General features: G+C 40.1%; 3 protein-coding genes and 2 pseudogenes across 4 annotated transcripts; 2 read left to right on the forward strand and 3 right to left on the reverse strand.

Annotated features, from left to right (window-relative positions):
- The first annotated feature begins 18,481 nt into the window (after positions 1–18,481).
- On the forward strand, positions 18,482–20,369 carry LOC137815692 (uncharacterized). Its single transcript, XM_068618805.1, has 2 exons — positions 18,482–20,272; positions 20,316–20,369. The coding sequence occupies exons 1-2, from the start codon at positions 18,482–18,484 to the stop codon at positions 20,367–20,369; spliced, it is 1,845 nt and encodes a 614-aa protein (XP_068474906.1).
- Positions 18,873–18,978, reverse strand: LOC137816788 (small nucleolar RNA R71; annotated as a pseudogene).
- A 5,702-nt stretch (positions 20,370–26,071) lies between the features above and the next one.
- On the forward strand, positions 26,072–36,030 carry LOC137815693 (uncharacterized). The gene is made up of 2 exons (XM_068618806.1): positions 26,072–28,874; positions 35,969–36,030. Exons 1-2 carry the CDS (start codon positions 26,072–26,074, stop codon positions 36,028–36,030), a joined length of 2,865 nt encoding a protein of 954 aa, XP_068474907.1.
- Positions 36,031–49,024: 12,994 nt separating this feature from the next.
- On the reverse strand, positions 49,025–51,890 carry LOC137813789 (F-box protein SKIP24). Of its 2 annotated transcripts, none has more exons than XR_011081506.1 (5): positions 51,618–51,880; positions 51,310–51,483; positions 50,723–50,885; positions 50,517–50,638; positions 49,025–49,296 (listed from the first exon to the last, which is right to left on the reverse strand). XR_011081506.1 is itself a non-coding variant. In XM_068616220.1 (5 exons), coding segments are annotated over exons 1-5 (696 nt in total). In that variant the 5' UTR covers positions 51,836–51,890; the 3' UTR covers positions 49,025–49,294. The 2 variants fall into 2 exon arrangements, 1 of the variants encoding a protein (XP_068472321.1); XM_068616220.1 differs by having other exon boundaries at positions 50,517–50,655; positions 51,618–51,890.
- An 8,266-nt stretch (positions 51,891–60,156) lies between these two features.
- Positions 60,157–60,262, reverse strand: LOC137816784 (small nucleolar RNA R71; annotated as a pseudogene).
- Between the last annotated feature and the right edge of the window lie 686 nt (positions 60,263–60,948).

A 60,948-nucleotide genomic window follows, 5' to 3' on the forward strand; every position in this document is an offset into this window, starting at 1 on the left:
GCAAACCTCATCTTATAAGTCAATTTTATAAGGTTGAGTTAGGATCTAATATCATATTAAGGGTTTTATAAGGTTGAGTTAGGCTTAAAGTCCACTTCTTAATATGGTATCAGAGCTATTTAGAGTCTATCCTAGTGAGAGTTTGTTGGGCTTATCAGGTCAGCCGCTATCGGGCCGCTATCCAACCACCCATAAATATATAGTCTCACACATGAGTTAGTAGGTATCAACGTGAGAGGGGTGTCTTGGAGATCCCACATTGACTAGAGATAAGGACATTTCATAGTATGTAAGTGCGTGCAAACCTCATCTTATAAGCCGGTTTTATAAGGTTGAGTTAGGCTTAAAGTTCACTTCTTAATACACATTATTCTTCAATACTTATTCTTTTCATCTTGAACTTTTGTATGAGTAATTCCTCTAAAACTAAAAAAAAAAATGTTTTGTTGTTTTTGTCTATACTTTAAGCAACGTTTTTAAAATTGTGGTTGTTATAAAGATTTTAGGCAACGGTTTTAAAATTGTTGTCTTTATAAAAACCGTGGCCTATTACAAATGGTCACGCTCACCTCGACCACGGCTAAAAAGTCGTTGCCTAAACTTTAGGCCACAATTTTTATGTTTTATGCCACAATTTTATGTTGTTGTCTAAAAAATATTTTTTTGTAATGATTGCATGGATAAAATGAGAATATTTAAGTAAACTCAAATCCACGTGGGGCCTAGGAATAAAAGATCTCAAACAATTCAATATGGCACCATTAGGATAATGGAAGTGGAGACCTGGAGTGAGGATTTATGGTTATGGAAACGGGTCTCGAAATCTAAGTATATGGATCTTGGAGAGGGTTGGATGACATAGATTCAAACCATGATTCTTGGTGGTGGAGAAATATCAGAAAGATATGTGGGGGGAGTTCAAATAACTAGTTTGATAGGTATAGAAGGTGTTGAGTAGGAAAAGGGAATACATTTATATTTTGGTCTGATATATGGTTAGAGAATGATTCTCTTAAAAATACATACCCTAGATTATTCTTAAACTTAGTTAAAAAAAAGGGTATTGTTAAGCAATATGGAATATGGCATGAGAACTAGTGGCAATGGAAGATTATATGGAGAAGATATTGGTTCCAATGGGAATATGAATATTTTACTGTCTTTATGAATGATTTGAAAAATATATCAATTGATATACATAGGAAAAATGTATGGATGTGGTTGGGTGACTCTTCAAAAACATATTTTGTAACCACATATTAACTTTAAATTTGATTCAATATGGAAAACAAAAGCGCTTCCCTCAACATAATTTTTTGCATGGCGTGTCATAATTAAAAAATTGCAACTTATGAAAACTTAACGAATAGAGTAATTCAAGTTGGTGGCGATCTATGTGCCATGTGTGGTCTTGAACAAAAGTGTGTAAGTCATATTATATTTACGTGTAAGGTGACCTCTAAGGTGTGGTATATTGATTTGTTGCCTGGAAGGTTATTTGTATATTGTGATACGGCTTAACAAAACTTTGCTCAAATAGATATTATGGGTATAAATAACATAGGTAAATAATATATGGAGATGTATGTGGATTGTTGCCATTGGGAAAATTTGGAATCATAAAAACTGAATTCAATGATGCAGTGGCGGATCCGATAGAAATTTTCACAATGACAAATTAATGCTTGGGCATTAGTAAACTATAAATTCCCTAATACAAATTTTTCCTACTCTAACTGGTGCATTAAATTGGTTGCTTGCCTAAAATCACTACACTGACCTCTTTGTTGTTAGATACATTTTGCTTGTTTGTTTTTTCCCCTTATATATAAATGCCTATAATGTAGGCATGATATGTGTATCTGAGGGATTATCCAATGATTGAAATTAGGGTATAGCCTATGGAGCTTCATGTAGTTGCAAAGGCATGTAGGACCTCACTTCGTTCATATCATCATTGTTTGATGGGTTATTCTTTCTGATTTGTAGGGGAGTTTGATAGATAACTTTTGCATTCTAAGGCATATTTTGAGCATAATGTAAACATATGTTAGCTAAGTTAAGAGTTTCATAGGTGGATGTAAATGTGTGTTATTTTTTGGTGAGATGTATTTCTTGGTTGGCTCATGGTTGATGCCTAAATATCGCTTTGGTGATACATTTACCTTTATATCTTGTTAGAAATTTTTTTTATACGGATTAGAATACCCGAATACTCCTATTTATTTCACTTTTTATTGTCAATAAAAAAAATACCTAAATTCTTCACACTTATCATTATCACACATTTGCTATCATACTATTTTTATTAGGGTAATTATCATCAATACCTCTCTCATTGTGATAACCATTACATAAAAAGATTTAGATAATATATATATATATATATATATATATAAAATAAATAGTACTCTAATGAAAAAAAATTAAAAAAAAAATTAAATAGTAACCAATTTTAGAGACAAAAAATATTAGTCACTATATTAATTAAGTTAGATACTATTTTAGAGACTAAAAAGTTATTGGTATTTAAAGTGATTTCTATTATTAATAAAAAATATAAAATGGATTCTAAATTGATATCTAAATTAGTTACCAAAGTTTTAACTACTAGTATTTTAAATTCTAAATTAGTCTCTAAAAGACTAATAGTATTTTAGAATATAAAGTAGTTAGTAGTTAAAATCTTAGTAGTTAATGGTTAGATATTAATTTGGAAACAACTTTATACATTTTTATTAATAATAGAAACTACTCTAGATACGAATAACTTTTTTAGTTTATAAAATGGTTTCTAATTTAATCAATATATTTATCTCTAAAATTAGTTTCTATTTAATGATAATTTGGTTTGCTAATTGAGAAATATTGTGAAGAAAGTAAAATAAATAAGGAAAATTATATAAAAGGGAGAAAATTAAAATGTTTTGGTAGGAAAAAAAATAAACACTAGTACAAAATTTGAAAACAACGACTATTTATTTAGTGCGGCTTTGCGTTTAAACGCATTTGTAAAAAACGCGGTGGCATTTTTGTAATTAAATTGATTTACAAATGCGGTCTTACCCTAGAACCGCATTTGTAAATCAATTTTACCCTAAAAATAGAAGCGCGCCACTGGTTTTCACTTTCACTTTCGTCTTCTCCGCTCTTCGTTTCAACGTTCTCAGCTGTCTCCGCTTTGCATTGTAAGTTTTAGCTCTCTCTGCTTCAACGTTTGTTTTCGTTTTTCGTTTTTGTCATTGTCATTATTCACTTCCTTGGCATTGTCATTTCGTTTCCTTACTCGTTTTCTGCATATAGGTGGTTACTGTTCTATTGGTTCTCTGGTTTTTTCTGCTCCGCCACCGCCACTACTTCCGTCACCGCCACTGCTTCCGCCACCGCCTTCGCCTACGTCTCCGATCACCATCAACCTAAAGGTTGGTGTTGTATTTATTTAATATTTTGAATTTATATTTAAAATTTTGAATTCATATTTAATATTTTGAATTTTTATTTTTCTGTATTATAATATATATTTAATTAATAACTAATATAACTTGGAATGTATATAACTAATAACTAATAATTTATATATTTGTGTGTATTTTGAATTTTTGTATTATATAATTTCTATTTTCTTAAATTTATATTATATATAAATTCTATTTTTGTAATTATTTTTATTTTTTGCACTTTCTCTTTGCATATCTTTCTTTTTTTCCCTGGCATCATTTATTTTTTATAATTGTTACTTTAAACTACTTTTACTTAAATAAAAATGAATATGATATTAATCTTTATGGAAGTATAATTCTATAGTGTATTAAACTTTGTTCTAGAATTTTAATTTTAGAAGTGAAATATTTAGTTAGTTGTTAATTACATTTTAATAAAAGTTTTATGTTATGTTAGTTATTGTTACTTTTAGAATAGAAATATCGTGTTTGGATTGAGTCCGGGGGTGTTCGACCCTCGGCAAATGTGTGAGATTGAAGAGAATACTAATTATTAGAAAATCCTAACTATATTCCAGAATATATAATGGATCGAAGTTGGATTAATGCTGTTCGTATAAGTGATGAGTACGAAAGGGGAGTAGAGGAATTTATACAATTTGCACAGCGTAACGCGATTATTAGTGGTCATGATGGAGCAAAGATCAGGTGTCCGTGCGTTAACTGTTTGAATGGAAGGATACTGGATGTGAATATCATGAGGGAACACCTGCTATGTGATGGGTTTCTTCGATCTTATACAACTTGGACATGGCATGGTGAATTATTAAATTTACCACGTGTTTCCGTAACTGAAGAATATGTGGGTTCTACCATGGATGAAGCAGTACACGATGATGGAGATGATGATCGATTGGAGGACATGATTCGTGATGTGGGAGCTGAGTGTTTTGCAAAAGCGCATGGATATGAAAGTATGTCAAAAGATGCAGAGACTCCTTTGTATCCTGGATCAACTAACTTCACACGGTTGTCGGCGGTGTTAAGATTGATGAATTTGAAGGCAATAAACGGATGGACTGATAAAAGCTTCACGGAATTGCTCCAGTTGTTGAAGGATATGCTTCCAGAGGGAAATAGTCTACCTAATCGTAATTACGAGGCCAAAAAGATTCTTTGTCCAATGGGTATGGAGTACAAAAAGATACATGCATGTCCTAATGATTGTATATTATACCGGAAAGATTTTGAATTGTTGAAAAGTTGTCCGAGGTGTGGGTTATCACGTTATAAGTTGAAACAAAAAGATGATGATTCTATTGATGACATGGAAAAGCATGGACCCCCAATGAAGGTTATGTGGTATCTTCCCATCATTCCAAGGATGAAGCGTTTGTTTGCAAACCCAGACGATGCTAAGAATCTTAGATGGCATGCAGATGAGAGGAAATGCGATGGCATGTACCGACATCCAGCTGATTCTATTCAATGGAAGAAATTTGATGATGACTTTCCAGAATTTGGTAAAGAATCAAGAAATATCCGACTTGGTTTAGCTACAGACGGAATGAATCCGTTTGGTAATATGAGTACAAATCACAGTTCATGGCCTGTATTACTAGTTATTTACAACTTACCTCCTGGATTGTGCATGAAGCGAAAATACATGATGTTGTCTATGATGATATCCGGTCCGAAACAACCAGGGAATGATATTGATGTTTATCTAAGTCCCCTAATTGAAGATTTGAAGTTAATGTGGGACCAGGGTGTCGAAGTATTTGACGGATTTGCTAATGAAACTTTCAAGCTTCATGCCATGTTATTTTGCACCATCAATGACTTTCCGGCATATGGTAACTTATCAGGTTATAGTGTTAAGGGTCACAAAGCGTGTCCAATATGCGAAGAAGACACTGCTTCTCAACAATTGAAACATGGAAGGAAAACAATATATCTTCGGCATCGGAGGTTTCTTAGAAGTCATCATCCTTACCGGAGGTTGAAAAAAGCCTTTAATGGACACCAAGAGGGTAGTGGTCCACCAACTCCATTAACCGGTGTTGAGGTTTACGAAAAGGTAAATAACATAGACCACACCTTCGGCAAGTCCAAAAAAAAGTCATCTGTGACAAATATTTGGAAGAAGAAATCAATCTTCTTTGATCTTCCGTACTGGTCGAGGTTAGAAGTCAGACATTGTATAGATGTAATGCATGTTGAGAAGAATGTGTGTGATAGCTTAATTGGTACACTTCTTAACATTAACGGGAAGACGAAGGATGGTCTAAATGCTCGTTTAGATTTGATTGAGATGAACATACGCGGCGAGTTGGCACCCATACAAATGGGTAAGCGTACATATTTGCCCCCAGCCTGTTACACAATGTCAAAAGATGAAAAAATTAGTTTTTGTCAATGTCTAAAGGGTGTGAAAGTGCCACAAGGACATTCCTCAAATGTGAAGAGTCTAGTGTCAATGCAAGATTTGAAGTTAATTGGGTTGAAGTCTCATGATTGTCACATCTTGATACAACAGTTGTTGCCGGTAGCTATCCGTGGGATCTTACCAAAAAATGTTAGACACACCATAACCCGTTTGTGCTCATTCTTCTCTTCCATCTGTTGTAAAGTCATTGATCCCTCAAAACTAGATGAACTTCAAAATGAAATTGTTGTTATCTTGTGTGAATTGGAAATGTTTTTTCCTCCGTCTTTTTTTGACATCATGGTTCATCTAGTGGTGCATCTGGTAAGAGAGGTTAGATTGTGTGGACCAGTGTACTTAAGATGGATGTATCCTGTTGAGCGGTATATGAAAATTTTGAAAGGTTATGTGAAAAATCATTATCGTCCAGAGGCTTCAATGATTGAAAGGTACATAGCTGAAGAAAGTATTGAATTTTGTTCAAAGTACATGACAAAAGCAAATCCAATAGGTGTTCCAGCTAATTCATGGCACCACAGGCGTTCTACAAGTAAATGTTTACGTGGTGTGAATATTGTAAGCAAATCTCGATCAGAAGTCTTGCAAGCACATTTGTACATATTGAATAACACAGATGAAGTTGTACCTTACATAGAAGCTCATAAAGCCATTGTGAAGGCAAATAACCCAAGACAAGCAGAGAAATGGGTCTTGATGGAACATAATAGAACTTTCATGCCTTGGTTTAAAGATGAGGTGTTCAAGGATTCAACGGCATCAGAGACCTTGACTTGGTTGGCTGCTGGATTGAAGTTTGATGTCATTTCATGTACAGCGTACGAAGTGAATAATTGTATATTTTACACGAAGTCCCTGGATGAAAAGAGTACAGTTCAAAATTCTGGTGTTACTCTTGAAGCCGAGTCAATGCAGTTTTCGACTTCGAAAGATACAAATCCAGTACTTGGATCAATGGCATACTATGGGTTTATAGAAGAGATATGGGAGATTGACTACACTAAGTTTTCCGTTCCAGTTTTCAAGTGTAAATGGGTTGATAATAAAAGTGGGGTTAAAATTGATGAATCAGGATTCACACTAGTGGACTTTCGAAAGATAGGGTATCGAGATGAGCCATTTATAATGGTTCAACAAGCATCTCAGGTTTTCTATGTGAAAGATCCTACGTCAGAACATTGGTATGTCGTTTTACACGGGAAAAAACAAGGGGAAGCCATAGATGATATTGAATATGGCGAAACTCGTTCATTCACACCAATGATAACTAATAAAGATGACGATGTACTTGATGATGTACATGCAACCCGTAAAGACCACAGTGAAGGAATTTACATATAAACATTCAACCCACATGCAACATGTAAATAAACATTTATAATTTTATGTATTATTTTTATATGATTTTAATTCGATGCACATTAACTAATGTTTGTTACCTAATTTTTTTAACAGAGACATGGATGACGACCAGACTCCAGTTAGACCTCGATCTGGGCGAGGTAGTAGAGGACCTACTAGATTGAAGCGTCTTGCATTGAGACGTGCTGCTGGTGAGAAGAGACATGTTGACATTGACGTCAACACTGGAGTGGCTTTTGGTCCTAAGGCAGATGAGTTTATGAGCTATCTTGGAGTTGTTTCTCGTGAAAGGCTCTCCATTTTGATTAATTCATGGGATGAGGTTTCAGAGGTTGATCGGAACATGCTATGGGAGGATGTTCTGGTAAGCTTTACATTATTATTGTTATCATATAATGCTTTTTAATATTGATTAATTAATTTTAATTTGATGATGTTATTTTCCAGGCAAACTTTGACATTCCTGATGTGGAACCGCTTCGATCAAAGATATTATCCAATATCGCACTTAAATTTCGTACCTTTAAGTCAAGACTGACTTCGAGATACATTTTTGGCGACCTTAAAGACAAAAATCCATGTTTAAAGTACCAACATATTGATGAAGAGACATGGCGTCTTTTTAGAGAAAGCCGTGAAAATGAGGCTTGGATGGTAAGTGAAGTAACTTTTTTGTTTATATAACATTAATAAGTTTATCTTATTTACTTCAGTTTGTTTATTTCAATTATGACAGGATCGTCGGAAGAAAGCTCAAGAGATAGCTTTGAAGAATCTTACCCCGCACGTTATGTCTCGTTCGAGGTATAGAAAACTTGAGCAAACACTGATGGTGGAAAAGGAGAAATCTCAACAGGGGACGTATTCTGAGAATGTGGAAACAGGGGTCACTTCTCCTCCACCACCTTTTCGCCATGAAAAATGGAAGAGGGCCCGAATTAAAAAGTCCGGTGCACCAAGTTCCGAGCAATCCGGGGTTATAATCGAAAAAATTGTAAGTTATTTTTGTTATTTTCAATTTTTTTAAAGCATTAATTATATTAATGATTGAAAATATGATTTTTGTGTACTCTTGCAGGATTCCTTGGAATCCGACGGTACATTTGTTGCTGAAGGTCGTCACGATATCCTGGTTGAAGCAATTGGACGACCTGAACACTCTGGTCGTGTTCGTGCCGCTGGACAAGGGGTCGGAATTAAACTTTTTTTTGGAGTTTCAGAACGACAGCCATCCTCCTCCTCCAAGAAGGAAACTCAAATGAAGACTAAGTTACGTGAAGAAATAATGGAGGAGATGAGAAAGGAGACTGATTTGATGTGGCTGCAGATGAAAAAGGAGAATGATCGAATGCGACAAGAGTTTCTATCGCAACAAGTTTGTGCTGAGCCGATTGAACCCCTTGTTAGTCCCACTCCCAAGAGCACAAAGGGGAGTTGTGCGGCTCCTCCAACATCAGGGGATGATATCAATGGGCAGACAGAGGATTGTGAGCTACTGGTAGTGGGCGGCAAACTTCCTCGGGTGGTGGCACTTGGAAAAGTCTATAAAAACGCCACCACCTTACATAACGTTCCTCTCTCCCCTGATGTGGCGAAGGTAACTGTTGAAAAAGTACGATTTCCTGATGCTCGTGTTCCACTACCTTCAGATGAGGTAACCACTGTGGCCGATGCATTTCAGACATTCGTTGCCTGGCCCAGAGAGCTCATTCGATCTATGCCCGAACCTCATGTAATAATTTCGTTTCATTATATTATTTTTTATTTATATTTATATATTACATATAATTTAATACAAATGTTGTTTATCTTGTGGGAACCTTTTCAGCCACCAACTCCGAAAAAGAAGCGTGAGGTTCCAGTTGACGATCCTATGGCTTCCCTACGTCTCATTGCTAGTCAGATTGGCAATGATCCTTTTCCAGTTCCGTGGGATAATACATTTTTTCAAATCAACACTGAACTGCCACTGATGATTTACAACACAGATTTATCAGAATTTATATCTGGGAACCAGGAGCTCAATATAAGTATAATTCAATTTTTTATGATGTAAGTATCTTTACCTATTATTCAATTTACTTTATGTTAAATTATTATTGATTATGCTTTAACTAAAAACTTGTAGGTTTTTGCACAGAGTCTGTATCACTGAGGGGAAGGAAAATATGTATGGATTCGTAGATCCTGCATATACTAATCCCGTTGGACCAAACTCAACTGAGACTCAAGCATACATCACTAACATCCTGGAAAAAGAGGGAAAACAAATTTATTTATGCCCTTACATTAATGAGTAAGTTTAATTATATGTCATCAATTATTATTATTTCATGTTTTAAATATTTACTAACTCTTTTCAATGATCATATAGGCATCATTGGCAGTTACTTGTCTTATCAATGGTTGATAAGACTGCTGTGTGGTTCTGTTCCCTACACAAGAAGATGCCCACAAAATTTAAGGATATCATTGATACGTAAGTATAGTATAAACTTAACTTTGTATATGTTACTAATTAACCATCTACTAACGAGGTTTTTTGTATTAACCAGTTCATGGCGTGGATATAACATCCTAAAAGGTCGATCCAGTTCAAATAATTTGAACTACATAAGAGTAAAGGTTTGTAATTTTTTTCTTTCTCTATTATCATTGTTTATCAATATACTAACATATTACTTTTTATTGAATTATATAGTGTAATAAACAACCAGGAAGCTATGAGTGTGGCTATTACATTATGCAATGGATGATTACCATTATAAGACTAGGTGTTAAAACTGGTTGGAAGGAGGTATATGTTAAATCATTTTTATAATTCTTGAACATATATATATCTAGAAACTAATTTATGTCAACTTTGCAATGCAGTTATTCACAGAAGAAACACCAATGAGTGAGGAAGGCATTTCATATGTTAGAGATTCTTGGTCCACATACTTCATTAATTTTTATAACTCTAGCATAAGTAAACAACATTAGTGGTTTTATTATATGTAATTTGATCACTTGTAAATGTACATTTTGATGATTTCAATTGGTTACTACATTTTTGTATTTGTCTGGCTGGGTTTAATCATTATGCAGGTTATTTAAATATGGTTTCTGCACAAAACAGGATATACCAAAAAAAAAAAACACTATTTACAAATGCGGTCATTTACCAAGACCGCATTTGTAAATAGTGAATTCGCATTTACAAATGCGGTCTTAGTAAATGACCGCATTTGTAAATAGTGATTTATGAATGCGGTTTTTACCAAGACCGCATTCATAAATCCTAAACCCCAAACTCACTCCCTAATTCAGAATAATATACAAATGCGGTTATCTAAAATGACCGCATTTGTAAATGTGATTATACAAATGCGGTTATCTAAAATGACCGCATTTGTAAATGTGATTTATGAATGCGGTCATAGGACCGCATTTGTAAATTCCAGATTTACAAATGCGTGTTGATCAAATGCGGTTCTATGACCGCATTTGTAAATTTAAAATAGCCGCATTTGTTTAACTTATCTGCACTAGTGAAACATAAATAGAAATAATATAATGAGTTCTACTAATTTTTAATTTTTTTTTTACTTTATTTTATCTTCTAAAAAACTGGAACCTATTTTCATTTGTTCTTCTTAATGCATCATTGGTATTTTAATTACAGAGAAACAGTTCTCTTTCTCTCTCTTTTTTTAATATAAAATGGAGTGATTGAAAAATTATAGTGAGCTCCATCTATTCTTTACGTAATTGTTCCTTTTCTGAATCAATACCAAAGGATTAAAGGATTTGTTCTTGAATTATTATTATTTTGTTCATAAATTTTTGCCCTACTTATCTGCTTCCATGGTTGTAGAGAAAGTGGTAGATTAAGAGGAGTTAAATATTTCTTTAGTTAGTAAAAAATAATAATAAATGTGGAGTTGTTTTTTACCTCCTTTTCTCCTTTGCTCTCTTTTTCTATCTCTCATTCTTTCACATCTACAACCTACTGGTTTATCTCTATGATCACAGAGAATAATGTTAAAGAATAATAGTGGATATCAATTAATTGTGAAAGCAAAATTTGCTTGTGATGGTAAGTGATAACGTTTCTCTAAACTGGTCTTACACGCAAACCCTTCTTGTGGAACGATTAGGTAAATAGTAGCATATGGTACCACCCTACTTATATAAACTCCATGTTGCAATATTATAAAGAACCAATAACATTTACAAAATCATCACAATATATGTACTTTATCTATACCACTTTTGTTAGGGTTTACCAGTCAAAAGAATCAAATTATTCATTATTCTTTTTATTAGTTCCATTTTTCTCATTAATTTCTTAACCACATATTTAAAGCACCCTCTCTATATCCATATCAACAGTTTTGTATATACTAATTTTGTCACTTTTACTAATCATTAATCTTTACTAAAACTTCAAATACTTTTTTAGTAAAAGTAAAATGCATGTATAAAATTAGAATTCAAGATATTAGTTAAAAAATTTCAGAGTAATATACACTAAAATCACTAAATAAAAATTAATTTTAATAATTAATTACTATAATAATTAAATTAAATATTATTTTATATATTTAAATTAGATAATTTATATTATTAATAAAAAATTATAAATTAGTTTGTAACAATCAGAATTTTACTTATTAATTTTAAAATATAAAATAGTTGGTAACTAAAACTTTAATAACTGATTAGATATTAATTTAAAAATTAGTTTATAAAATTTTATTAATAATAAAATTTTAAATATTAATAATTTTTTTAATTTTTAAAATATTTAATCAATTTACTAATTATTTAAAAAAAATTATTTAGTAATATTCTTATAATGTCATGTTAGCCATTAACAACTTGGTAATATAGTTCTGAAAAACACACGTGAAGACAATCTTTATTTAGATATTCTTCTTAAGTCTTACTAATTTCCCACTTGGAGAAGATTTTCAAAAAAATGATGAATATTTGAGTATGAGAAAATAATTAGTTTAAAGAAAAGTTGTATAAATAAAAAGTGTGTATAAAACTAAATAAAGAAAAACATAATACTGATATGAACGTAGAGTGATACTGATCGAATATACTTTTCATATTTTGGATCTGTCGTTAGAAAACATTAATTAATTAGATAGCAACTGATCTCACTTTCAAAGTTTCAACTTCAAACTTTTTTTTATAAAAAATTAATGTCCAAATAGGTTGCACGACTCACTGTTGACGTGAAAGTATTATGTAATTTAAAGTCCAAATCGTCATTAAATACACTGTACATATAAAACTTTATTACGTCGAACCATTATTATATTTCACCTACACTATGTAAAATGAGCCTCGTTAGCAAATTAAATGAAAAATGGAAAGATAATTCTAGTATATATATTTCACAGGATCATCATTTTATATTCCACCAATTTTTTCATATTGTATTTTCAAATTAGTGTGCATGGTTATTTATTTGAGGAAATAAAACCTATTATTTATCAGTAAAATTAAAAAAAAATAAACCTATTTTATTTTTTTCATCACATTTTTTTTATCAGCAAAAAATAAATTAATTAAATAGAGCACTTCAGTAATGTTCCAACCCGTATACAAATACCTTCAAACATTCTAACTAACTAAAACCAAGTAGTCTCTACACTCACCCAAACCATAAACTAGAAACTGCTTTCTCCAAGACCAAAAAACTATAGGCTTATATAGAATGCATTAGTGAATAAAATGCTGAATTAACCGTGTGCATCAGTGAAAAAAAGCATGACAGGTTTAATTATGCAGAACTATGTAGCTACTGCATAAGCACCTTTCACACAAGGTTCAACATCATCTGCATAGAACAACCTTGTTCAAAACCCCTTCACTTCTACACACCAAAAACCTTTCCAAGAGCACTTAACAACAACGTGACCTGCAGGTCCTCTGCCATTTGGGTGCTGAAATTGTCATCTACTAGCCAAGAAAGCCACATGAACGTATCCCTAATGAGTAAAGGTTTGAGACACTCTCAACAAAACCCATAAAGGCCATGTTTGGAATCATTGATGGATAAATCCCCTATATAAAGGCATAATAGTAGAAGAGTACTCCAACAAGCTACAAAAAGGCTCTAGTAAAATAGTATTGAGTTTTTTCTTTCCATCAAAACTAGTAGCAAAAATGACTACATCAACATTCAACTTAGTGTTGTCTTCAAATTCAATTCCTCCATTCCAAAACCACCACTTTGATGTCTTCTTAAGGACAATTTTTCCTTTTTCAGCCTTAGAGAAGAAACTTTCTAGCATGATGGTCATTTGACAAGATGCAATGGGTGTTCTAGTTTTAATCCATGCTTCTCCAGTGGAAGTTTCTATAAAAGGTAGGACTCAATAAACATTGAAATTCTAGGCCTCAGTGGAGATAACATGAGGCCAAAAAAAAGAGTCCTGAGTAAGCCTGAGAAAATCTTGATAAACTGAGAAAATCTTGTTGAGAAGAACATGAAAGAAGGCAATCCCCAAATCCATTAATAGGGAATTGTCCAATGGAAAGTTGCATCCATGAATTTGGAACTACTGTTTACAACACCACTGCAGGTCATCCCCTGCCTACAGACTTCCACACTCCACCACTAACCTTCTCTTACTCATTGCTCCCTTCCTCTGCCATTGTCCTCTGCATCACAACAGATATGAATTGATGCTACTTTTTTATGCTCCATTGCAGGTCCTCCCATATTAACTAAAGTTACTGATGCAAAGAAGAGGATTTAACACTTAATCCACAAAGGAATAGTTATGTGAGGGTATCCTATGTTTCATCCACAACCAAGATTTGAGTTGTGTCATCTGTAAAATATCTTCCACATCAACTGCCCCTTGCTTGAAAATAACATTGTTCCTTTGTTCCCATATGCACCTCACTACAGTTTTCCATAATCCTTTCCAAACCAAGTCTTGCTTGCTACCATCTTGTACAAGATGGAAATTCTCAAAGTGGCATCTCAAGTTATTGTGTTGGACAAACAAAATGTCAATCCATCTAAAGCACTTTGACCAAACGCTTTGTGCATGTTTACATTCTAAGAACAGATGCTGACTTGATTCATCCAGATCTTGACACATTCTTCATACTATAGTGTCTACCATCACCCCTATCCTTCTCAGACTCACTATTGTTGGGATTCTCTCCATCAGAACCCGCCAAGCCATAGTCAGTCACTGGGCAGCACCTTAGCCTTCCACGAACACGTGAATATATCATTAACATGTTCTCTTGTGGGATTAGCTAGGATACCATATGCAGACTTAACCGAGAACACCTTGGATCTTCACTTCCCCACACCTGGACATCCTTTGGCTCCCTATTAACACAGGTCGTAGATATAAATCTAAGAAATTCTTCCTCCATCAAGGATTCCCACTCGAACCTCTCGCGCCTCCACCTTAAAGTCCACCTCCACCCTGATTCTTCCCACACACCTACCTCTCCCACCTTAAAGTCCACCTCCACCCTGATTCCCTTGTCCTCCGCGCGGTCTCGGTGGTGCAGCACTTCCTCTTTTCTCAGAAACCTCCGTTTCTGCCATTATGTGCGCCACCGCGCGTCGCCGGATCTCCGCAAAGGTGCTGGGATGGCTCCTGATGAGAGACTCACTAAAGGGACCAGGCAGGACTCCCTTCTTGAACGCGTGCACCAACATATTCTCATCCTTGCTGGGCAATCTGACCACTTGTGCTCCAAAGCGGTTGAGGTAGTCTTTCAGTGACTCACCTTGGTATTGGCGTACATCGAACAAGTCGTATGACACCACTACAGGTGCTTTGTTAACGATGTATTGCTCGGTGAAGAGCTTCGAAAACTGAGGGAAGGACGTGATATGACCTTCGGGCAGGCTCACGAACCATTCCATGGCTATTCCACTTAGTGTACTCATGAACATCTTGCAGTACACAGCATCCGAGCCTCCAGACAGCATCATCTGAGTGTGGAACGCTGTCAGATGTGCTTCTGGATCTTCCACCCCTATGAACGACGTCTTTACTCCCAGCAGGTTGGGAGGCACCATGGTTCCCATGATGTCAGGGGAGAAGGGCATAGGGAACGATCTCTGAGGCGATGGTGGCCTCGACACCCTTTCTTCAACCACGTGCTCCCTCTGTGCCCGCAACGTCCTTCTTAGCTCTTCATTGACACGATTCAGCTCATCGTTTCTGCTCTGCGACGCAGCCAACTCCGTCTGCATCTTTTCTTGTTCAGCTCTCGACGCTGCGACGTTATCCTGCAGCGTGCGCACCATCTCCAGGACCTGCGCCATTGTCACAGCGCCCTCCTCAGCAGATGGCGCAGGTGATGATTGTCTGTTTCTTGGCATTTTCTCAGCGGAAAACTTTGATTAGTTTCAGAAAATGTGGATGGGACCACGATTCACTTGAGTCCCACGGTGGGCGCCAAATGATCCTGCCGACAACTCGGGCGTGGAGGAATCGCTTCGTAGCTCTCACTACCCCATCTACGTGACTGTGTTATCTGTGAAATCACCCCCAGAACCTTCTCTAGGATCTCCAAGTGTGACCTGCAAAACACACAGACGGCGCCTCTAGCGGCCGTTTGCACTCCGACGATCAAGTTAGACGACAGAACCACCAATAGAAAAACTGTGTGTGTGTTCAAAAGAATCTCCCCCTCTCAGTCTCACTCTGATTCCCTTTTATACTTCTCTTTGCATCTGTGCCTAACAGAATTCTGTTATGCTTTTCTGGCATGTGCCAGAATTCTGTTATGCTTTTCTGCAGAGACGTACCTCCAGAATCAGTGAAACATGAGCGTCTGTGCGTGTCTGTGCTTGTCTGTACCTTTAGCGACACGGAGTGTATCTTTCTCTGGGCCGCGCCTCACTCAGATGGTGACACGTGGAGGCGTGCAACTCACATCTAACCACGCACGTACCACCCCCTGGAGGGCTCTAGCGCGTCTCTTTGTGCGCTTAAGTCATTCCCTTGCGGAGTAACTTAACGCGTTTCTTTCGTCTGGGTGAATCGCACACTCCCAGGAGAACGCCAGGTGTGGCTGGTCTAGGCACACTCACCAAGCATTGCTCTCTGCGTGAACGATTTCCCCTCCGCGGTGTCATGCACGTAATGGGTTGAGGGAGTCACCAATCACTGACCGGTTTACTAGCTCCCTCAGTCCACTCTCGTGCACGACTCTACCGGCGAGCAACTCCTCTTTCTCCGAGATAGGATCACACGAGATCCATGCGTAATGCTCTTGCTGGGAACCACAGTCCCAGTTTAACTGCGTGTAACACGAGACCCCGATGACCATGTACCCCGATGACTGATCGGTGCTCTCTTGCTTCTCCCGTTCTGCCCCCAGGTGTTCATCTGGGAACTGATCGGTCGGTGGGCACTCGGTGTGACCACCGATCACCGTTCTGGGTGATTTGTCCCTTCACTTCTCTGCCACCTGACCTGCCGGTAGCCACTTGGTTACTGACCACCGATCACCGCTTTGGGCGATCGTCTCCCTGATCTCTTTGTCACCTGGTCCACGTGTCACCCTGCTGATAAGTGTCTAATTTCAGTAATATTTCATATTAAAATATAGGCACTTATGAGGATTTATTGCTAATTTACATATAAAATAATCCCTAATTTATGAATTTATACCTTTTTACATTTTTTATGATCTTTATTTGAATAAGAGTATTTTATTCCCAAATTTGGTGTTAATTGCAGATTTCTAAGGAAGATTGGAGATTTGGATGAAAGATGAATGATTTGAGCTAAAAAGATAAAGATAGAAGGTCCCAGAATGGAAAAAGATGCAAAGAAAGATTGAGCCTTTTTTATGTTTTATCATTTAGCCCATTAGCGCGACATAGGAAACAACCTAACCCTAGAAAAACTAGGATAAATAAAGGGCTAGAGGCTCAACCTTAGGGTGCCAGATTGAGAGGAAAACACCATAGAGTGAATTGTAACCCAATTGGGAGAATGGAAGGTGATAGAAGTATGCGTGGCTAATTCTACCCTTTGGGATTGGGAGTAATCTGCTCAAACTCTTATGTATTGAGGTGATATTTTATATATTAATATTCAGTTCTTGATTGATTATTGGTATTGTTGTTTTACTTTTAATTCTCCGTGACAAATTGAGAATCTTAAATCTGACCGGGAGGTATTTTTAGGATTCGGACCTAAACAACAATACTTAACATATTTGAGTGCTAGGAATAGACTTGAAATGTTAATTGCTATTAAACGTCTGAGCTTCGTTCTAAGTTGTTCTTATAAGTATGCGAGGGATCGATAGTTAGGAAACATTCTTACGGATTTTATATGCGAGGAATCGATATAAATGATTTTTATACGGGCATCAATTTCAATTAAAGAACTTAATATTAACATGCTAATCAAAATACATGAGAGTGAGAGAGATGAAACTTAATCCCAATTTTTCCAATTGAAGCAACTAATTCTTTGTTTGTTTTCTTATTGATCAGTGCCAACATAATCACTTCACACTCTTTTTTATTGTTCTGTTGTTATATTTAGCAAATATTGTACTCAATGATTCACTGTTCTTTGTGGGATCGATATCCGTCCTTAGGGACAATTATTACTTCTGACAAACGCGGTGCACTTGCCGTAAAAAGTCATCAAGTTTTTGGCGCCGTTGCCGGGGAACAAATTTGAATTGTTGAGTATAATTTCCTAAATATTGTAAATATTTCATTTTATTTTGATTTCTTTTGATTTTGTTTATTTTATTAAAATTAGATTTGATTTGATGTTAGTATAGATTTGCTGTTTCTAAGAAGGAAAAAGTTATTGTTTTTATATTATTTTCTTTTCTTTTCTTTACGTTATTTATTTTAGTTTATTTTTATTTTATTCTGTTTTGATTTTGTTTTGTTTTATTATATTTTATTTTAGGATTAGTTTACGTAGTTTTATTAGGTAGTTTTATTTAGATTTACGTAACTGTTATTTATTTGTTTTAATTATATTTTATTACTAGTTTTAGTTTTTATTTTATCTATATTTTTTTTGAATATTTTTGTTATTTTTCTCTTAACGTCGTTTTAGTGTTTTATTTTTGTTTTTGTGTTATTTTTATTTTATTTTACATATTTTGTTTTTATTTCAAATTTTATTTATTTTATTTTATTTTTTAAGAAAAAAAAAGTACTCTGTTTTTTTTTTTCTCCACTAATATGTTTTAGGAAGAAAGCAACATGGCAGAACAACAAGCACCACCTCCTAGGAGGACACTTGGAGATTATGTCATGTACCAAGGACCAAGACATTTTTCTAGTATTGCAATACCTACTACTGCTAAGGCCTTGGAAATAAATCCCGATTTTCTCACTCTCATCAGTGCCTATCAATTTACAGCAATGGAACATGAGGATCCATATTCACATTTGGATACATTTTATGCATTGATAGGAACAATGGGTTTTCAATCAGGTGATCTTGAAAATGTTTATATGCGCTTGTTTTCTTTTTCATTGGCAGGAAAGGCTAAAGAATGGCTCAAATCACTTCCAAATCAGAGCCTCACTAGCTGGAAGGATGTAGAGGAAAAATTTTTGCAAAGATTTTTTCCAATTTCTCGCTACATCAAAGCAAAGTCTGAAATCTCTATGTTCAGACAAGGAGCAAATGAAGTCTTCTGTGATACATGGGAAAGATTTAAGATGATATTGAGAAAATGCCCAAATCATGGGTTTGAAGATATTGCTCAACTGAGCATATTCCTGAATGGTCTCAGATCTGACATAAAGATGCTCCTAGATGCTGCAGCTGGTGGCACAATGATGGCCCTTGATGTAGAACAAGTGACAATAATTATTGATGCATTGGCATCAACTGATTATAAAGCCCAACATGATGGACAAGATCTTCATAATAAAGGGTTGTTAGAAGATGCACTCTTGGCTAAAAATAAGATTCTGACACAGCAGATTGAGCAACTAACTGCACAAATGGCTAAATTGCCCCAACAATTATATGTTGTTCATTCATCTCAAAGCCAAAGTCAGTCAATCAGGTGTGATTTTTGTGGAGATGTTCATCCTAATGGTCACTGTTTTTATCAGAACAATTTACCTGAAGTTGAGGATCCATCCATGCTTGAAAGAATGAATAAAGTTGAAGACGCTCTGACAAAGATTGTGAGCGCGCAGGACAATAGCATGGCCATGATTAGGAGCATAAAGATCCAGATGGGACAACTAACCAAACAAATTGCACAAATTCCAGAGGAACAAAATGGCCAGTTTTCAGTCAATAGCCAAACCAATTCAAAAGAGCATTGCGATAATGTAGTGGCTGAAAAAGAAGAAAAAGATGAGACAAAGGGGAAGAGATATGAGAAAGAGAGAAGTGAGGAGGAAAAAATAAAGAGGAAAAGTGAAAATAAGGAGAGAGGAGTTCTTGAAAAAGATTTATCATATCCTCATTCTCCTTCAAAAAAAGAGAAGGAAAGAAAATTCTTTGATAAATTGCTCCCTAAAAATTATTTTGCAGGAAATTTGAAGCAAGATTCAACATTTGAAAGATTTCGAAAGAATAGGAGCTATATTGAAGAAAGAAATATAGAGCTGGAGGATGGATACAATGTCATTATTCAAAAAGGCTTGCCTAAAAAATTCAAGGACCCAGGGAGTTTTAACCTTCCCGTGTCTATAGGTGCTTTATTAGTAGCCAATGCTTTATTGGATTTGGGAGCAAGCGTAAATATAATTCCTTTGGCAATGCTGAAGAAAATAGGGGATTTGGAGATTAAACCCACCAAGATGACTTTAAAGTTAGCTGATCAAGTAACCAAGTATCCATATGGTGTGGTTGAAGATATTCTCGTCAAGGTGGATAAATTCACATTCCCTGTGGATTTTGTTGTGATGGACATGAAAGAAGATGAGGAGGTTCCCTTGATACTTGGAAGACCCTTTATGAAGACTGCTAGAATCATAGTTGATGTCGACAAAGGAGAACTTCAAGTTAGAACTCAAGATGAGGAGGTAACTTTAAATCTTTTTTATGGTCATAAAAATTTTAATGCAGGGGAAGAATGTGTACAGAATGATGCAACAAAGAGAGTTGTCCATCTTGAAATAAACAGGCGTCAAGCTAGATGACGTTAAACGAGCGCTTACTGGGAGGCAACCCAGTCCACATTTTAGTTTTATGTTGTTTTATTACCTTTGCTGATTTTATTTAAAATAAAAAATAAAAGTAAATAAGAATAATAAAAAAAAAATCCTATATGCCTCCTAATCATTTTGCAGGTTATGTATTTTTGACCTGGGGACAGGTTCTATTATTCAGGGGGCAGATCCAGCAAATGAAGCAAGACTGTAGATAAAAATTTTAACAAAATGCTGGATGACTTCTTAAGAATAGAGGATTGAACAAAAATATGGTTTTATCTCTCTAATTCTCTTTTCTTTTTCAGTTATTTGGATTTTTTCTTATTTTATTTATTTTATTTTTCGGTTATTTTGTTTTCTGTTTATTTGCGTATTTGTTTGGTTTGTTTTTATTGCTTATTTTGAATAAATTTCCTATTTTATTAGTTTGGTAATTTTAAGTCTTGAATTATCTTTCTTGACTAAATTTCAGTTTTAATTTGTTTGTTTTCTAGTTTATTTTTATTTTTTTTCAAATTAAAAAGAACTAGAATATTAATTTTGAATTGTGGAAAAAAGAATTTGTGTTTAAATATTAAGTAGTGAGATGAATTAGACACAGGTTAGAAAAGAAAATATGATTGAATCCCTATTCAAATGTAGTTAAAATTATGATACATGAAAATTTAACAGGATGATTGATTGGGACAGATAATGACAAGACAAAAAGGAATGAGACCATTTAAACCAAGTGAGTGTGTGAACCTTAAACAGTTTTGAGAGTTTTACTGATGAATTGACAGTTGTGGTTGCTTAATTTTTATTTTTGTTGCATCATAAAAGAGCATGAAGATGATTGAGGCATTTGTTTGTGTTAATTAGGAGCCAGGGCTAAAAAGCCAACCTTTATATTAGAATTCCATTTTTTTTATATCCCCTTTGGGCCAAGAAATTTTTTGTTAATATTGCACCTTAACCTTTATTGATATAATTTTCTACCCTTTAGCATGTCTAAGGAAGGAGAACATAGATGCGATACATATAGAAAAGGGAATGGTTGGTTCTGATTTTGAAAGTTCAAAAAGTTGAAAATAGGAAGAATCTTTTCCTATTATTGAAAACAAAACAAAAAAGAAAGAGAAACAGAAGAAGAAAAAGAAATAAAAAAAAAGAAGAAAGATAGAAAAAAATTTCATGAAAATCATGAAAAGAAAGAAAATGAGGAAAAAGGTGACATCGAAAGAAAGTGGTAATTAGATAACATATATGTTCTCTATAATTGAATTGAAGGTAGGTTCTTCTTCTTTAAGATGTGCATTTTGTTATCTAAGAAAAACCAATATTTTTTGGAAGCCCAGCCTCATTACAACCCTCTAAAAGACCTCAAGATTCATGTTTCTAATATGTTTGTGATTTGAAGATGAAATGAAAAGCAACTGTGATTTGTTATGATTCAGTAAAAATAAGAGAGAAACACTTACCCATGAGCATATGAGAAGATATTCCTTGATGAATTGTCATTTATTTGTTTTGATTTGATCCTGGAAATTGATTGTGTCTATAATTATCTATATTTGAATTTGGAAGCATCATAAGTTTCTAATTTGATCTGTTGTTTGGTGAATTAAGCTGTTTGATATTTAAATTCAAATATATTCATTTACTTTGCTTGAGGACAAGCAAGATTCTAAGTTGGGGAGAGTGATAAGTGTCTAATTTCAGTAATATTTCATATTAAAATATAGGCACTTATGAGGATTTATTGCTAATTTACATATAAAATAATCCCTAATTTATGAATTTATACCTTTTTACATTTTTTATGATCTTTATTTGAATAAGAGTATTTTATTCCCAAATTTGGTGTTAATTGCAGATTTCTAAGGAAGATTGGAGATTTGGATGAAAGATGAATGATTTGAGCTAAAAAGATAAAGATAGAAGGTCCCAGAATGGAAAAAGATGCAAAGAAAGATTGGGCCTTTTTTATGTTTTATCATTTAGCCCATTAGCGCGACATAGGAAACAACCTAACCCTAGAAAAACTAGGATAAATAAAGGGCTAGAGGCTCAACCTTAGGGTGCCAGATTGAGAGGAAAACACCATAGAGTGAATTGTAACCCAATTGGGAGAATGGAAGGTGATAGAAGTATGCGTGGCTAATTCTACCCTTTGGGATTGGGAGTAATCTGCTCAAACTCTTATGTATTGAGGTGATATTTTATATATTAATATTCAGTTCTTGATTGATTATTGGTATTGTTGTTTTACTTTTAATTCTCCGTGACAAATTGAGAATCTTAAATCTGACCGGGAGGTATTTTTAGGATTCGGACCTAAACAACAATACTTAACATATTTGAGTGCTAGGAATAGACTTGAAATGTTAATTGCTATTAAACGTCTGAGCTTCGTTCTAAGTTGTTCTTATAAGTATGCGAGGGATCGATAGTTAGGAAACATTCTTACAGATTTTATATGCGAGGAATCGATATAAATGATTTTTATACGGGCATCAATTTCAATTAAAGAACTTAATATTAACATGCTAATCAAAATACATGAGAGTGAGAGAGATGAAACTTAATCCCAATTTTTCCAATTGAAGCAACTAATTCTTTGTTTGTTTTCTTATTGATCAGTGCCAACATAATCACTTCACACTCTTTTTTATTGTTCTGTTGTTATATTTAGCAAATATTGTACTCAATGATTCACTGTTCTTTGTGGGATCGATATCCGTCCTTGGGCGATCGTCTCCCTGATCTCTTTGTCACCTGGTCCACGTGTCACCCTGCGAGTGGTCCACGTGGTTATCTGCTGCTGACGTCATCGACTACCGATGACCGATCGGATCACTCTTCAACCAAGAGAGCATAGTTGAATTTTTGGATACCCTACCTTAACCCTCTTGATTGCTTGAATTCCTTCGTAGGGATACCATTCACCAGAATCGAGACCAGTGCAGATTCTATACATCCTTCGATCCATTTAATCCATATATTATGGAAACCCAACCTCTACAACATATCATATAAAAACTTCCATCGCACAGAGTCATACGCCTTCTCATAATCTACTTTTAAATACATATCGCTTCTCCTATTCCTCCAGAGGTCCTCAAGCACTTTGTTTGCCACAAGGACACTATCTAGCATCCCTCTATCCTTCAAAAAAAATTTATTGACATTCATCAATACTCGAAGGGAGTACACTCTTGATTCTGCTTGACAACACCTTTGAGATGATTTTATACAGAGCACCCACCAACGAAATAGGTATGTATTGCTCTAGCTTTGAAGGGTCCTTCACCTTAGGCATTAAGGGTATAAAGGATGCATTACAGCCTTTCGGGATGTGCCCCGTTTTTTGGAAGAGTGCCACCGCTACTACTATATCACTTTTCATAAAATCCAACTCTTCTTGATGAAGTTGAAGTTATAATCATTTGGGCCTAGGCTCTTTGACCCATCACATTGCCACACCGCTTCCCGTATTTATTCCTAAAAAATGTCTACTATAAGGCTCAAATTATTTTCCACGGATAGACATTTAAACTCTACCGCCCCAAGATGGACCCCAAAGTCTTTCGTTGCCATAAATCTACTTTCAAATAACATTTTCGCTTCCTTTCTAACAACTTCAGGTTCCTCACTCCACTGGCCCTTAATCTCAACACCTTTAATTTCATTCTTAATTCTTCTCCATCTTAGAGTAGAATGAAAGAACCTTGAATAGGAGTGCCCATGCTTGAACCAATTTGCTCTAGCCTTTTGGATAACAAGAGATTTGATCTTCTTATTAGTCACTGATAACTTTTCAACCTAACATTGGCCTCAAGGTCTCCATTAGCATCTTGATTGTCGAGAAACTCTATTTCCTCCAGGATTCTTTTCTTATGCGTATGCAACTGACCAAACTTTTCATGGTTCCATACTTTTAAGTCAACTTTAAGAAGCTTGAGCTTGTCTTTAAGTTTAGATATAACATTCCCTTGCACTGAGTACGAAATCCATTTCTCTTTCACCATCTCCTTAAAACCCCTCTCCATATGCCAAGCATCTATATTTCTAAAAGGCTTAGGGCCTCAATCCTTAGCAATTGATTTCACCACTATAGCACAATGGTCTGATACTTTCCTTGATTGGACATATTGCTTGCTCATTGGCCACACATGAAGCCACTCCTAAGATACTAGCACTCTATCCAGCCTACTCTTACCAGAGCCATTTGACTTGAACCATGTGTACTTCTTGCCCAACAAAGGTAACTCCAACAGAAAATTATTGTTTATGAAGCTATTGAAACTACTTATCTCACTTGATTGGCCATTTCTTTCTCTGATTCCTCTCCTTTCGTTTATACTTCTCATAGCATTAAAGTCACCACAGAAGCACCATGCCAAGTCTTGATATGCCGCTTTAACATTAGACAAAACCTTCCAAAGGATTACCTTATCACTCAAATTGCATGCAACATACACGTTTACCACACACCACACCTGGTCTTAGATGTTACGTGCTTTCCAAAAATAGCAATGAACCCCTTTCCCATCACATGACTGTCATAATATAAAACTTCTTTATTCCATATAGATAATAAGCTTTCAACTCCATTCTCCCCTTCATTGTGAGCTCATCCAATTTTATTATCCCCCCACAAGGTAAAATATCTAGCATTCAAGACAGTATTGGTTTTTGTTTCTTGTAAGCTCACAAATTTTGCACTCTCACAAGCAATAATATGTCTCAAATAACTAGCTTTGGTGCCTCCCTCAAGGCCTCTTATGTTCAGATTAACTATTATCAAGGGAAACCATTTTTGTTCATCGTCTTCACTTATGTTCAACGTCTTCACTTAATAATTCCCCCTTATCTATCTTTTCAGCCTAAAACTTAGAGAAAAATTGACTTCTTTTAAGAAACTATCAATAGAGGTAAATTCAACTATATTGGTTGCCAAAATGGTCGGACATGATGCTTGAGCCTCTTATTCATCACTTGAAAGAAATTCAAAACAATTTTGCAAAACTAAATCTTGAGAAACATATAAGTAACTCGTTTTGGGAATAAGTAATTTATAACTTGTTGCATTACTTGAAAAATTGAGACAAGAGAATTCTTTTAAAAGACCAGAACTTTCAGGAGGCAAAGAGTCCTTTTGTTGGTAACTGTACCGGCAGGCACCGGACGAACTGATATACCGACCGGCCTACCGAACTCATAATAAATGTGAGGGCGCAACAAGACTAAGGTAGTTAAGATACTCCGAAAAATAAGGAATACGTGTGTGAAGAAGATATTTTCCCCCGGGTATTCCGGAGCACGATTGGTAAAACCTATCCATAACCACCCTGAGCCCAAGAGGTAGAAAGCCCATTTAGAGGTAGAAAGCCCATTTAGCAATCCTATAAATACAGTGCTCAAGCCAGAGAAAGGTACGTTTTGATTCACTTACTAAACCTCACTTAGAATCTCATACTTACTTGAGCGTCGGAGTGCCTTCGCAGGTACCCTCCCCCGCCCGACCGAAGGAGATACCAAGAAGAAGCGACCGACTGAAGGAGAAGAAGACCGACACGTCAGCAACTACACTACATCAACCGACCGTGCCTGGGCCCCATCTCTCCACTCAGGTACAATTGGCGCCCACCGTGGGGCCGAGGCAAATCTTCAATTTTTGAAGCTATAATGGTTGCGACAAGAAACAACAACGACGCTATGGCAGAACAGATGACTATGATTCAAATCCTCCAAGCTCAGATGGAGGAACTGCGACAAAAGGGGATGGAAGACCATCGTCAACATGAAGAAGACAGACGCCGCCAAGAAGAAGATAGACGCCGCCAAGAAGAAGAAATCGCCTTATTAAGAGAGCAGAATGCACGACTCCAACAACAGGTCGATAATCCCGAACGAGAAGGCCAATCCCATATGGCCGACCGAACCGCCTCTCGCATACCTACTTCTGCCAATACCAATCCTGCTTCCAGAGCTGAAACAGTCGAAAGAAAGTCAAGTAAAAGGGGTCATCCTTTTATAGACGAAATTATCACCACTCCACTTCCTGACAAATGGAGAGGTCTCGCTATTAAACTCTATGACGGCTCGACCGACCCGGACGAGCATTTAAATGTCTACAAGACCCAAATGACTTTGTATACCACAGATAATAATGTGTGGTGTAAAGTATTCCCCACGTCGCTCCAGGGAGAACCTCTTACTTGGTTTACAGAGCTGTCTCCGAATTCCATTGACGACTTCGACGTCTTAGCCGTAAAATTCTCTACTCAGTATGCCACCAGCCGACCGCATCACATGTCCTCCATGTCTCTCTTAGCGGTACAACAAGCAAAAGGTGAATCTCTCAGAACCATTTTAGATAGGTTCAACAAAGCATGCATGCACATCCGAGGACTCAAGCAGGAAGTTGCATTGCACCATTTGGTCTCGGCCATCCGGCCGAGCCGTTTTACTGAAAGTCTTATCAAGAAACCGCCTCAAGACATGGAAGACCTTCGAACTCGAGCAACCAAATTCATGCAAATCGAAGAACACATCGATTACCACCAACGGTTCAAAACCGTCGGATCTGGAGTCCTCAAAGATCAAACCCCGAACAAAGAAAGAGAAGTCGAGACTGAACGCACCGCCCGAATCACTCCAAGATCCGACCGGAGCAGAGGAGGCCGAATGCCCAGGTTTAAGAGTTATACCCCCTTAACTGTGCCGAGGGGACGAGCCCTAGATGAAGCACTACAAACAGACTTAATTCCGATATTGAAGCAATATCAAACGCCACCGAATGCAGACACAGCTAAGCATTGTCAATACCATCGAAACTTCGGCCATACGACCGAAGGATGTCAGGCGTTGAAGGACAAAATCGAAGAGCTCATTCAGGCTGGTCATTTGAGACAGTTCGTTAAGAGGGCAAGAAATTCAAGATCCCCACCACGGAGTACCGACCGTACTTCTCGTGGTGCCGACCGGTCTTACCGTAACGATTATAAACGCCGAACCGACCATAACCAGGCTTCGCGGAAACGCAGTGAAAGCCCCGTTCAGCGTACACGCGCCCGCAGCATAAGTCCCAACCGAAACACCCGCCCTCGCCAACGAGTCCGCGAAGTCATCAACATGATTGCTGGACCCGTTAATTTGGGCGAACCGAACCACGAAGTTAATTATATAGCTGGAGGCTTTGCCGGTGGCGGGTGCTCAAATTCCGCCCGAAAGAAACATCTCCGAGACATCCAGTCCGCTCATGCTACCACAAGGAGGCGTCCACACATACCTCCGATCACCTTCACTGACGACGACTTTACAGCTATAGATCCAGCCCAGGACGACCCTATGGTAATCACTGTCGAAATTGACAAGTTCGCAATTGCCAAGACCTTGGTCGACCAAGGTAGCTCAGTCGACATATTATACTGGGAAATCTTCAAAAAAATGCGCATTCCAGAATCAGAAATTCAACCCTATAACGAACAAATTGTAGGGTTCTCCGGTGAACGGGTCGACACTAAGGGGTATATAGACTTGTATACAACCTTCGGTGAGGAAGATGGTCTCCACAAAACAATAAACGTACGATATCTGTTGGTTAACGCCCAGACTTCTTACAACATCCTGCTCGGCCGGCCGTCTATCAACAGATTAAAAGCCATTGTCTCCACCCCACACTTAGCCATGAAATTCCCTTCGGCCACTAACGACATTGCAACCATCCATGTCGATCAAAAAACCGCTAGGGAATGCTATGTAGCAAGTTTGAAAAGTGAGCCAACTCGACGACTCTATACAACCAATACGGACGACCGAGTCCCGCAAAAACGAGGACGTTCCCCCACACGGCGTTCCGGACGATACATGTCCCGTCGTCAAATGATAGCCCTTGTTGACCTCGACCCTCGCATGGACGATTCCCGTATGGAAGCAGGAGAAGACTTGCATCCATTCCCGCTTCGCGATGATCGCCACACTACGCACATCGGTACTTCGCTGAAACCGGACGACCGAATTGCCATCGGGACGACACTTGTTAAAAATTCCGATCTTTTCGCCTGGACGGCCGCTGATATGCCTGGCGTAGACCCACGGGTTATCACTCACCGATTATCACTGTATAGAGAAGCTAAGCCAATAGCTCAAAAGAAAAGACATCTAGGCGAGGAACGACGTCAAGCCGCACGTGAGGAAGCCGACAAATTGTTACAGGCTGGATTCATTCGGAAGGCCCATTACACCACATGGCTAGCCAACGTGGTTATGGTGAAGAAAGCGAACGGAAAATGGCGTATGTGTGTTGACTACACAGACCTCAATAAAGCTTGCCCAAAAGACTCGTATCCTCTGCCTACCATTGATCGTCTCGTTGACGGTGCAGCCGGGCATCACATCCTCAGCTTCCTTGATGCCTACTCTGGCTATAATCAAATCCAAATGCACCCGGCCGACCGAAAGAAGACGGCCTTCATGACTGATTCTGGCAATTTCTACTATGAAGTGATGCCCTTCGGACTCAAAAATGCCGGAGCCACTTATCAAAGACTAATGGACCACGTATTCCACGACATGATTGGTAGGAATGTTGAAGTCTATGTCGATGACATCGTCGTCAAGTCCGACTCATGCAAACAACATATTGCCGACCTAAAAGAAGTTTTTCAGGCCCTCCGCCAACACCAGATGCGACTCAATCCGGACAAGTGTGCGTTCGGCGTCGAGGGGGGGAAGTTCTTAGGTTTTATGCTAACTCATAGAGGCATAGAAGCTAACCCCGAGAAGTGCAGAGCTATCTCCGAAATGCGAAGTCCCAACTCCATTCAGGAAATTCAGAGACTTATCGGCCGACTTACCGCACTATCCAGATTTGTTCCTAAACTCGCCGAACGAACGAGACCCATCGTCCGACTACTGAAAAAAGCATCCCGCTTCGAGTGGTCGACCGAATGTGAGGAAATTTTCCTCGATTTGAAAACTTTTTTATCAACCCCGCCGGTCATCCAGAAACCGGACGCACGAGAACCCATCATAGTCTACCTCGCCGTTTCACACGAAGCCATCAGCTCAGTCTTAGTGCAAGAAATTAATTTTGAAGAACGGCCGGTTTACTTCGTCAGCCGCGCCCTTCATGGCGCCGAAATCCGATACCAGACGATCGAAAAGGTAGCTATGGCCCTCATCATTACCGCCCGACGAATGCGTATGTATTTTCAGAATCATCGGATTATTGTTCGGACAAATTACCCTATTGTAAAGATCCTCACTAAGCCAGATTTAGCCGGACGAATGATCGGTTGGACGATCGAACTATCCGAATTCCATATTCAGTACCAACCACGCGGAACGATCAAGTCGCAAGCTCTCGCCGACTTCGCAGCTGAACTCACTACTTCTTCAGCCGAGACCGAACATTCATCATGGATCTTATATGTTGATGGCTCCTCCAACGAGAGGTCGTGCGGCGCTGGAGTTGTTTTGGAAGGCCCCGGCGAGATTGTCATCGAGCAAGCCCTCAAATTCGACTTCAAAGCTTCAAACAATCAGGCCGAATATGAAGCCATATTAGCCGGCCTACGTCTCGCTCAAGAATTAGAAATCACTAAGTTAATTTGCAAAAGTGATTCCCGGCTTGTCATCGGTCAGCTTAACGACGAATATGAAGTCCGAGAAAGCTTTTTACAGCGATACTATCACTTAGTCAAACAGTCGATGAGCACCTTTTCTGAAATTTCTATGCAGCACGTTCGACGCGATCACAATACCCGCGCGGACGCCTTGTCCCGGTTAGCAACCACGAAGTGTAAAGGAATGCATCGGTCGGTCATCCATGTTACGCTTGCACGCCCAAGCATCGACCTACAGGAATGCCTGACGACCGACACGGAATCTACTTGGATTACCCCAATCAAGCAATATTTACTCGACGGCACATGTAGTCCTCTCGGCGAAAAAACCATGAAGCTGCAGGCCGCCCGTTTTGTCTTAATCGGCGACGACCTTTATCGTTGAGGTTATACCCAACCACTCCTTAAATGTTTGACACCAGACCAAGCTTCCTATGTCATCCAAGAATTGCACGAAGGAATTTGCGGAACTCACTCCGGCGCACGGACAATGGCTGCCAAAGTATTCCGGGCCGGATACTACTGGCCGACCGTCCAGGGTGACTGCACCAATTTCGTCCAAAAATGTCTTAAATGCCAAGAGTTTGGCACTTTGTCCCATCAAAAGCCTGAGTCAATGATCTTGATCTAAACAAGGAAAGCCTCTCGGTCGGTCTCGATCTCATCAACGAACTCCGGGACAAGTGTAGAATTAGAGAAGAAGCATGCAAAATTCGGGCGGCCAGACGATACAACTCCAAAGTTAAACCAAGATTGTTCCACAAAGGCGACTTAGTATGGCGAATGCGGAGCAGCGCACGGAAGGAAGGAGGCAAGTTCTCCAGCAATTGGGAAGGACCTTTCCGCATAGCAGATACGGCAGCCGGCGGAGCCTATTATTTAGAATATTTATCTGGGAAGGAAATACCGAGAACGTGGAATGCCACATATCTCAAATTTTATTACAGTTGAACTTTAATAATAAAAGTGCACTCTTTCCTCGCTCGGTCGGTTTTTCCCTAAGGAGGGTTTACGACCGGGAAGGTTTTAACGAGGCACTAAATTAAAATCCAAATCTCCTAGTCCTTTACTCAATTCATATCTCGTTCGGTTTCATAGGTATTTAACGTAGTCAGAATTATATATGCCTCGTTCGGCATCAGAATTATTACTTTTAACGTAGTCAGAATTATATATGCCTCGCTCGGCATCAAAATTATTACTTTTAACGTAGTCAGAATTATATATGCCTCGTTCGGCATCAGAATTATTACTTTTAACGTAGTCAGAATTATATATGCTTCGCTCGGCATCAGAATTATTACTTTTAACGTAGTCAGAATTATATATGCCTCGTTCGGCATCAGAATTATTACTTTTAACGTAGTCAGAATTATATATGCCTCGCTCGGCATCAGAATTATTACTTTTAACGTAGTCAGAATTATATATGCCTCGCTCGGCATCAGAATTATTACTTTTAACGTAGTCAGAATTATATATGCCTCGTTCGGCATCAGAATTATTACTTTTAACGTAGTCAGAATTATATATGCTTCGCTCGGCATCAGAATTATTACTTTTAACGTAGTCAGAATTATATATGCCTCGTTCGGCATCAGAATTATTACTTTTAACGTAGTCAGAATTATATATGCCTCGCTCGGCATCAGAATTATTACTTTTAACGTAGTCAGAATTATATATGCCTCGCTCGGCATCAGAATTATTACTTTTAACGTAGTCAGAATTATATATGCCTCGTTCGGCATCAGAATTATTACTTTAACGTAATCGGAATTATTTATGCCTCGTTCGGCATCAGAATTTATCGGATTTATATATGCCTCGTTCGGCATCATAATTATTACTTTTAACGTAGTCAGAATTATATATGCCTCGTTCGCCATCAGAATTATTACTTTTAACGTAGTCAGAATTATATATGCCTCGCTCGGCATCAGAATTATTACTTTTAACGTAGTCAGAATTATATATGCCTCGCTCGGCATCAGAATTATTACTTTTAACGTAGTCAGAATTATATATGCCTCGTTCGGCATCAGAATTATTACTTTAACGTAATCGGAATTATTTATGCCTCGTTCGGCATCAGAATTTATCGGATTTATATATGCCTCGTTCGGCATCAGAATTATTTAACGTAATCGAAATTATTTATGCCTCGTTCGGCATCAGAATTTATCGGATTTATATATGCCTCGTTCGGCATCAGACTTATTACTTTAACAATCGGAATTATTTATGCCACGTTCGGCATCAAAATTATTCAATTATCTATGCCACGCTCGGCGTCAAAATTAATTTCTTTATGCCTCGTTCGGCATCCGACTCATTTATGCCGAGTTCAGCATCAGAATTAACTTACTATAACGAAGTCGCAATTATGTATTACTCGTTCGCCTTCGCATTGTTACTAACAGAATCAACTACACCCCGTTCGGCATCCAAAATAAAAATCTACAGCATACAACCAAGGTTGGTCGGCACAAGCTTTCCATCCACCACTAACTTTGAAATATCGTTCCCTGAAATTCTTGTAGGACGTGGTGAAGGCCGCCAACCGCACACTTCCCGGACGGCTGGTCAATGACACCCAACTTACAGGGTTGGACGAATATGTGTTATAATAAAATAAAAACACTCTCGCTCTAGGCGTCAAGTCAAAAAGTTGACACACCATTCGGAAGGCCTGTATGCACGCCCACGCGTTCGGATGAAGTTGGGTTGGTGCTATGTTGAGAAACCGTAGCACATCCATTGTGAACTCATCGAACGGCAACGTTACTTTCAAATCAACGAATAACGTACTATAAACATAAAAGAAATCTACCGGAGCATTCTCCCTCCCATGATAGACACGGTCGGTGTACCCACATATTTCAGCAATGAGAATATCCGAAGGTAAACCCGACCGCACTACGGGGGCCCTAGCTATCACTTTGTCAAGGTCGTCCGGTTTCTTAAAAACAGTGGGTGTGTTCCTAACACTCATCTACCCAGTCATAGCTCGGACCCACAGATCCACTCGTACTTTCGTCACTTCCGGACGATGACTCCCCACTCTCACCCGACTCTCTACTCCCTACCCTATTTGAAGAAAGTTGCGACATAACTAACCTTTCGTTCACAAATTAACACCTCGGTCGGCAACTATGGTTCGTTCGGCGCAATAACTCGCAATGTAGACGCTGCAATCAGAGCAACTCGGATGCCGAACTCAACGAAACGTGATCTCTTTGCAACTGGGAACGCTATTTATAGCATTTCCCTCTCACCCCCATCCGTTAGATTCCCTCTCATCCTACGACCCATATCAGCCGGAATTCGAAACGTCATTTAATCCACACCGCCGGATTCATCTCCACCGTCTTCGACCAAAAGCAAATGTCCTATCATACCGTGACACTTAATGCCTGACACCTCGAAAGCACAACCATTACGACTCTTTGGCCTTTGTTCACCTCGAGCCTGGGGGGCAAGTGTACCGGCAGGCACCGGACGAACTGATATACCGACCGGCCTACCGAACTCATAATAAATGTGAGGGCGCAACAAGACTAAGGTAGTTAAGATACTCCGAAAAATAAGGAATACGTGTGTGAAGAAGATATTTTCCCCCGGGTATTCCGGAGCACGATTGGTAAAACCTATCCATAACCACCCTGAGCCCAAGAGGTAGAAAGCTCATTTAGAGGTAGAAAGCCCATTTAGCAATCCTATAAATACAGTGCTCAAGCCAGAGAAAGGTATGTTTTGATTCACTTACTAAACCTCACTTAGAATCTCATACTTACTTGAGCGTCGGAGTGCCTTCGCAGGTACCCTCCCCCGCCCGACCGAAGGAGATGCCAAGAAGAAGCGACCGACTGAAGGAGAAGAAGACCGACACGTCAGCAACTACACTACATCAACCGACCGTGCCTGGGCCCCATCTCTCCACTCAGGTACAGTAACAAATCATCTTATTCCTGGACATCCTCCAAAGAGGACATATAATATCATCCTGAGATCCTAAACCAATTCTTATATCATCCTATATTATTGACTTTTTTATTTTGAAATTCTTTGATATCTAAACAAGATCGAGAAAAGAAACCAAGTTTCTCCTAGTCACCTGAAAGATATCTAATATTGATTACGAATAAAGATTGTCTTAATCATGCTACTTGTGAACGCAACATTTTCAAAGAGAATCATGGAAACTATATTAACATTTTCTTTTCTAATCTTATTACTAATAAAAAAATTATATGGTACTTTATTGAATTATGTTTATAGACGTTTGGGGTTAGAATACAACTCTCCTTGGTTTGTTAGATTATTTTCTTCTCTTCAAACTATTGTTTAGGTTCTTAAAGAAAAACATATAAAACATCTTAAAAATTGTGATACAATAAACTTTAAAGTTTCTCACATTTATCGTAAAAGCAATTATTACATTAATAAACTTATTACCTTTTAAAGTTTACAATAAACTCCTTTATATGATTTAGTGATCTTTCTACTAATCTTACTTGATCCTGCCGGTTGACTTAGCGCAAGAGCGTTGCCTCGTCACGATCTTCCTCACCAGCTTGACGCCACGCGCCCTCCAAGTCCGCACCACAGATAGCCTCTCTGAGAACCTGAAAAACACAAAGTGGCACCTCTGCGGCCGGTGGCGCTCCGACACTCAAGTCAATGACAAGAACACCCAAAAAACTGAGAGAAAATATGCTCTATAGGACCGTACTGAAAGCACACAACCCTAGTAGAATGAGCCGTAATGAAAACGTACCTCTGCAAATTCTGTTAAGTTTACCTTTATAGCTAGGTTTCTTCTCTCTCCAGGTCGTTATGCTTTTGGACACGTGGCTCGCATCCAACCCTGCACGTGTCACCATCTGGGCTGGGATCGCAGGTTGTACCCAACCCTACACGTGTCATCATCTGAGCTAGGATAACTTGAGCGTCACTTCTTTATTGCTCCCAGCCCTACACGTGTCATCACCTGGGTTGGAGTAACTGAGAGCATCCAACCCTACACGTGTCGTCATCTGGGTTGGGGCAACTTGAACGTCATTTATGTGTAGTAACTAGTCGCGCGGCTAAGTCTTCAACTCAAGGAGTAAACTAACACGCGACATGCTCTAGAACGCCACCTGACAAGGCGAGTATCGGGTGCAGCAAAGTGCACCATTTCTGTGATATCGCTAATGGCACCCTCCTTACCGCTGCGCCATGCATGTTCTGGCTGAGGAAACCTTGCCATCAACGAATGTCCACTCTGGGAATCCTGTCGCTGATAGGCAAGCAGCCCCCTCAACCCAAACACCCTTCACACCCCATGCTGGTGTAACAATCGCCTCACTGGAGTTGTACACTTGAACTTACACCTCTGGGCCTTCATCAGCTTCAATCTGAGCTTGTCGGGAGATCTGGCGACGTGCTTCCTGCGGCGATGTCAAGCTGCCTGATCGCCAATCGCCAAATACGTCCATGACAGGCAAACCCGGCGACAACCAGCCATGTTCATCGCAGAACGCCAGTTCCATGAACTGGCGACTACGCTCACCTCTGAACCCTCCCTCTTTTTCTTGCCCACGTGTTCCGCTGAGCACGCCCCACCTGGTCATGTGCAAGACACGTCATCACACTCGATGACCTGATCGGTACATTACTTTAGATATTTTTTTCTTTTACAATAAGTATGAACTCCTAAATTTTCAGTTTGTTTAGTTGTGTCTTTTGTGCAAGTTGTTGTGTTTAAATATAAATTTGGTTTAATCCTCCATTTTTTTTTTCTTTTATATATGAAGTATGAAATATGATGACATATAATTGTTAAGGACATACAGTAAAAACATAACAAACAAATAAACTAATATTTTAATAATTATTATTTTTATTTTTAATTTAAAATATTATAATATTATTATAAAGACTTGAATAGTGTTATTTATGTGTGCAGTGTTCACAAAACTTTTTGAATTGTTAAGAGGTGTGAATGTGACTGAAATACCTAACATGTGAACTTTTTTAATACCTAACATGTGAATTTTTTTAAGAAAGTTACAAAAAGTGAATAATATGTAAAAATTAAATAGTTATGAAAATGATTTGAATGAAGAAAGTGATAAAACTTAAAAAATCAGAGGGTTAGATTAATTTTGATTGGTTAAAGATCATAAAAATCAATTAACTATATATATTAAATGGTGAGGTAAAGTGAAGTTAAAGTTAGGGAAAAAAGAGAAGAGAAAAGTAGAAAAGAGAGAGATAGAAATGATAGAGATCCAGATCAGAGATCCATAATAGACCAAACAAAATGCCTTTTTCTATCATATGTGAACTTCATAAATATAAATATATGCAATAAGATGCAGTAATTTAGGTGCAACAAGCCATGTGAGAGACTTAAGGAATCACATTTGATCCTGCCTGTTGACCGGAGCGCTAGAGAATGCCTCGTCAAAGGATCGACGTGCGCGTCGCTTCTCACTTCCGTTCCTCCTCTGGATCTATCTCAAGAACCTGCAAAGAAACGATACGGCGCCGCTGCGGCCGATCGCACTCCGACGCTCAAGTCAGTGACGGTATCACCAAATACTAAGAACTGGAACCGTGCAAATCTCTCTCACAAACAGCTCTGTCACTCGCAAGCGTAAAGTGTATGAACTGAACGTGCGTACCTTAGGAAATCTGTTAAGAACTCTTATATACCTGGTGATTTTCTCTCTCCTGGCAGTTACAGACTTGGACACGTGGCTTGCATCCGACTGTACACGTGCCATCATCTGGAGGCTCACTGACTTGGCGCTGCTTCTACTCTCATTTTGGCTAAGTTACCTATACATGGTGCTGCCCGGTGCATAGCTAACTCAGGAATGCGATCTCTACTGAAACTGGCGAGGTAGGGCCTTCATACACCTTCCCTGTGGTCTCGCCGGCCGCCTTCATAATCTGCTTCTCCTTTAACTTCGGCGATGTGCTTGTTCTGGCGATCTTCGACTGCCTGGTCGCCTGAGTCTGCATCTGGCGACTTCGTCCCCAACCTGGCGATCGCCTATTCTGGTAAGCTGGAGATCGGAACACGCCAACTTAACTATCGGCGACTACATGTGCCTCCCGACTTCCTTCCCAACTGTCAACCTGGCGCCTTGTCAACACGCCTACACTGTAACAGGATGCCACGTCATCGCATCCGACCAGCAGGGCGGTACACAAGCCCCACAGTCTTAAGCGAAGACTTGTCTAGCGAAAAGACTGAAAAAGCCTTCGTTAACACCGGTCTACGTGGCATGGGCGCAGAATTCCAAGCGGTAGTACTTTCTGTTGCTCTGACGCTCCACCAAATGCTTCACGCATCTTTCGACACGTGGCTCTCATCAACGGCCATCTTCATCTGCCGTTAGCGCTTCCCAAAACCGTTCGAAAACCCCTAAACCCCTTACGCTCCTACTGTTTCATCACTTTCTTCAAACTTGCGTACGCTCTTATTTCCCTCTGCGAAAGCTCTCGACGCTCTAGATCACCACCTCCCTTCAACATTCTCCCGATCATCGAAAGGTAACTACTTTCCTTCATCTGCTGGGTTTTCTTGCATTTTCACCGATTTGCATCATCCTATAACTGTCTGGTGCATACGCTGTGGGCTGTTTTCCATTTCTCCTTCTCGTAACTTAGGGTTCTGCCGATCGTCGCAACGAACTCATATTCGTTCGTCTTTCACCTTCCCTCCCTGATCGAGTCAGCCTTTGTAACCCTCCTGATTATTTTTCCTTTCTTCTTCGTTTGCAGTTTGCTACCATGACTCGCACGAAGATCACCCCGAACCCCCCTCCGTCAGCGCGAAACCCTCATTCTCAAGCACACGACTCTACGCAAGTTCGTGGTGCCCCCTCTTCGCAGGCTGTGAGGCCCGCGTCTTCTCAAACCACTTTGGCCCAGGCGACTCCACCAAACGCTGGAGGAGCCCCCACCCCACTGCCAGACTTCAAGACGTTATACTCATGGGCTAACTCAACCCTCTTGAAGGAAACGTCGTCGGTGAACACCGCGGGAGCGGTTCTACGATTGACCAATGGGGACGAGGCCTACCAATCATTCCACAAGGAGCACGATGAGAGAATGATGGTGCTGCCTTGCCCAGCCACTCTGCCAGTGTGTGCTGATGATAAAGTGAGCGCCGACGGGCCCTTCTGCTTCGTCTACACCACTCTTTTCAAGAAAGTTAAACTCAGGTTCCCTCTTACTCGATTTGAGAGGGAACTCTTAACCGAGCTCAACATCGCTGCCGCCCAGCTTCACCCCAACAGCTGGGCGTTCGTCCGGGCTTTTGAGGTAACATGCGCCCACCTGGGGTTGCCTGCGTCAGTGGACGTATTTTTATTTCTGTTTGAGGCCAAACACCCAGGCGATCGCCTTTGGGTCAGTCTGAACGCCATCGCTGGGAGATCCATCTTCACCATCTTCCAGCAGTCGTATAAGGATTGGAAGGGGAAGTTCATCCAGGTCCGCGCGAACGACAAAGACCCTTCCCTTCTCGACGGTTTCCCCTTGTACTGGGTGGACAAGGGGAAAAAAGAGTCTAAGAGCTGCTTCAGGAGGCCCAGAAGTCCTGACAGCATGGGAGCTTTGGACAGAGACCTTTGTCTCTTCTGGAAGAGGGTGGCGGATGCCCACATAACATTCTTGACCCCCACCCTGATTTCCTTCGAGTTCTTTGAGGACCAGTTGGAATTTCAAATAGGTCAGGACACTACATCTTTGTCTTCACATTGCTTCAGATATTGTTTCTGGGCGTCTTGTGCGACACACACAAGACTTTGGTTTTATCTTTTCTGCATATGCCTGCTTTTGCTGTTTCCTTGCCTTGTACACTTACTCCATTCTCCTTTAAGCTAACCTATGCACTTTCATTTCATGCAGATACCATGTTGGGTAAGAACATGCTCGCCGATCTAAAGGCGCTCGCCCGAAACCACGGGTTGGCGACCGGCTCCCAGACGGTTCCCAACTCGGCGGTCGAGAAGGCCATCATCCAAGGGCGATCACCGCCTAAGGCGCCCACTCAACGAAAGAAACTGGTCCTTAAGAGGCCAAAGCGGAAAGCCCCCCAAGTTGTCCAAGAGGATGAGGAGGAGGACGACGAGGTCACAGAGGATGGCCTTGTCACAAAAAGGAAGAGGGTGGCGCCATCTTCCCCACCTGCCCCGCCCCTCTTCCGGCTTCAACACCACCATCAACACCCGCTCCTCCTCCTTCACCACCAGCACCACAAGCCCCTTCACCACCAGTCCAAGCAGTCCCATTGGCCACTGCGCCACCTGCAACTGAGGCCCAAGAGCCAAACTTCTTAGAGGACCCCCCGAGCGCCTCTACTCCACATATATCAGCAGGAGGGGGCCCTCCTTCCAACACCTCAGCTGCAGGAGTCATTCCAATCGGGGATGAGGTCGCTCACACCTCTCCAATCCTAATCACCGAGTCCCCGGTTGCGTCGCCGCGCCAAGAAGCAACCACCGAAAATACTGTTAAGGAAGGCGGCGACGAGAACCCTCAACAAGCCCCCCTGGCGCCTCTCCAAGCTGCAAATCTTTCCCTCGAGGTGACGAGGATGTGGGAACCTCTGACTGCTAAACTCAAAACCATTGCAGAGGATATCCCATCAATCATAACGAGAGCTGTGGAGAGCTCCACCAGGCGGCTACAGGATGACATCTACAACCTCAAGACCGAGAACAGCACAATGAAGGTCGAGGTGGAGAAGGTGTCATTCAGCCTAACGCTCGCGGAAATGGAACATTCTCGAGTGGAGGATGCCCTAAACACCGAGCTTAGGCTTGCGCGCAAGGAAGCTGTCGACCTTCGCCGCAAAGTCCACGAACTTGCCCAAGAGAAGGTCGAACTTGAAAGCAGAATCGTGCCTCTGCGTACCAAGGCGAGCAACCTGGAGGCTCAAATTCAAGCAAATGCCGACAAGGTACAGAAGCTGGAGCAGAGGTCGATCGACCGCGAGAAGCTACTTGGGCAAGTAGAGAAAGCAAGAGACGACGCCATGGCTGATCTCTCCGAGGCAAACAAAGAGAAGGTGAAGATGGTTGCCGAGTTGGCCCAGGCTCAAACAGAATCTAAGAAGGTGGCTGACGACCTTCTTCAAGCTCAAGAGACCAACAAACAACTCCAAAAACAGGTCGAAGAGCTGGAGCAGCAGAACAAGGAGCTTAAGCAGCAGGTTGAAGGATTTCAAAAGCAAATTGAAGAACTTCAAAAGCAAATTGAAGAACTTAAGCTAAGCTCTGCTCAGATTCTGGTTGCTGGGTTTGATGCCGCTCGAGAACAGTTTGCATGCCTCTTCCCTGATCTTGACCTTAGCATGGTGTCGTTAGACAACGAAGTAGTAGATGGGAAGGTCGTTCCCGCCGAAGGCTCAACCAACTCTACCCCCTCTGCCTCTTTATGAATTCACTTGTATTTATCTTGTAAAAACTCTTGCACATGTATTTTGAACAGCCACTTATTTCAATAGCGAAATTTGGATATGTCTTCTGACTTCTCTTGAGCGCTTTACTTTCTTTGTATGCCTAACTCTGCTACGCTTAACTTGGTGATTTTGCAAACACGACCTTTGGCGTAACTTCTTCGAGCTGATTCAAACTTAAGCAATAATCGCTTTAAACAACTTGCACCCCTGAGGCACTAACCTGGTCGTAAGAAAGGTTCCAAGCAATGAACTATGATTCAATCATTGGTTCAAACAACGTCCCACTTGACCCGCTTTATCAAACAAGTCTTCCAACCTTCTCGCCGTGTTTGAACTTTCGCGATCACCTAGACCTCTTGGCAACACCAGCTTTTCTTAGCCTCAGGCTTTGGCAGTTGTCTCTTTATCTGAGGCAGAAATGCCCTTTGGGACCTTCCTTTACCTCCCCTGAACCTCAGAGCTAAAGACTGGCTGGCTTAGGCGTTCTCTTCGAACCTACCTTAGCCGCCTTTCAAGCTTCTTCCACCCTCTCCGCCATACCTGAACTCGTTCAAGACGAGAAGGATTTTATCTTGCCTATACTCGCGCACAGGCGAGAAGGTCTTTTAACTCGCCTGAACTCGCTCATCGGCGAGAAGGACTTTTACTCGCCTGAACTCGCTCATCGGCGAGAAGGACTTTAAACGGCCTTAACTCGCTCGACGGCGAGAAGGACTTTGTCAGGTGCCTCAACTTGCCCAGGGCGTACATCTCCCCCCCCCTGGATGCACTGAGGACCTTTCTCGCCTGCGCCCGCACAACGGCGAGGAGGTCTTTAACTTGCCTCTGCGTTGCCCCGGGAGTTACATCTTCTCGCTCCCAGAAACACGGAGGACTTTTTCTCTTTCTCGCCTGCACTCGCTCAACGGCGAGGAGGTCTTTTTAACTTGCCTCAAAACGCGCGAGGGCGTTGAGGTCTTCCATCTGGTGCCTCCGATCGCCGAAAAACGATGAGGACTTTAAAAACTTAACTGGTGCCTCTAATCGCCGAAAAACGATGAGGACTTTAAAAACTTAACCGGTGCCTCTAATCGCCGAAAAACGATGAGGACTTTAAAAACTTAACTGGTGCCTCTAATCGCCGAAAAACGATGAGGACTTTAAAAACTTAGCCGGTGCCTCTAATCGCCGAAAAACGATGAGGACTTTAAAAACTTAACCGGTGCCTCTAATCGCCGAAAAACGATGAGGACTTTAAAATTTTAGAAAACACGCGACATATCTTTTCGTGCCTCAAATCATGTACGAATGACAAGGTCTTTCTTCGAAACTTTTGGAAATAACACATATGCGGTCTGAAAACACCTTATACTTCGAAAACTCTTCTTTTATTGGGCGGCCTCATTAAAAACCCTCCTTAGGGAAAAAAGAGTGCCCCCTTAAAACTGTTTTAACAGAGACATTGCAATGTAATATTTGTGTTTGTCTTTACTTATAAAGCTCTTAGCTATAGTACAACTTCAGGTGTGTGGCGTTCCAGGTACGAGGGATCGCCCCCCCTTCCAACGTCTCCAAGCGATAGGCTCCGTTCCCGAGTGCCTCGGTTATTCTGAACGGTCCAGTCCACTTGGGTGATAGCTTATTCTTCATCTCGTACTGGTGGGCCTTTCTCATCACCAGATTGCCTTCTCTAAACTGCCTTGGCATCACCCTTGAGTTGTACCTTCGCTCGACCCTTCTCTTCACCGCCTCAGCCTTCAGCCTTGCCTCCTCCCTGACTTCGTCCAGCAGATCCAGGTTCAGTCTTCTCTCTTCATTCGAGTCTTCCTCTACAAAGTTCTGGAATCTCGGCGAGCTCTCCTGAATCTCGACTGGAATCATGGCATCACACCCATAGACCAAACTAAACGGGGTCTCATGGGTTCCTGACTGCTCGGTGGTGTGGTACGCCCAAACTATTCGGGGTACCTCCTCAGCCCAACTCCCCTTGGCTTTCTCGAGCCTCCTCTTCAAACCTCTCAGCAACACCCGGTTAGCTGATTCCACCTGGCCATTAGTCTAAGGGTGCTCGACGGATGCAAACACTTGCTGAATTCCAACCCCTTCGCAAAGCTTCTTCAACAGGTGGCTCGCAAACTGAGTCCCATTATCTGATACCAGGCGCTTAGGCACTCCAAACCGGCACACAATATTCTTCCACACGAAGCCTTCGATCTTGTGCGCGGTGATCTGGGCCACTGGTTCTGCTTCAATCCACTTGGTGAAATACTCAATCGCCACCACCAAGTACTTCATCTGCCTGATCGCCAGTGGAAAAGGTCCCAGGATGTCGATTCCCCAAGTATGAAACGGCCAAGGGCTATAGATCGACTTCAACTCCTCGGGAGGCGCCTTGTGCCAATCGGCGTGCTGCTGGCATTGCTTGCAGCACTGGGCATACTTCTTGCAATCTTCTCTCATGGATGGCCAGTAGTAGCCTGCACGGAGAGTCCTGGCGGCCAGAGCTCGACCCCCGACGTGACTTCCACATATTCCTTCGTGGAGCTCTGCCATAACTCTCGTGCACTTTTCGCCGTGTATACATTCCAGGAGTGGGTGAGTGAACCCAAACCTGTACAGATCGCCATCAATCAGTGTGTACTTGCTGGAATTCTTCTTTACCTTCCTAGCTTCTGTTGGATCTAACGGGAGGAGGCCATCCGCCAGGCATCGCTTGTACTGTGTTATCCATGTGTCTGGCTCTTGGGTGGCGCAGACCTGCATCACGTCCACCTTCTCTCCTCGACAAGCTCTAATTCTTGGCGATCTCAGGGTTTCTTGCGTCAAAGACTTATGGCTTCTCGCTGCTCTCTCCGTCGACCTGCTTATCTGAAGGACCAGGTGATCTGCTACAAATGCCCTCGGCGTCTTCAAAGTTTCTTGAATCACTGTCCTCTGTCTACCCCCCTTGCCCGAACTGGCGAGCTTAGCAAGCAAGTCAGCTCGGGCATTCTGTTCTCGGGGCACATGCACCACTTCAAAAGAGGCGAAGGAACTCTTCAATTCCTGCACATACGCCAAGTAAGCCGCCATTTGTGGATCTTTAGCCTGGAACTCGCCTGTTACTTGCCCGGTGACTAGCAGCGAGTCACTCTTAGCCATCAGCACTCTGGCTCCCATCTCTTTAGCCAGCAGAATCCCGGCGATCAGCGCCTCATACTCTGCTTGATTGTTGCTGGCTTTGAAGGCGAATCTCAACGATTGTTCGATCAGCACGCCGTTGGGTCCTTCCAATATGACTCCAGCACCGCTACCCTGCTGGTTTGACGATCCATCCACCGAGAGTACCCAACGGAAATCATCTCCTTCAACCCGCGTCGCCTCTGAAGAGAGCTCGACTACAAAATCTGCAAAGATTTGCCCTTTGATCGGGCCTCGAGGCTCGTATTTAATGTCAAACTCTGACAACTCGACTGCCCACTTCACCATTCTTCCTGCAACGTCAGGTTTCTTCAAGACCTTCTGGATGGGCAGGTCAGTCATCACCAGTATTGTGAAACTGTGGAAATAGTGGCGCAACCTCCTCGCCGAAAACACCACAGCCAATGCAGCCTTCTCTAGGGCCTGATATCTCGTTTCTGGGCCCTGCAACACTTTACTCACGAAATAAATAGGTCTCTGAGCCTGATCCTGGTCCTGGGCGAGCACAGCACTCACCGCCCTCTCAGTCACAGCGAAATACAACCTGAGAGGGATTCCCGCCAGTGGTTTGCACAAAACCGGCGGGCTCGCCAAATATTCCTTCAGCTTGACGAAAGCTTCCTCGCACTCTTTCGTCCAAGCGAACTTGTTATTGCGCCGCAGACACTGGAAATAGGGATGTCCCTTTTCTCCGCTTGCTGACACGAAGCGGGATAGGGCCGCCATCCGACCCGTCAGCTGCTGGACTTCTTTCACTGTAGTCGGGCTTCTCATCGCCAAGATGGCGGCGCACTTGTCCGGGTTGGCCTCTATCCCTCTTTCAGTCAAGAGAAAACCCAAAAATTTTCCAGCCTCCACGCCGAAAATGCATTTCTCCGGGTTGAGCTTCAACTTGAACTTGGCGATCGTCGTGAACAACTCTTCCAAGTCTGCAACGTGCTCGCTTTTCTCCTGCGAGGTCACGACCATGTCATCGACGTAAGCTTGCACGTTCCTTCCCAGCATCGGTGCAAGTACTCGATCCATCAGCCTCTGGTACGTGGCCCCCGCGTTCTTCAGCCCGAACGGCATCACCTTATAACAGTAGCACGACCTCTCCGTCATGAAAGTTGTTTTTTCTTCATCCATGGGATGCATCTTGATCTGATTATAGCCCGAGAAGGCGTCCAGGAAACTCAGCAGCTTGCACCCTGCAGCGCTATCAACCAGGGCATCAATGCTTGGTAAAGGATACGAATCCTTTGGGCAAGCCTTATTCAAGTCGGTGAAATCGACGCACATGCGCCATTTCCCGTTGCTCTTCTTTACCAGCACGACATTTGCCAGCCACTCAGGGTACTGGACTTCCCGGATGTGGCCTGCAGCGAGGAGTTTCTGGGCCTCATCCTTGATCGCCTGCCTCCTTTCTTCATTAAATTTCCTCCTTCTTTGCCGCACCGGTCTCACCATGTTGTCCATCGCCAGATGATGGCACAAGAAGTCGGGATCGATCCCGGGCATGTCCGAAGCAGACCAGGCAAACGCGTCCAGATGTCGTTCAATCACCTTGGCGATCTGGTCCTGGAGATCGACCTCCAGAGATCTTCCGAGCTTGAAAACCTTCCCCCCGATCTCCTTCTCGAGCCACTGCTCGACGGGTTTGGGCCTGGACTCTCTGGCGATCACCGCCTTGGCGATTCCGAGTTCCCTTGCTTCCTCCGGGCGATTCCGCGCCTCTTCCTCCTCCAGGGCAGCATTCCTCTCCCCCAGCTCAGCATCTACCATCTCTACGTCCCTTCCAGCGGCCTCCTCCATTATCGGCGGTCTGGGCTTCACACCGGGCGGTGGGGTGGTTATGACATAGCTCACTGATCTTTTATTTTTCAGGCTATTTTCATAGCACTTTTTCGCTTCCTTCTGATCAGACTTTATCGTGATCACCACCCCTTCCATGGACGGCAGCTTCACCTTCATGTGCCGAGTCGATGGAATTGCGCCTATCCTGTTGAGAGTGGGCCTTCCCAGCAGGATGTTATATGCTGAGGGGGCGTTTACGATGAGGTACTTGATTTTCTCCGTCCTCGACCCAGCCTCATCGGTAAACGTGGTTCTCAGCTCGATGTACCCCCTGACCTCCACCTGGTCGCCAGCGAACCCATACAAGCACCCTCCATAGGGCCTTAGCTGGTCAAGGGGCAATTCCAACTACGTGAAAGTCGGCCAGAACATCACGTCTGCCGAACTTCCTTGGTCCACCAGAACTCGGTGGACCTTCCTCCCCGCCGTGATCAACGAAATAACAATGGGATCGTTGTCATGAGGCACAACGTCCCGAAGATCCTGCTTGGTGAACGTAATGTCCACTTCGGGCGAGTGATCTTCAAACATGTCTACTGACATCACCGATCGCGCGTACCTTTTCCTCTGCGACGCGGTGCATCCACCACCTGAGAAACCCCCTGCAATGGTGTGGATCTCCCCATGGATAGGCATCTCATGTTGCTGGGCTTCTCCACCTGCTGGCTGGGAACTCGACGCCCCTCCGGTCCTTTTGTCCAGCAGATAGTCGTTTAGGAACCCGCTCTTGACCAGGTCATCGAGCTGGTATCCTAAAGACAAACATGAGTCCAGGTTGTGGCCAAAGCACTGGTGAAACTCGCACCAGACGTCCGGCTTCGACCCCAGCACCTTGTCGCCCACCTTCTCGGGCGCCTTCAATCTAGCTGATATGTTAGGGACAGCGATCAGGTCCGCTAGTCCCATGACGAATTTGTGCTTAGGTGGGCGATTGTATTCCCGGCGTGCTGGTTGTTGGCGTGCTGGCGGTTGGCGTGCTTGGCTTCTTCCCTTGTTTCTCCTATCGTAAGGATAGCGAGTCCTTTGATCCTTTCTGGCCGCCGCTGCCGTTTCCAGCACTCTCTGTGGCTGGATCCTGGTCTGGGCGCGTGGCCTAACGGGAGCCACACTGCCTCTCTTCTCGGCGACCTCACTCTCGTCGGCGATGTGAGCCACCGCAAGTCGCCTGACTTCAGCAAACGTCGCTGGATGAGCCCTGATCAAGGCTTCGCAGAATGGCCCTGGCTGCACGCCCTTCTTGAAGGCATAAACCAGCATTTCTTCATCCTTGGCCGGCGACCTGACCATCTGCGCTCCGAAGCGATTGAGGTAGTCTCTGAGGGACTCCCCATGGTACTGCCTTATATCAAACATGTCATAGGACACCCTGGGCGGTGCCTTGTTCACAATATACTGCTCGACAAAGATTTTCGAAAATTGCTGAAAATTAGTTATGTGGCCATTAGGCAGGCTCACAAACCACTCCATCGCCGTTCCCTGGAGCGTGCTCACGAACATCTTACAATAGACAGCATCCGACCCTCCCGACAGCATCATCTGTGTGTGGAACGTGGTCAGATGAGCCTCTGGATCCTCCACGCCGGTAAACACAGCCTTAACCGGAACCACGCTCGTGGGAATTGGCGTGTCGGTAATCGCCTGAACGAAAGGCATTGGGAACACACGAGGCGGCGTCGACGGTGCCACTTCTTCAGCTGAAGAACGACCCTGCTGCTCCTGAAGAGCTCGACGTAGCTCTTCAGCTACTTTGCTGAGCTCCTCGTTCCTGGCGCGAGAGGCGACCAGGTCTTCATGTATCCTCGCCTGCTCGACGCGCGAGGCTTCTACAGTGGCCTGCAATGAGCGCATCATTTCTGCCATCTGCGCCATGGTCATGGCGGCGTCGCCTTCAGCTGCGACGGGAGCCACGGGACTGGAACGATTGCTTCTCATCTTTCTCATTAACTTCAGCGAACCACAGAAGTACAGCAAATAACACTTCAACCACGAACGAATCAGCGATCGATCGGAGAAGATTCAAGAAACTGCGCAAGGACTTCAAGAAACCGCAAACCTTCGAAGAAAATCGCAGCTTCACCAAAAACCACCGTTTCCCCGCGAACCAAACAACCAAACGAAAGAACTCGAATCCACCGACCGAAAAACCAAACGAACGGTTTAAAACACAAACTTCCCCGAACGAAACTCAAAGAAACCAAGAACGACGGTTGCACCAGCACACAACCGCGCAGAAAACCTCGAAAACCTCCACGAACTCACGCTGTGGATGGGAGCACGTTTTACACGGCCCCACGGTGGGCGCCTGATGATCCTGCCTGTTGACCGGAGCGCTGGAGAATGCCTCGTCAAAGGATCGACGTGCGCGTCGCTTCTCACTTCCGTTCCTCCTCTGGATCTATCTCAAGAACCTGCAAAGAAACGATACGGCGCCGCTGCGGCCGATCGCACTCCGACGCTCAAGTCAGTGACGGTATCACCAAATACTAAGAACTGGAACCGTGCAAATCTCTCTCACAAACAGCTCTGTCACTCGCAAGCGTAAAGTGTATGAACTGAACGTGCGTACCTTAGGAAATCTGTTAAGAACTCTTATATACCTGGTGATTTTCTCTCTCCTGGCAGTTACAGACTTGGACACGTGGCTTGCATCCGACTGTACACGTGCCATCATCTGGAGGCTCACTGACTTGGCGCTGCTTCTACTCTCATTTTGGCTAAGTTACCTATGCATGGTGTTGCCCGGTGCATAGCTAACTCAGGAATGCGATCTCTACTGAAACTGGCGAGGTAGGGCCTTCATACACCTTCCCTGTGGTCTCGCCGGCCGCCTTCATAATCTGCTTCTCCTTTAACTTCGGCGATGTGCTTGTTCTGGCGATCTTCGACTGCCTGGTCGCCTGAGTCTGCATCTGGCGACTTCGTCCCCAACCTGGCGATCGCCTATTCTGGTAAGCTGGAGATCGGAACACGCCAACTTAACTATCGGCGACTACATGTGCCTCCCGACTTCCTTCCCAACTGTCAATCTGGCGCCTTGTCAACACGCCTACACTGTAACAGGATGCCACGTCATCGCATCCGACCAGCAGGGCGGTACAACATTATTTTTTTCTACCTTTCTTAATTACAATTGATTATCCCACTTAACATTATAATTTAATCATTTTTAAAACAGTAATTTGAACAATATCTCATTAATAGTTATTATTGATTTCATAACTAGACTTTAATGACAAATAAAAGTTTATTTAAGTACGGATAAATCATCAGAATCTTCTGTTTCGACATGATTATCCATGGAAGGTTCCACTATTTACTTTGAGTCTGAAAGGAACGATTATGCATATGATCGAATATGAATGAAGATCAATGCCAAATTACTACCACAACCATATTACCATTTCTATTATTTCTTTATTTATACCTTTTGTTTTCTAAGCCTACCAATTAACAGTCTTGGTTGAAATTTACTCCATGGTCGAGAGCACGTTCCAACTATAATTTTAAACGTTGTTAAGGTCACTTTATTATTTTACACTTAAATCATTTCAGTGCAAAATAGTATATTAGTATATTAGTCCAACGGCTACAATCGAATGAACAAGTGGTCATCTGAACTCAAGTTACACATAATGATGCCACTTTGAATACCCTTTTTGATCAAGTTCTTCAGGCTTTCAGTACGTATTGCTAATACATTCTACACACAATAATCAGAGGATTTGTGCAGCCAGTGTTCATGGCCAAAACAATTTCCCAGTTTCAATGGAAGAAGGATCAGCAAATTTCATCCACTCATTAACCAATGCAACGTTTTCCTGCCCAAAAATATTATTATTACTACACAATGAAAGATAGACAATGCAAGTTCTTCCGTGTTCCAATGTAGAAAGCACAAAAATAAGAAACCAATTTTTGGATGACAACTAGTTACATAAGAATCTATAATTGTCAAAGAATAAAGATTAACTAAAGCTTTTTCTCACTATTTGTGATCACTTACATGGATCAAACAATGCCTGTGTTTTTACCAAAAGCAAATTCTGTAGATAGGTAGAAAGTATAAATTGTGTTACACTAGCATCAGATTTATAGATATAAAACACTCCCCTTTGCTGATCTGTATCTGAAAATAATAATGCCAAGGCAAGGAATGCATAAAATTATGGTGACACCTAAGCCTCAGAGTCACAATCAGTGGAGGACCTATGTTGAATTGAACGGGTGCATTCACTATAAGTGTATAACTGAAATTTTATATTTTAGCCCTTTAACCCCTTACTTTTTATATATTTAAACCCTCCATCCCCAATTTCTCACTCTGACGTCAATTTTCTTTTCCTAGCTAGTTTCTTTCATTCATTCTGTTCCATTTTTGCTTTGAGTACTTTTCACTTTATTCAGCTAGACATTCCATTCCATGATGATAATTATAATAATTATTATTATTAGTTTTATTTTTTAAAATATATTGTCCCCAATGATCCTAAGTCCTGGCTTTGCTACTATCACATTGAGCACCCACATCTTTTACTAGTACAAGATATACAATTTATAATATGTAAAGAATCTATGCAAGGCAAGAACATTACTAACAAAAATTTGCAGTGTTTTTTAGGGAGCAAATAAATTCGCAATAAACAGTTGGTCAGAATCAAACCAACAAATATGAACCAAAATTGTTTGGTCCCACCTCTGGAGAAAATTGCAAAAGGATTATCATCTACCTTCTTTGTTTCATTTTTTTGTACTACATAATCAAGAAAACATGTCTTAATCTTAATACTAGTTTTGCAAGCAAACTGAACAATAAGATAAAAGACCAGAAGGGCAAGCAATTCGAATATTATTTATTGATATTGATCATAAATTGCTATAACAATAATTTGATCCATACGGAACAAAGGTATTATTTAAAAAGGAAACAGAGTAGAAGTGAATCAGGCAATAAAGCAGGAAAAAATATTATCCTTAGGGCAAGCAATAGACTTGATTTTGCATACAGATATTTTTGGAGGAATTAGCATTAGAGACTCACAGCTATTGCAAAGTTTCAGCTTCTTCCTCTTGACATGCTTATGATCCTCTTGGCTTATGGTCTTATGCTCCCCAATAGGGTGATACTTCATAGATGCCAACTCTTCTTTTGCAGTATCAAGCCTGCGTTTTTCATCTTTCTGGTATAATTTTGTGTAAGTAATAGCCCAATGAAGCTTTACATGTGATACAGAAATCAACACTTACATAGAACAGCTCCAACCCTGCAATCTGTTGCTTACAAAGCTTTAGTTCCATCTCAAGAGCGTGTATCCGACATTCAGCAGGGACAGCACTCTGCTCAACCATTTGCTTTTGCCTACTCCGGACAACCTCCGGTTGCCACACGTTTAAAGCTACAAAGGCTTGTCTACAAAAAAAGTCACAAAACCCCATCAACACCAAAGCTACCCATGCTAATAAAGACAGTAAAACCTACAGCAAACCCACCATAGAGCAATCCACCCCATTACAGTTCTGTAATATAAACAAAGGAACATTAAAATTCACACATAAGACCAAAAACATATCATATCATATCATAACCAAAATGTTGAAAAACTATCCGCGACAAGAATTGTGGCCCCAACAACAGAGTCCATATATGATCGCCATTGGCATCGCAACTGCAATTGCAGCCACCTTTATCCACAATATTCAACAATATCAAGGATTGGAAACAAACAGCAACTTGTGATTGTAATCTAACATAGCATTCAACTAGAACACATATGAATAGAAAAAACCCTTTGGTGTGTCTGTATGTGAGATGAATGATTAAGTGGGTAGAGTACCTGGCCCTGCGCAAATTGGACAAGTCTTGAGCAGTTTGTGTTGCTGTGGCGGTTTCTTGAGCAACACGTGTCTGAATTTCTTTGAGTCTCCTAGAATGTTCCACGATCTGGCTCTCCTTTCTCAACACAACCCTCCTATGAGCAGCTATTCTCCTCTCCTTGTCCCTCTCAAACCTAACCACCCAAAAACTCACTTCATAAGTAAGTAATAAAAAGTCGAACTTTGAAACACCCAGATAAGAAAATCACACAAAAAAGCAAACGGGCGTGTGCTAAGAAAAGTTGAAAACGCGGAACAGAATTCGTACCTTAATTTATATAGAGATTTAGAAGAACTGGAAGAAGAAGAGTGGGGTTGGGGATAATCGGCGGAGAGAAGGAGGTTCCAAATAAGGTCTTCGGAGGAGAGGCGGTGAAGGCGGCGGCATGAGATGGAGACGCAGCAGAGATCTTTGTAGCTGAAACCGCTGCTTTCGATTCCGATTTCTAGAATTCGCCGCCATAGTTCTTCGGGGAGGAAGGACATTCTCCGAATTCCAACAAAATGTTCGGATGTTATAATCGGAGTCTATCGTATATGTAATAATATTTACTTATATTTCCGATAAATATTATCCATTATATTAAATTTATTCAATAAAATATTAATAATTTTCTTAAAAAATTTATACATTTAACTTGTTCAGTAATTAAATTAAAATATTAATTTGTTATATATATATATATATATATATATATATATAAATAATTTTATTAAGAATTATATATTAGAACAATTTGAAATGCATCCTATGTAATTCAAGTATGTAATTCAAGTTGGTAGATAGAACAAATAAACTCACTTTGATGAGACACTTCCATTTTGAACAAAGCCAATCTACTTAAGATACACAACTTCAAATTATTTTGAATAATCTTTGATGGAAGAAGGTCAAGCTCTTATCCAATCACTAGGTCAATGGCAGGGAAGATGGCAGGGAAGATACAAGAAGACTAGGACTTTGATACTGATGGTAGGGACACTTTTCTCTACATGTTCAAAAATGTCATAACCTAGTGTAAAATTGTAGAGTAGAATTTATTTTCTTGTCAAAAGTAGAATAGAAATTTTACTTGTAATTTTTATTAATTGTAATTAGGATTGAATTTGGCACCTAATTACATTAGGGTTTCTAGAAGACTCCTAATTTAACCTAGGTTGGTCCTAAACCTAAAAAGAGTCACATGAAGCACACATTGGTCATGCTTGCCTTGTGGCTCCAAAATAGGCGCCAATTTCAAACCTCTTCCATTTGAATTTTCCCACTCATTTCCTTGTACATTGGTCGGACCTCGACACTGTATAATGGGGTGTTTGGCTCATGAAATTCTAAGATCAAATATATAAGTGAATTGTTGTCAAGTTTGCATGCTTTCTCACTCCCTTGTCTAGACTCTCTAGGATAGACACCTTGATCTTCTTCTTCACATTTTTCAAGTGATATGGCCCAATCAATCGCTCTCCCTACTTCTCATGCACCTTCAAGGAAAGCATAGTGTTGGAATTATAGGCCTTAAACAAGAAAGGGGGTGAATTGTTTATAAATGTTTTTCGCAAATATTGAAGGTAGAAAGAAAGTCAATGAAGAATCAAAGCTAAAGGAATCAAGATATCCCAGATATAAAATTGTTTTAGTTGATTTCCAAAAAATCAACCGGTTGTTTATGCGATTCAACCGGTTGTTTTTATTAGTAATTAATAAAACCAAGTTAAAACAAATTAAAGTGAGATCAGGAAAAGAGGAAATCACACAAACAGATTTATACTTGTTCACTCTTACACCAAGAGTTACATCCAGTCCCCAGAAACCACTAGGTAATTTCACTATGCAATCAACCACAAATTACAAACCACACATACCAAAGAAGTGATCTTGAACCCCTTAAGAACACACACTTTCTTTAGCACTCACAACAAACCACAGATCAAAACACCCTCTGACTCTGTGCAACACCAATTCTTTACAGAAATACAAATCAAAGAGAGAAAATGAATGATCACACCTAATACAGATTGAATTCAAAAATTATACAACAGTCCTATTCCAATCTTAGACAAGTCAAATCAAAGCTTGATGTAAATCTTGAAAAAAAAACTGATTTCAAAAGATTAATCTGATATCATTACTACCATGAGCGTAAAACAAACTATTTAAACTCCAAAAAGGCAATTAAAACATTTAATGAAGGAGTCAAATCAGTTTTGAATCAATTAAAACAGATTTACCAAACTTAACAAATTCTGTTAAGAATTTTCAAAAAACAATCGGTTGAAATGTCGAAACAACCGATTGAATTGGCTTGACAACAAAGTCAACCAATTTCAAGCTTTTTCAAGACCTGTTTAAAAACATTAAGTGTAAAACAACCGATTGAAACAATAAAACAATTGGTTGTTTTTCCACTCCTTTATAAAACACTCTTTTTTCAAAAGGATTTTATTTAAACCAACTTTAAATCCTAACTAAAAGTTTTTACAAATTCAAATTACCCAGAACCCACACACACTCAAGCAACAGCAAGTCTTCAAGTAATCCTCACAAATTTGACATCAAAACACTTGTTCAACACATAGCTCCATTGGAGTCATCCTTGTCCACTTCCTCCATCAAGCTTCCGCACAAGTTCACAAAAATTCCAAGAAAACCAATTCGAAAATGAAGGCTACACCATCAGTCTTAATATCTTGGGGATCATCATGAGATAATGTAATGATAATGACAAAATTCTTACAACCCTCCCTTGAAATATAGATCTCAAGTTAAGGCTATCAAGCATCCAAAGTTCTCGAAGCCATGTCTTTTGAGGAGTTGGTAGGTATTATTATTTATGAGTAGGTATTGTATGAATATGGTAATGAAGTGAAATTCAAATATATGAATTTAAAAACCTCTCACAAAAAGAATAAATTGATATGTCCAAAGTCCTTGACGTTGTTGGAAACACATCAGACACTTCAGAATGATCAGGACTTTGCGTTCATCACACAAAAATTAAAAAAGATGTGGAAAAATAAGAGCAACTCTTGTAAAGATTGACGCTCCGGATAAAACAAAGGTAAGATTATCTGTTATGGCTATAATAAACCTGGACACATAAAATCCAGAACAAGGATGATGGAAGAGTGCCTTCATGATTTGGAGATTTTGTTGATAATCGGCAGAAGCACAATGGATTGTAAACGAACAAGGCCCTCCTAAGAGGTGTGGTGGCCTTGGAGGTTCATGTTAGGTAGGGGATGAGAGTGGTGAGGTCATCTCTCTTTGGTAAGGTGAGAATTGAAGATCAATAGCCTAACCTAAGAGGTTTTGGGCAAGAAGTGAAATTGGCTCTAATTTGGCAGCAATTCACTAAGTATATTAATCTTGAATTTACATGAGCCAAGCCCTTTTATTTATAGTGTTTAGAGGGCTGAAAATTCAAATAAAAGTGGAGGGAAATTCAAATGAGAAGCATTTGAATTTGGAGCCAATTCCTAGTCACAAGGGAAGTGTGACTTGGTTTCCTTTTTTGGCACCTCCTAAATCTACACCTACACCTTCTTTTTATGTCACATGGAAGGTGTGACTTATCTTTATACATTTGCACCTCTTATATCTATATTTACACCTCCCTTTATGTTCTACTAAAAATACTCAAAAGTAATTACAAAAAAAAGACATCCAATGATGCTTAGTTTGCCCAGATCTTCTATTTGTTGGCCTTGAGCTGAAGCTTGAACTTGTATTTGGGCTTGGGCTTGGGCTTCTTCTATCATGGACTTGGGCCTCTTCCATCATCCCCTCCCTCTTGAAAAGTATTTGTCCTCAAATCCAATGCTTCTTCTTCATCATCATTATGTGGATATATGTGGCTGGATGGTTTCCATCATCCCCTCCTTCTTGAGAGGTTCTATCCTCAGATCTACAGGTGGATCTCGAACAACAGCCTTATTCTTGCTTTGACAACTATGCTCGTCCTCATGGATCAAATGTCCATATATGGAAGTCATCAAACAAAGCAAATGAGTTAGTTTGAGCAGTTGTGTAAAAATAAGTTTTATTAAGTTGCCATTCCTATTGTTTTTGGCAACTTCTCACAATATTTCTCTGTTTGTTGTTGTATTTGTTCTTTAATCCTCTCATTCATTTTTTTAACAAATTCAGTTTTTGTTACTCCTTCCCTAGGCGCAAATTCTTGTGGATTAGGAAGTGGTAACAAATCTAAAGGAATAAGAGGATTGAACCCATATACAACCTCAAATGGAAAAATATTAGTAGTTTTATGAACTACTCTATTGTATTCAAACTCAAAATGGGAAAGGTACTCATCCCTAGATTTTTGGTTGTCTCTCATGATTTCCCTAGGCATAGTAGAAAAAGCTATATTTTTAACTTCATTTTGACCATTCGTTTGAGGATGATACGAAATTGAAAATTTCAACTTAGTTCCAAGTTTTTCCAAACGAATCCTGAAAAAATGGTCTTCAAATTTTGGATCTCTATCTAAATTTATGCTTGGAGAGAAACCACGAAGTCTTACCACTTCTCTAAAGAAGAGCCTATCCACAACCATAAAAATGGTATAAAAACCTTTTGTTGTCCTAGGAAGTTCTAATATAAAATCTATGCTTATGTCTTCACATGGAGCACTTGCAAAAGGTGAAGGAGCATAGAGTTCATGAGACATTGCCTTTGAGTTAGTTTTTAAACAAGAAATGCATCTATGGTAATGTCTTTGAACATTTTTTCTCATGGGTGGCCAAAAGAATTTTCCTTTTAAAAGCTCTAGAGTTTTATCAACTCCAAATTGGCCCATGAGTTCTCCTTCATGAAAAATATTTTTTTTATGTGTGAAGGTAGTCTCGTTGGTACGACCATTGAGCATGGAGTTTTTAGCAATTTGCAATGGTCGTCTCAATAATACATGACAAGTTTCTTTAGGCACTACATCACATAAAATTTTATCTTTGTAGATGCCTATAGATAACTCGACCTTCACTTGTTGGTGATTTCTTAGCATATACTCAAAATAAACTACTACATATTTACCTATGCAATTTTTAAGGACATGATGCATAAGCCTTATGAAAGTGTTAGGTACATTAGTGATTCCAAAAGGTTTCACTAACCACTCATATAGTCCAAATTTGGTCTTAAAAGTAGTTTTCAACTCATCACCCTCTTTGATTCTTATTTGGTGATATCCACTTTTAAGATCAATTTTGAAAAAATTAGTGGGCCCATGCAATTCATCAAGCATATTATCAAGTCTAAGAATTGGATACATATATTTGATGGTGACATTACTAATGGCTCTACAATTATAACACATTCTCCATTTGCCATCTTTCTTTGGCACCAACAAAATAGGTACAACACAAGGACTTAGACTCTTGCGAACCCAGCCCTTCTCCAACAATTCCTGAAATTGTGATTCTATCTCCTTAGTATCGTCATGACTAGTTCCATAAGTTGGTCTATTTGTTAGACTAGCCCCTATTGATAAGTGTCTAATTTCAGTAATATTTCATATTAAAATATAGGCACTTATGAGGATTTATTGCTAATTTACATATAAAATAATCCCTAATTTATGAATTTATACCTTTTTATATTTTTTATGATCTTTATTTGAATAAGAGTATTTTATTCCCAAATTTGGTGTTAATTGCAGATTTCTAAGGAAGATTGGAGATTTGGATTTAAGATGAATGATTTGAGCTAAAAAGATAAAGATAGAAGGTCCCAGAATGGAAAAAGATGAAAAGAAAGATTGGGCTTTTTTTTATGTTTTATCATTTAGCTCATTAGCGCGACATAGAAAGCAACCTAACCCTAGAAAACTAGGATAAATAGAGGGCTAGAGGCTCAATTGTAGTGTGTCAGATTGAGAGGAAAACACCATAGAGTGAATTGTAACCAATTGGAAGAATGGAAGGTGCTAGAAGTATGCGTAGCTAATTCTACCCTTTGGGATTGGGAGTAATCTGCTCAAACTCTAATGTATTGAGGTGATATCTTATATATTAATATTTAGTTCTTGATTGATTATTGGTATTGTTGTTTTACTTTTAACTTTCCGTGACAAATTGAGAATTTTAAATTTGACCGAGAGGTATTTTTAGGGTTTGGACCTAAACATCAATACTTAGCATATTTGAGTGCTAGGGATAGACTTGAAATATTAATTGCCATTAACGTCTGAGTGTGATTCTAAGTTATTTTTATAAATATGCGAGGGATCGATATTTAGGAAACATTCTTAAGGATTTTATATGCGAGAGATCGATATAAATGAATTTTCTACGGGCATCAATTTCAATCAAAGAACTTAATATTAACATGCTAATCAAAATACATGAGAGTGGAAACCTAATCTTATTGATCCTGCCGACAACTCGAGCGTGGAGGAATTGCCTTGTCGCTTGCTTGACCCGCCTATGGCAACTGTGCTATCTGCAAGAACACTCTTAGAACCTCCTCCTCTGGGAACTCCGAACGCAACCTGCGAACACACAGACAGCGCCTCTAGCGGCCGTTTGCACTCCGACGCTCAAGTTAGATCACAGAATCACTAGAAAAATAATGTGTAAAACAGTGTGTCTGTATTTCTCTCTGATTCCCTTTTTATCTCCCTCTGTGTCTGTGCCTAACAGAATTCTGCTACGTTGTTCTTTGCGTGTGTCAGAATTTTGTTATGCTTTTGTACGAAAACGTACCACAATCAGGGTCGTGGGTGTCTGGGTTTTCTGTCTGTACCTTTCACGACACGGAGTGCACCTTTATCTGGGTCGCGCCCCTCTCAGCCAGTGACACGTGGAGGCATGCAACTCACATCTAACCGTGCACGTGCCACCACCTGAAGGGCTCTGCGCATCTCTTTGTGCGCCTAAGTTATTCCCTTGCGGAGTAACTTAGCGCGTTTCTTCCATCTGGGTGAAATCGCACATTCCCAGGAGAACGCCAGGTGTGGCTGGACTAGGCACACTCACCAAGCATTGCTCTCTGCATACACGATTTCCCCTTCACGATGCCATGCACGTAATGGGTTGAGAGAGTAACCAATCACTGACCGGTTTACTGACTCCCTCAGGCCACTCTCGTGCACGACTATACCGACGAGGAGCTCTTCTTTCTCTGAGGTATGATCATGCGAGGTCCATGCGTAACGCTCTCGCTGGGAATCTCAGTCCCAGTTTAACTGCGTGTAACACGAGACCCCGATGACCATGCACCCGATGACTGATCGGTGCTCTATTGCTTCTCGCGTTCTCCCCCGGGTGTTTATCTTGGAACTGATCTGTCGGTGGCCACTCGGTTACTGACCACCGATCTCCATACCGGGGGATCTCCTCCATGATTACTCTGCCACCTGATCCACGTGTCCCCCAGCGAGTGGTCCATGTGGTTATCTGCTCCTAACGTCATCGACTACCGATGACCGATCGGATCACTTATTTTTCCAATTGAAGCAACTAATTCTTTGTTTGTTTTCTTATTGATCAGTGCCAACATCATCACTTCAAACTCTTTTTATTGTTATATTTAGCGAATATTGTACTCGATAATTCATTGTTCCTTGTGGGATCGATATCCGTCCTTAGGGACAATTATTACTTCTGACAAACACGGTGCACTTACCGTAAAAAAGTCATCAAATTTTTGGCGCCGTTCCCGAGGAACAGGTTTGATTTGTTGAGTATAATTTCCTAAATATTGTAAATATTTTAATTGTTTTGATTTGTTTTGATTTTCTTTATTTTATTTTATTATAGATTTGATTGTGATTTTAATTTATAGATTTGTTGTTTTTTAAAAAGAAAGTTGTTTTTATTTTTTATTTTTTTTCTTTTCTTTACGTTATTTATTTTAGTTTGTTTTTATTTTGATTTTGATTGTTTTGTTTTCTTAGTTTTTTTTTTACGTTTAACTTACGTAGTTTATTTAGAGTTTTACGTAGTTTTTATTTATTTATTATTATTAGTTTCTGTTTCATTTTTGTTTCAGTTTTATTTTTTTTTCTTCTTAGCAGTTTTTTATTTATTTATTTTATTTGATGTTATTCTATCTTTTTCTTATTTTTAGTTTTATTATTTTCTTTTATTTCATTCTTAGTTTTTATTTTACGTAAGTTTGCATTATCTTTAAATGATTTTAGTTAATTATAATTTTCTGTTTTGGTTTGTTTTAATTTAATTTAATTTTGTTTTTATTTTACTTATAGTATTTTTTTTTGTTATTTTAAGTTAGTTATTTTATTGTATTTTTAAGTTTTTATTTATTTTTGTTTTTTATTTATTCATCTTTTTTGTTGTTTTCTTTTATCTTGTTTTAAGTTTTTATTTTACGTAAGTTATTATTTTTTTTATTTTTTATTTTTAAAAAAAGAAAAAATATACTCTGTATTTTTTTCTCCACCAATATGTTTTAGGAAGAAAGCAACATGACATAAGAACAAGCACCACCCCCTAAGAGAACACTTGGAGATTATGTCATGTACCAAGGACCAAGGCATTTTTCTAGTATTGCAATACCTGCTACCGTCAAGGCTTAGGAAATAAATCCCGATTTTCTCACTCTCATCAGTGCCTATCAATTTACAGCAATGGAACATGAGGATCCATATTCACATTTGGATACATTTTATGAATTGGTAGGAACAATGGGTCAGGTGATCTTGAAAATGTTTATATGCGCTTGTTTTCTTTTTCATTGGCAGGAAAGGCTAAGGAATGGCTCAAATCACTTCCAAATCAGAGCCTCACTAGCTGGAAGGATGTAGAGGAAAATTTTTTACAGAGATTTTTTCCAATTTCTTGCTACATCAAAGCAAAGTCTGAAATCTCTATGTTTAGACAAGGAGCAAATGAAGTCTTCTGTGATACATGGGAAAGATTTAAGATGATATTGAGAAAATGCCCAAATCATGGGTTTGAAGATATTGCACAACTGAGCATATTCCTGAATGGTCTCAGATCTAACATAAAGATGTTCCTAGATGCTGCAGCTGGTGGCACAATGATGGCTCTTGATGTAGAACAAGCGACAATAATTATTGATGCATTGGCATCAACTGATTATAAAGCCCAACATGATGGACAAGATCTTCATAATAAAGGGTTGTTAGAAGATGCACTCTTGGCTAAAAATAAGATTCTGACACAGCAGATTGAGCAACTAACTGCACAAATGGCTAAATTGCCCCAACAATTATATGTTGTTCATTCATCTCAAAGCCAGAGTCAGTCAATCAGGTGTGATTTTTGTGGAGGTGTTCATCCTAATGGTCACTGTTTTTATCAGCACAATTCACCTGAAGTTGATGATCCATCCATGCTTGAAAGAATGAGTAAAGTTGAAGACGCCCTGACAAAGATTGTGAGCGCGTAGGACAATATTGTGTGAGCGCAGGACAATAGCATGACCATGATTAGGAGTATAGAGATCCAGATGGGACAACTGACCAAACAAATTGCACAAATTGTAGAGGAACAAAATGACCAGTTTTCAGTCAAAAGCCAAACCAATTCAAAAGAGCATTGCGATAATGTAGTGGCTGAAAAAGAAGAAAAATATGAGACAAAGGGGAAGAGAGATTAGAAAGAGAGAAGTGAGGAGG

Source organism: Phaseolus vulgaris, chromosome 1 (genome assembly GCF_000499845.2).
Source record: "Phaseolus vulgaris cultivar G19833 chromosome 1, P. vulgaris v2.0, whole genome shotgun sequence".
NCBI lineage: Eukaryota > Viridiplantae > Streptophyta > Magnoliopsida > Fabales > Fabaceae > Phaseolus > Phaseolus vulgaris.

Coding starts and splice junctions, on each gene's coding strand:
- LOC137815693 (XM_068618806.1), top strand. CDS start 26,072: ATGGTTGCGACAAGAAACAACAACGACGCTATGGCAGAACAGATGACT. Junction 28,875..35,968: donor GGCCTTCATGACTGATTCTG/GCAATTTCTACT, acceptor TTATGTGTGCAG/TGTTCACAAAACTTTTTGAA.
- LOC137813789 (XM_068616220.1), bottom strand. CDS start 51,835: ATGTCCTTCCTCCCCGAAGAACTATGGCGGCGAATTCTAGAAATCGGA. Junction 50,886..51,309: donor TCCAATTTGCGCAGGGCCAG/GTACTCTACCCA, acceptor CTTTTTTTGTAG/ACAAGCCTTTGTAGCTTTAA. Junction 50,656..50,722: donor CAGGGTTGGAGCTGTTCTAT/GTAAGTGTTGAT, acceptor AAATTATACCAG/AAAGATGAAAAACGCAGGCT.
- LOC137815692 (XM_068618805.1), top strand. CDS start 18,482: ATGGCAGAACAACAAGCACCACCTCCTAGGAGGACACTTGGAGATTAT. Junction 20,273..20,315: donor TTAGAACTCAAGATGAGGAG/GTAACTTTAAAT, acceptor ATTTTAATGCAG/GGGAAGAATGTGTACAGAAT.